The sequence below is a fragment of the Uloborus diversus genome, chromosome 7, assembly GCF_026930045.1.
Source record: "Uloborus diversus isolate 005 chromosome 7, Udiv.v.3.1, whole genome shotgun sequence".
NCBI classification, from domain to species: Eukaryota; Metazoa; Arthropoda; class Arachnida; order Araneae; family Uloboridae; genus Uloborus; species Uloborus diversus.
Genome location: NC_072737.1, coordinates 148,047,211 through 148,119,299, shown reverse-complemented (window position 1 = coordinate 148,119,299; position 72,089 = coordinate 148,047,211). Strand labels below are relative to the sequence as shown.

Sequence of the window (72,089 nt, the reverse complement as noted above, 5' to 3'; positions counted from 1 at the left end):
TGACCGCCCCCCTTTTGCCTGAACAAAACCACATCTGTATTCAAATTCCTTTCACACACGTTGATGCTTACACGTAGTCACAAAAACAATTGCTACATTGATCCAGGTTTTCAGTTCGTCATTAGCAGGTAGGACGGTATACACACGGTGTAGTTTATGTATCCCAGCAAGAAAAAATCACACAATGTTAAGTCTGGTGACAGGGGGGGGGGGAGGCTAAGCGCCATCAGCCACGGCCGGAATGGTTGCATGATCTTCCCGGTTTGGTTTGCCCTGAATAACGTACAATTAATTTGTCTACCGCTTTGGGCTTACCCCACGGGCAAAGCGGATTTTCGGAAGGGTTAAGTATTTTGATGATTTCTATATTAAAAACAAGTATTTGCGTGAATTTGTTCCTTTAAATATAAACAATGATAACTAATAATATAATATGCTTAATTAACTATAAATGCCAAGAAAGTGCCCATTGTAAACATTAAGCTTTTTTTTTTTCGTTTTTAGTATCAAAGTTAGAGTACATACCCGCTTTGGGCGTACTTCCCATACACGTTTACGTTCCTTGATAATTTAATTTTCAACGCTCTTTAACAGTTTTCTCAGTTTTATTTCGATTCATCTTTTTTTATTTAAAGTTCCCATCATTTACTTTGTGGCAGCAACACTCCCCTCACTCTCATTGAGTAATACTTGAACTTTTTATTTATTTTAAGACAAAGTTTCATTTACAATTCCCCCCCCCCTCCCCATCATTCATTTCCGGAAACATTATTTTTTTGTTATTAAATGACATAGGGGTAATTTTCCCTAAACATTGCAATTTGAACAGGGCATGGAATGGCGTTCACTGTGACAGGGGAATGACACTTAATGAAAATAATACATTTTACTGGCGGTATTATTATTTCTATGGGAAAAGAAACACTATGTTTATGAAAGTTTAAGAGATGCAACGTGGTGGTGTGCAAGAAGTAGATATTGTGGTCAATTGGTTCTCTTACATCTGACTGGTGAATGAAGACAGGGGAATGACAAAAACCTAAAGTTAACCTATATATTGTTCTATCTGCAAACAACAAAACTCAAGGTCACTTAAAATTAAGTGGGAAAATTATATACAAACAAGAGTCCATCACTCATTGAGAGATTATTACAAAATTAAATTAATTATGAGAGACAGGGTAATGACAGTCATTAAAAATACTTAACAAGATTTAACTTGAGGTAACCCAGTTATACTACCCCATGTATTTTAATAAAAAGAACCAATTAAGATTATTTCTAAAATTAGGGCCACAATTCAAAAACTAAATTATAGGTTAGTACAACTATTACCAGATATGAGAAACATTCGTTCTATTCTTCAACAGGGGAATGACAAAAAAATCAAAGAACATTTTTTGCTATTTTTTTCAAAATAGTTCTAACTTTGAAACGTCTTTATACTTCTATTTTACAACATTGCATAACAATTGTTAATAGGTTAAACAACATTTTTTTTCAAAAAGATGCACGTCTTCCTGAATCATTAGAGTTAATTTTGCTTTAAGCTGGAGGTTAGGGACACACAGGGAAATGACATTTATCATGTAGAAAAAATATTTAAATGTATATTAATAATAGAGAGTTTGTTTTTGCTTATTTTACAGACATAAAAACATGTTGGTGAAACATTCTTGCGTCAGTTTTATATCTATACAATTTTTATTTGTTATTTTTGGAGCAAGGACAAGAATTTAGCAGTTTAGAGAAAATGACTCATAGATGTCATAAAAAATCGAAAAAAATGTATTGCGAGCCGATATTATTTTTGTTAAAAAGATGCCTTACCGTAGCAAAGCATAGAATTTTTGTTCGTAAAGCATTTTCTCTTTTTCAGCAATTGACATACAAAATATTTCCTTGCAAAAGAATTGAAAAAAAAAAGAACAATACTGCATGTATTTTTCCTTTACAGTTTTTTAAAAAAAAATTAAAATATACCCCTGAGAAATTAATAACGAACGGAAAAAAATCGGTATTGAAGTAAGCAAAAATTACTGCTGATGAGCTAGAAGAGGATATTTCTAGAGGATGCGGACAAAATTGAGTGCACTTTTTTTTACCAAATAGTACTTGACATTTACAGTTTCCGACATAGAAATACAGTTCGTATGATCGTATGTCCACTGTCCAGATTTAAGGAGTTAACAGTTGAGGAGTTAACTTTCAAAACGGATTATATCCAGTTATATATATATATATATATATATATATATATATATATATATATATATATATATATATATATATATATATATATATATATATATATATATATATATTGTCAAAACGGAAAAAACGTTTTACGCACAAACACTGTTAGAATTTAGAATTTTTCACAATGTTTTGGTAGAATAACAAGTGACTATTGGCATAAGTCTAAGAATTTTTCCTCAATTTTATCAGACCTAAATTGTCAATTTTATTTTAGATATATTTCCCTTTTGGTGTAAAACAGTGGATATCATCCCTTTTGCAAAAAAAAAAAAAAAAAATCACACATTTTCTAGTTTACTTCCAAAACAGATTATATCCAATTTTATATTTTTTGGGCAAAACGAAAAAAAAAGTTTTACACACAAACACTAACTGTTAGAATTTCGAATTTTTTAATGTTTTGGTAGAATAACAAGTGAATATTGGCATAAGTCTAGGAATTTTTTCACAACTTAATCAGACCTAAATTGCCAATTTTATTTTAGATCTATTCCTTTTTTCAGAAAGAAAAAAAAAAAAAACGCGCATTTTCTTCAGAAGTAAACTTTAAATTTGAAACAAAATACATTCAACATTTTTTAATATAATTTTTTGTTACTCTTCTTTATTCCTTCCTACTTACTGTATTCTTTTCCTTGAACATTTCAAAAAAAAGGGGGGGGGGGACCTTCGATCCAAGTATGAACAATAAAACCACCCAAGTCGATTCAAATAACAACGTTGTAGGTATTAATAGATCACAATTAATCACAATTTTTCAATTAATCACAATTTAATCATTAATTAATCACAATTTAATAGTAATATCAGTTATTTAATATAAATTTATTAATCACAATTTGAAGTCGCACTTGCCTAACTGATTTGAACAAGGCGCAAGGTGCTGCGATTTTTTTTAGCCTGTGCCTCGCTCCGCTATTTTATTTGTGAACTACTTTTGAATTAGAAGGGGCAAATTCAAATTTGAATATGCGCCCTTTTGATATGAAAGTGAATGAGTGGATACCGATAAATAAGGACTAAGTTCCAATTCGCTGTAAAAGACCTGACGAGAAATAAGGAGATGGATATACACTGTTAAAACCAATGTTTATGCATTTTTTAACAGTAGATATAAAGTACTTCGAGAAGAAAGAAATTCATGGGTCTATAGGGCTTATATTAGACATTCTGAAAACGAAAAAAAAAAAAAAAAAAGAGTTTTTTTTTTTTTAAAGTGGATATAATCCGTTTTGAAAGTAAACTCTTCAGTTCATCCTTTCTCCCTTTAATCCGAATATGCTTTATGCTTTACTTTTGGTTCACTTTTTACCCACTAGATGACACTGCCAGCGATTCGCAATAACGAAACTGAAACCGTTCTATGAAAATAATTAAATTCAATTTAATAACGATATAAAATTTTGAAACTTCAGCTTGAGAATGACCATTCTTGAAAAAAATATTCATAGTCACATTTACAAATTATAGAGAAATGACAAAAGTGACGATTAATTTGAAGAAATATTTAATACTAATCCTGCTAAAAATACATTTCAAAAATATAATCATTAAAATAAAAATTATTTAATAAAAACATGAATTAGGAAAGTTTTAAAAAAAAATAGGACTGCTTTGAGGTTTTTAGAATCGAAAAATTCGATTTCAAAGTGAAAATCGATATCAGTCCTTCGAATACATTTTATTAAAAGTAAATTGAATTTAATCGCAAGGTGAACAAGTGGGGCCGTGGTAGCCCGATCGGTAGAGTGTCGGATTCGGGGCCGGAGGGTCCTGAGTTCGAACCTCGATGGTCGAAGACCCACCGTCGTCATTAAAGGGGACTGGGCGACGCTAAATATGCTCGCGGTCTCAATGTCCTCCAAGTGAAAAGATACCTCTGGGGGTGCTAGCACCAGGTAGCTATTAGCTCCTGGACTAGTTCTAAATTCTCATTAACTGTTCGATCCGGTGATGGTGCTGCCATCTATCGGTATATAAAATAATGGAGGCAAGGCACTTAGTATGCAGTCCTCGACATAAATACAGTTGTAGTCAGTTGTGACTCTGAATAGGAATAGGTGGACAAGTCATGGCAACGCCTCCTAAATACTAAATGCCTATCGCGTTCTCGCTTTTAACATAGAGCAGAATGGTCTTCTCTTTACTGCCATCTATATCGAAGGTCGAAAGCATTAGAAATTAAAAGCGGAGAACACAATTGGTTAATTTCAAAATTTAAATTTTAAAATTAACCATTTAATAATCTGATTTGAATTGTTCGAACCCATCGTCATAGCAACGCCATCCATGTATTACCGCCTTGTAACGTTGTTTTCGTATCGAAGGAGGATCACTTTTAAAGCAAATGTGATAGGCATTTAGTATTTAGGAGTCATTGGTCATGGACGCTGCTCATCTGGACGATTGCTTCGCACTAATTTTAATTGTGTTGTTGAGAAATATTGGACAGCCCGTGGTTTTATGACCTAATGGCCAATTGACCCCGCGCATTTGTAAAATAAACTAGTACTAATAAACTAATATGGTACTAGTAACTTCAATACAGCAAAAATATTTTTAAAAAAGTTTCACCAAATAAATAACTTAAGCTGCAAAAAAATCCATGAAAGTTCCATGAAAATTTAATAATCCGCCGAAAGGAATACAAAAAAAATTTGAATTTTTGACTTGTGATTGTGACTGCTATATTTCGAGAAGCAATGAACGGAATCAAACAAAAATTATCGACAAGTAGACCTTGGAGTAGGGGTCAACCAGAGGCCCATGGGCAACTAGTGGCTCACCGGAAATATTTTAGTGACCAGGAAAGCGTCTTTGATAAAATAAAAATCTAACGGTCAAAAAAAAAAAAAAAAAAGAGAGAGAGAGAGAGAGAGAGAAGAAAAAGGAAGGAAAAAATAAAAAAAACCCAAATTGGTCTCAAAATTCAGATGTGCCCACCTGGGGGGGGGGGGAGGAGGATCATGGCGCAGACTGCCATTGAAATTTTAGGAGGGGGTTGTTTTGAGGGGTAATTTTCACTTTTGGAGGGGAGACTCTTTCCGATATTTAGGGGGCTGTGCCCTTGCTCTTAGGCAGATGGGCACCCTGTCAAAATTCATTTTTAAAGATTTCTACGCTGTGAGAACGTTAACTAGCTTTAACAACGAGGAAAGAAAATTTTTAACATTTGCGGTGATGGAAAGCATTTTTTTACCATCTTCTTGTTTAACTTTTTCAAGAAAAGTGATCTTCTCTACATAGTATAAAATGAAGTCTCCAAAAAGCGTCTGTGTGTCTGAACTTGCAAAACTCGAGAACTACCCGGCCGATTTCGCTGAAATTTACAGTTAGTTCCTTTAAGCCCTGAAAAGGTTTACAGACCAGTTGGAAAAAAATTCCATTTATAGTTCTTTTTTTATTCCGATTTGGGCCCGATTTTCAATTAAATTCCTAAATATGAGGGTGAAAAATTACTTGCATATAGTAATATTATATATCGTTGGAAAGGGTAGAATTTTCCGCGTTCTACGCAATTTGTTTCAATGCTCTAACTTAATTACGGCAGGAGTTATTTGCGTTTTTAGCTCGATTTTTTTAAGGCTTAGTTGAAATTTAGGCACTACTTCCTTCATTAATTCCACCAATAAAAAGTGAAGGAATTGTCTCACAGTTTTCTTTTTGACACCATTGGAAAGAGCTGCTTTTTTACTCCAGATCTAACTCGACCTACGGTCGAAAGTTTAAACCTCTATCTCAATTAGAAAAAAGTTACAAGCGAATTAAATTAAGTTAAAAAATCTGTTCTCTATTCAAGTTTTTAACCACTTTATTTTGCGTTTACACGGCAACGCTTTTTGAATCCAGTGTTTCTTTCCATCTTTCTCATTTTAAAACTTATTTTATTTTGTGTTTCCATGATTACGCTTTTTAAATCCATTACTTTTTCGTTCAGTATAAGAGCATGGCAGTTTGCCTTACTTTCAACGAGAAGGAAATATTCAATGAAGGAATGCAGCAGTAAAGACAGTATGGTACTATAGGCGTGTGAAGAAGTATTCTGCATTGTAAGGACACTTCCGAGTGTCTTAAATCAGTGAAATAAAATCAAAGCTGAATTGTCAGCTGTCGTTTTTCAACAGAAAATATTGCTAAACGCAGAAAATGTTTAACTGAGTTGGCGGTGTATTTTGGGTATTTTTGCCTTAGCCCTGGCTTAGGGCGGTAAGTTACTGCATGGACAGATGTTGTTGTTGTTACTTATGCCACTCGGGAACTCGAGCCCGAGTAGCAATGCTACTCGATTTAAGGCACAGAGGAACGGCTTCCGTTTTAATCGAGAGCCTATTTCTAGGTGGAAGTCCGATTTGGCTCAGACAACACGATAGATGGCAGCACCATCTACGGACAGATCGATAACTTAGAACCAGGCCAGAAGCCGATTAATTTTCTGGTCTAGCACCAGACCAGAGGTATCGTTTCACTTGGAGGACATTGTGACCACAAGCATATTTATCGTCGCCCAGTCACCATTAATGACGACGGTGGATCTTCGACCAGCGAGGATCGAACCCGAGACCCTCCGGTCACAAGTCCGATGCCTTACCGATCAGGCCACCACGGCCCGCATGGACAGTTTGTTCAAGCAACTATTTCTTCTCCATGGCGTTGATATGAGCGACACTGTTCAAGGGCGTATCCAGCTCAAAATGGAAAATAGGGTAGGCCCGGGGAAGGGGGGGGGGATTTCCCCAGATTTTGGAAACACTGTCATTATGCATAAGTGAATGTATTTTGTTGTTCCTCTTGTTCAGAATCAAAAGTCGCAAAGTTTAGGAGTTATAAAGAGAAAACTAAAAAAACTTCGAATATTTCGTAGTTTTTTGTGAATTACACTGTTATAACCAGAGGTTCCAGACGAGTGAATATATTCCCCCTAAGGTGAAAGCATGGTGACCAAGGGTGCCATACTGGCCAGGAAGTAAAGCAGAGGTGCGAAAGTAGCAGACAGTCGTAGACAGGGGTGCCAAAACAGCAAGCAATCGCTAAATGACTTGCTGGCGCATGCGCTTCCGGCATACATTCACCATTCAACCACTTCAATATGGCGGACGAATGATAGGTTGCACTACGCGTGGCTTCTACGTCTTTCACATTGAATGAAGTACACTATTGGATTAAATCTCAACTTTTGTAGGATAATTCTTTAAAATAACAAGTAAGTACAGCTTTTGATCACTTTGTAGCTTTTAGGGCTTTCAAACATAGTTAAAAGTACGTTTAATGCTTTTCAGTTACCGTTAGTCCGTTACGATACCGTAGTACCGTTAGTTGTTTATTTTCAGGTTACCGTTACTGTCGTGAAAATTCCATCATTCAAAACGCTACTAAATGTATCTATCATTATTTTCTTGAGTACTCGATAAGCAACATTTAATCACCGAAATAGTAACCGCAATGATATTCTCAATAATCAACAAGTGAGAACCTAAATAAAAATGATTCTTGTGCTTTGTGTAGCGAGCGCAAAAAATAAAAAAGAAATCTCTCTCCGTCTATCTTTTTCTTTTGCTTTTTCGTTCAAGTAATCATTTCCTGTTAGCGGTTATTCGATAGTGTTAGGAATTTCTTTAAACTTTTAACTGTCGAAAAATTTTATGCGCATTTTATTTTATTGTTATTTTGATTGAAATTTTGAACGTTTGAGAAACGATTTTGTTTTTCCGTAACTTGAATATCCCAGAATATTTTTGGCTGTTCATGTAAATAATTCATAAGTACATCTACACTTTACCTTCGGTGCGGTTATTTCTCACAAATGATCATTAACTTAACTATGATTATTCAAATAATTACTCGTCTTTAACTTTAAATATATTTGTGATAACTCTTTGATACCAAATAAAGTCTGTAGATATTTATTGTTTTATTCAGTTTTAATATTACTTTGTAAAAAAAAAAAAAAAAAAAAACTCATCAGACGCAGAATTTTTTTCACAAGTTTTTTACCGCCCCGAGAGTTATTATAATTATTATTATTTATTTTATTTATTTTAAAGAAAAGGATAAAAATTTCACAGGTCCGCAATGTTTTTCATTTGTTTTTGCGGACCCGTGGGTCAAAAGAGGTTGAGAAACACTGATGTAGAGAACGATCAGATGAATTAAAGCAATGAGCACTTCTTAACTATGTTGAAAACTCTGAAATATGGTCAAATGCTGTAACTACAAGTTTTAATCATTTCCAGTACTGAATTCATGCAATGTGAAAAGTGTGCAAAACGTAGACTATCATGAATCAAAACAAAACTATTAAAAAAAGAAAAATACACAACTGTATTCAAAAACGCACACAATACGGGGGAGGGAGGGAGGATCTACAGTAAGGGTGCCATTTCTCTCTCCGAAGGTTCATTCTTTTCACCCCGGCTGCCTATTTTTTAAAAGGTGCCTGTTTTTCACCCTAGTTAGAGGTGCAATTTCGGCTCCGTATTAGGTGCCGCTGGTGAACAAGCGTTTCACCCCTGAAAGGTGCCGAATGCAACCTGTAGTTTTAACAGTGTACGCAGCGAGCACATATTTTTAAAACTTCAAACTTAGATATACACTATCCTAACTGTAAACCAAACAACATGTTAAAAAATCAGACCTACATCACGCTGTCGATTTTAAAGTCTAATATGGCTGGACTGCACTGACAGCTTAATTTCATTACAAATTTCTAAAAAATTCCCAAAAAGGTATTTTCTTTGGCTAAATAATTAAAATTATTATTAATACTAGAAAGTCGCCCGTCAAGTTATGACGGGTGAAAACTACTTCTACATTTAAACGAAATCATTGCCTGTTTGATGATAGTTTGATAGTTGAAATTGCAACCCTAACTCCAGTGGATTAACCCTCAAGTCCAGTAGGTAGTGTTCATAGTTAACCGCTTTTTCATTTAAAGCCTTTCCCTGCATGTTAAACATTACCAAAACACATTATCACATGAGGCAATGAGAAGCAAAGGGATGTAAGTGGACATTTTCAAGTTTTTTGTAAAACGCGTTTAAAGATAACTCCAGGGGCGGATCCAGAATTTTTTGAAAGGGGGTCAAGTTTTAGTGGTCAGTCTGTTATCCCGTTTAAAAAAATCAGTTAAAGGGGGTGATCATCCCCCCCAAGGGTGTGGGAATACCCCCTCATATGCTACGACAACCCACCCACCACCAAATGAGATCAAAACCCTTTCAAATCATCCTCTCCCAATAAATTTTTCACTGGTGTTACCTGTGCCATGGATCATATTGCCCCTCATTTTCATTAAAATCATATTTCACTGGGCAGGCAGGCTGGTCACGTTACTGTATAAAATAGTTGGATAGATTTACATAAACATTTTATAGAACACACAACGTGTGGTTTGAAATAGAATAGTGCTGAGGAAAAACATTAAGTGAATTTGAGGTTATTGTTCTTTTGAAAATGAACAAGAACCTTATAATAGCAGTAGCCCAGTAAACGAACTCAGTCATATCCTTTGGATTATGACGTACTGGGAAGAAAAACCGTACAGAATGAAGCAAAAAAAGGTTAACATTGATTCCATATAATTATGTATTAGTGTTTCATATCTAAAAATTTGAAGTTTGAATAATAATAATAATAGTAAAATTCTTGTCACTGGGGGGGGGGGGGGGCAGCTGACCCTTTGACCCTCCCCTGAATCCGCCCGTGGTAGGCTCTTATTGAATTTTTTTCTAAATCATGCTGTACAGCAGCAACTACCGGGGCTACTAGTACCATCTCTTGCCCCAAGACAGAGGATAGGTTCACCTACCAAATGTACTGGTTATCTCCAAATTTTTAATTTTGCCACTTACATCCCTTTGCTTCTCAGTGCATCATAATGATCATGGCGTGGCGGGAGTTTCATTGTTGAAACTCGCGGGTTACTCGATCATCGGCTATAATGTATATGAGGATTATTATTTTGTAGTTTAAAGAAAAAAATAATGCAATAGCTAATTTGGTTTTAGACTGAACTTTCTTTTTCTTGAGGGGGGGGGGAGGTAATTGCCAACATATTATCCACTTTTTGGGTCAAGGCCTTAAAAAGGTTGGGAACCGCTGCTCTAACCAGACCCGTCCTTTTAGGGATCAAGATATTTCGAACGGATATCCTAGGCTAACGGACGTGGTTGCATCCCAATTATGCATTGGAGTACTACGGACGGAATTCGATAATTCCACCTTCGCAGACGACGGCATTTCCGGCATCAGACGCAGATTCCTTAGCAGAATTCTTTCCCCGAAGCCCGACAACCAATTATTTCGTCCAGCCACTAAATCTAGGTCTAGGAGAGGACGAACATAGCTATCCAATGGGTGGTGCAATATGAAGTGAGAGAAACCTAATTCTGTTGGGATTCTCGAATGTTTTTGAAATGAAAAAAAAAATTTTGGAAAAAAATAGAACCGACTTCAAAATTGCTCTAAAAAGGGAAAAATAATTTTATTCTTTAAACACCATCGATAATACTTTTAAACATAATTTTTGAAGTTGGCGCAAAAACAAAAAGTAAAATCCAGTGTAACCAATTAACCATGCTTCGTTCATATTTTTTTCAGAAAATCATCCAAAGTTAGAAACGAAACATTTATATCGTTACTCAAAGATGCTGTTATCAATGCATAATGTATGTAAAGGAACTAGGCCTGGTAAAATTTATAGTTGTAGTTGAATTATGGCGGTGAATGATCTGTTCTATCGTTTTTGCGCCAACTTCAAAAATTATGTTTAAAAGTATTATCGATGGTGTTTAAAGAATAAAATTATTTTTCCCTTTTTAGAGCAATTTTGAAGTCGGTTCTATTTTTTTCCAAAATTTTTTTTTTCATCCTTTTTAGTGTAAATGTATATACAGTGAAATTCCGTTACAACGAATACCAATACAACGAAATTTCCGTTTCAACGAACTATATTTCCAGTCCCTATATAACTGCCATTACATTATTTGAATTCCATTACAACGAAATGCCCGTTACAACGAACAAAATTTGCGCTCCCTTGAAGTTCGTTGTAACGGGATTTCACTGTATTTCTGTAAAAGTAAGAAGTTACCATCATGAAACTTTACCCTTTTTTTTCCTAAAAATGCTACATACTAAAAAAAAAACTATAAGCACATCTTAAACTTTAAGCGATTGGCACTAAAAATGTATCTTTACCACTTGAGAAAATGCCGGAATTTTCCAGAATCGGAAAGATACAGAAATCAATAGAACATTCGAGAAAATACGAAAAACAGAAACGAAATCTAAGTAAGATTCACTTTGTCCTAGTCGGGATTTGAACCCGGGTTGCTCGCGTGGAAGGCGAGAATTCTACCAGTGAGCCACCGTCATTCACGGATTGTGAGCGAGAACTTTGTTACAAAATTTAATCATTTAATAGGGAAATTGCATGAAATTTATGGTTTTTTGCCCATAACTTTTTTTCTAAAGGACAAATATGGTCAAACAAAGTAATGGGACCTAAGTTGAGCCATCCCCTATCCATTAAAGAAAGAATCATCAAAATCGGTTCACTAGGTGAGACGCTGTGAGTGGACAAACAAAAAAAAAACATACATACGGTATGAACTGATAACCGCCTCCTTTTTGAAGTCGGTTAAAAAAAGTAATTGGACGATTATTTTTCAGAAAACAATGCCAGAAATAAAATATAAAGTCCAAACTGGGGAAATTCTTTACTCGCTAGTGGCCAGTAATAACAGATGCAACAGATGTTTTTTTTGTTATTATTCTTTATTTTTATTTATTTATTTTTACCTTTTTTTTTGAAATAGCGGTCTTTTTTTACTCAATTAGCCAAACCAGGGGTCCGGACACTTTTTTTCAATTTTTTCGAGGTTTATAAAAAACTCGTTATTTTACACTAACCATTAAAAATTTGAAATCAGTCTTACTACGAAAATAAGATATTTTATTACCTACATAAAATTATTTTAAATAATTTATTTGTGACCTTCAAAACATTTTTGGTGGTCCAGTTTTTGACCTTCTGAGCTAAACGATTTTTTTTAAGGAAATATTATTGAACATAATAATTGTAAATACAGTAATAATTGTTATAGATTTAAAAAAAAAAATAGTTCGAAGGTTGTGTCTCGATTTAGGTGAAAATTTTTGAAGTGACGAAGAGATGGCGACTGACAAATGACTTTTTATTCGCCTTTTTTTTTTTAATGTAGTCTCCCTACGATCGATGGTGACCGCTAATTATTTCCGTTAATCCAAAATTGATTAGCAAGTTCTGTTTTGCAACAGATAATGTTGTTATAAAAGAATGTATTTTCTACAACTGGTCTGTCTTGCAGACAATCCGAAAGCTCTCTAACTAGTAACTGCAAATGTTTAGTTAATGAAATAAACTTAAAAATTCTAATAGGAAATGAAATATATTTAGATTCTCCGCAGCAAAAGCCACTGAACTATGTTGTAGGTGGTTCTGCTTGAAATTTTGAACATTTGTCGCTATCGAAGACGCTTTCATTTTTTTTTTTTTCCATCTGCATTAACTTTAGTTTGAACAAAAATGTTTACCCGATTAACGGGGACGACAGTACTTGTAAAATATAACGTAAGAATGGGTTTGCTCCCCCCCCCCCCGCCAAAGTAAGTGTATGCAGAGATTTTTCCAACCCCCTTCCCCTCCGGGACCCTTACGTAATTAATGAATGATCCTTAATATCGTACGGCCGCAGTAGAAGTTCACCTCAAAATAAACAGTATTGAAAAAAGTCAAGGTCAAACAAAAACTTTTTTCAACTAATTTATTCTTAAATGTCAAAAAATAAACAAAAGATTTATTATGTTGTTTCCTGGTTGGCTATGTAGTCGAAATTAATATTGTGCAATTATGTTTGGAAAAATATTCTGACATGTGAAATTTTACCGATACGCCACATATGAAACATAGATTGTAAATGAATAATCATTATGGTTTCCCCTTTCTCTCATTTTTACGATATTCCACTACTGTTGTCGGAGAGCGATATGTTTTATAGCATAAGGGGGGCCGAAAAGTAATGTTTTGTTTTTCTCCAAACAAATACATTTTTTAAACGTTTTTATCCCACGATGTAATTACCTTCGTTATCACAGGGTGGCAACCGAAACTGAAAACATGTTCCCAGACTTTTCCCTGACTAAAATCACCAAATTTCTCTAATTTACGTTACCAATGAAAAGTTTCCTTGCTTTGCCCTACTTGAAAACCATTGCATATTAAATAAAATGCGTTGTTTAAAACGTTTTAAGCTGTTAATTAAAAATATATTTTGAAAAGATACTCCTCTTTTTAGTGAAAATAGTACATTAAATTATCTACAGCGAAATGTTATAGGAAACTTAAAAGAATTATACTTTACGTCCAGTAACCAGTTAACATAATAATTTTTAAAAAATTATTACAAACACTCTTAAAGAAATATCTAATCATGATAAAACTAAAAAGTTTATATAGAAATAATTTTGAACAAAATTCTCAAGCGGTATAATTAATGCTGCAAGAATAACAAAACAAAAAAAAAAGTACTTACACAAAGTAACTCGATTTCAAATAATTTTCTTATTTGTTGGGGGAAAAATTCTTAGATTACTTTTGTAACAAACAACATTGAAATGCAAAAAAAACAGTGAATTAATTTCAAAATATATTTATATGCATATATAACTTGGTTTTAAAATAAATTTTGTAATAATTTTTAAGCTTTTATCTGTATTAATTTAAAAAATAAAGATTTTTTTCTTGAAATCGTGATTACAGTACGATAATTACTTCAAGACAATCAGTAAAGGCAAGGAAGCTAAGGAATTAATGATATCTTCCTCTTTGCCTGTAGGGGAGTTTATGTTACGTAGCATGGAACTCGTGACAGGTTAAAAAAAATCGAGCTACGTAAAATAAACAACTCTACAGACACAGAAGCAATCATAGGAAGGTCATCCTATGTTTAATAAGTTAAGATTCAAAAGTGTTACGAAAGGAAGTAAATTATTTTCCAAAAGTGTTGGCAACCTTAATTTGCATTAGGTTTTTTCTCATTCGTTCATTCCTTCTTGCAACAAGATCGCGTCAGCAGAATATGCAAATTGCCGGTAGCATTTAAGAGCCATTATTTTGAAGTTCAGACAAGGTGTGGCAGTGACCATTTTTGATTTTTATAATATTTTTATATGTCAAAGTAGGTCATGAGAAGTGAACATTCTGAAATTTTTAGCCTTCCAAAAAATTTTTTTCGCTCGTTAAAAATTCCCAAAGTTTGACGTTTTGCAGCGCTTTTTAGAAAAATTCTTAAAGTCGCGTTTCAGTGCGCTTTAGCTCTTTACAGAAACACCACCCCACGGTTATGTTTATATTTATTGGTTGTACTGTATCTAGTAATGATGACTTCATAGTTATTTTGGTTGGGGGTTGTTGCTTTCTTCAGATAAGGGGTCGCAAAGTATGGATTTTATCCGTTTTCGCGCAAGTTGAACCTGCGTTATTTCCCCCAAAAAGCCACCCCCCGAAAAAAATGTAACATATACTGAAAGTTTATACTATGAAGAGAGTAAATCACACAAAATTTGTTTGAGGTTTAATTTTTTTTAGGAGAAAAATACCCTGATATTTTTCAAATTATCAAAAATTGTGCTTTTTTGATCGCAATTAACTCAAAACAGCATCACTGAGAAAAAAAACCTTTTATATATTATGGTACCTGGCTATGTGTAAAACATCATGAAAAAGATAGCAGCATGGGATCTCTTCTTGTTTTCAAGAAAATAATTTTTTTGGTAGCTCATTTTATGCGTTTTCTCGTACGTAAAACATGTGTCCAGTATGCAGATTAGGTCTTCTAAAACTTTAAGGATGTAGTAAGAATGTATATATGTGTGTATAGAGAAAGAAAAAGACTAGTAATACTTTATTTTTCTGATTTTTACAAATTGATGGTATTTTAATTGCAGGTAATTCAGAAAACGATAAATCCATATCATATATATATAATATATATATATATATATATATATATATATATATATATATATATATATATATATATATATATATATATATATATATATATATATATATATATATATATATATATATATATATATATATATATATCATGAACAATATCTGCTTCACTTTCCTCTAAATGTCTATTTTCTATGTCATCTTCAAATACCTCTAAAAGGCTATCAGTTCTTGATAAATCAGTATTATTCGCTTTTTCTTGCTTGGGATATCAGCTAAAAACAGTTTGAATTTGACTTTTTGTCAGATATTCGTTCGGTTGGAATATTTTTATGTCTTCAATCATCTCTGTTCTCATTGCATGTTTTACTTGGTAGGACGTCTGTTTTCTGCCGGTTTTTTACCATAAAGGAATTTTTCATAAAGAAATTTTATTTGTTTCAATGAAAATTGTGTTCTTTTACGAGTTGGGAGAGCCCACCCCTCACATGAGATTTCCAAAATGTTTTCTTCTTTGTTTTCTCTTTTGTTGCAGAACATGCAATGAGAATAGAGATGATTGAAGACATAAAAATATTCCAACCGAACGAATATCTGACAAAAAGTCAAATTGAAGCTGCTTTTAACCGATGTACAAAGGAAAAAAAAAAGCGGATAATACTGATTTATCAAGAACCAACAGCCTTTTAGAGGTATTTGAAGATGACATAGAAAAAAGGCATTTAGAGGAAAGTGAAACAGATATTGTTCATGATATTTCTTCCATTGCTACGGACATAAATAAGAAAGAATTATTTTGGGATTGATACGATAAATCTCTCTATATATATATGTATATATATATATATATATATATATATATATATATATATATATATATATTTAGTCTGTCCGTTTTTGCCGATAGTTTCGGCTTACTGCTCTTGATATGAATATCATAGCTCAGTATGTTTAACGTTTCATACTTTGACTTAGAATGTTAGATTCAGAAGTCATTTGAAGTATTATGAGCTACTTAATAATGTAAAGGGCGTATTTTCAATATTTCCTTTAACATGTCATTGTATATATCATAGCCATAATAAACAAGTTACTTTTTAAATTTGGCTCTTCATGATGTTGCACAAGATAAATATGTTTTTTCAAGGAGTATCATACGTCCTGGTTGAGCTTCCACTTAAAGTTAATAAGCTGAGCACTTTTAAAAGCTCACAGTTTAACAAATCGGTTATGGGCCGTTTGTCCAACCTGACGAGATGGTATTCGTAAATTCTTAAAAATTTTTTTCAACATCGAACGTGATACAGAAGTCTATCAGACGGCGGGCCAGATAATTTTTTTTCTCAACATGGAAATCTCGAAATTAAATAGGGAAAATTATTCCACATGGCTAAACGATATGAAAGCCTTGTTAATGAGCAAAAATTGCTGGAGATTAGTTACCGAAGTTGAAAAAGTGCCAGATTCACCGGAAACTTCAGACTTTTGTAAACGCAGAGACAAAGCATATAGTTTAATCTATTTGCACATATCTGATGAATACAAGAATTTGATAAATCAGATTGATGATCCTTCTCAAGCATGGAAGAAATTAGAACTGCATTTCCGACCAGACTCTCGTGCACGAATTATTGATTTGACAGACCAGTTTTTCAATTGTCACATTGAGTTAGGTGAAGAGGTTGATATCTATGCAAGTCGACTAAAAACTCTTATCAAACAATTAGAGGATTTGGGAAAACCTATCCCGTCATATTATCAGTCTTTCCAGTTGATTCGTTACTTGCCTGCTGAATTTGGACAGATTGTACAGTCAATTTATAGATGGAAAGAAGATGAATTTACGTTTGATAAAATTTTGACTGAATTACTTGCTGAAGAATCTCGTTTAAAATTAGTGCAAAAGGACTCTGAGTCATCGGCTATAGCTTTTCAAACTTCCATTAAAGCGGGACAGAAAAATAAAATAAAATGTAGTTTTTGCGGGAAATGCGGCCATACGAAAGCGAGATGCTTCAAAAGAAAGAAGCAAGAATCGAATTTTGTTTGCAGTGTCAACTCCACAGAAGAAGTATCCAATGACTGGTACGTGGACTGTGCGTCGACCCATCATTGTTGCAATGACCTAAAACTCTTTGTGCATTACATTCCAAATAATGCATCCAGCCTTACAACAGCAATTAAAGGGCCAAGCTGTCCGGTTGAAGGAACTGGTAGAATTGTGCTACTTTTGGACTCTAAAGGTAATAAAGACAAATTAGTTTTAAATAACGTTCTTTATTCTCCAAACTTACGGAGAAATCTTTTGTCTGGTTCACAATTAGATAAAAATGGTTATTCATGTAAAAATGGAGTTTTAAATGTAAAATCTAAAGATCAAAGTAGAATTATAATATCTGCAAAATGTAACGACGGGCTTTATTCTTTCTTGCCCAAATACCCTAGAAGCGTAAATGCAAAAACTAAAAATAATAAAATCTATAAATGAAAAAATGTAAAGGAACTTAACAGTTTTAAAGAACGCGAAACTGATGATTTATCGGCGAAGCCGAAAAATCAGATTCTTTTTTCTGAAAATGATGTAAAAGTAGAGTCTAAGTCCGGAAATTCTAATTCTAGTTAGAACTCCAACAACTCCGGCGATTTAAAATCTAAATCTAATAGTATTTTTTCGAGTAGAAAATTTGACAACAATTTAAATGTATGGCATAAACGTTTTTGTCACATTAATTTTAAATATATTAGTAATACTAGTAAAAATAATGCTGTAAATGGTTTAGGTGATTTTAAGAAAACTGAATTAAATTGTGAATCCTGTAAAATAGCTAAATCTAGACGTGTCTCTTTCAAGCCGTTGAATAAGATCAGATCAGAAAAACCCCTACAACTAGTACATATGGATCTTTGTGGAAAACTTCCACATGTCGCAATTGGGGGATTTAAATATTTTCTGTCTATAACTGATGATTATTCTCGTAAAGTCACAGTTTTTCCGCTAAAGGAAAAGAGTCAGGCACTAGAATGTTTTAAAAAGTATCAAAAAAGGGCTGAAAGGTTTTTGAATACGAAAATTGTAAATGTCCGAACTGATAATGGACTAGAATTCTGCAGTGCCGAATTTGAGACCTATTTAGATGAACAGGGTATAAGACCAAAACGTACAAATACGTATACTCCAATGCAAAACGGGGTAAGCGAGATTCAATTACACAGCTCTAGACGCTGTAAAGGCAATTTTACATTCCAGTAAATTAGGAAATCAGTTCTGGGCTGAGGCGTTACTATGTTTTACGTATGTGTGGAATCGTGTTTGCCATGAAGGTCAAACTTTAACACCTTTTGAATTTTATTCTGGGCGAAAACCTTCGGTCAGGCATTTGAAAATTTTCGGTAATCCTGTTTTTCTTGAAACCCCCAAAAATTTAAGAAGGAAACTAGATATGCGGGCCAAAAAGGGTATTTTCGTCGGGTATGCTTTAAAAACAAGGGGGTATAGAATTTGGCTTCCTACAGAATGGAAAATTGTGGAATCGATTGTTAGATTTGAAGCAGAATCTAAGTGCAGTGGAGCCTCACTGGACCCAACTAAGTTTCTGGATTCGTCAGATTCCGACAATGATTCTGATCGGGAAAGTTTAAGTGAGGGGGAAAATGATGTTGTACCAGTGTCCGTACTGGAACACGATGAACAAAGTACTAGTCAAACCCTAATGCCAGATAAAATTGTTTGGATTCGGAAAGTTGTACCCCGTCCTGACAAATCACGAACTGATATCTATTATTCAATTGAAGGTGCAAACGCAAGACTGCGGTCTTATAATGATGTTGAAGCGTTTTACAGATCTCACAAAATAGAACATTTAAAAGAAAATTTTGATTTCAGTGGAAAAAAATAAATTTTCAGGGAAAGTAAATTTTACAGACATGAGTAATTCAGAAACATGACTAGACGTTCGTATACCAAAATCTTTCAATGATGCTTTAAAAACACCCGAGGCAAACCAATGGTACAATTCAATGTCAGAAGAAATTCATACCACGCAAACCCGGAACGTTTGGAGTCTTGTGCCTAAACCGGCTGATTCCAAAGTAATTGGCAATCGTTGGGTTTTTACTGTGAAAAGAAACGATAAAAATGAAATTGTTCGTTTCAGAAGTCGCCTGGTAATTCAAGGTCATAGACAATTAAAAGGTATTCACTATGACCAGGTATTTAGTCCAGTCATTGAATTCTCATTGGTACGATTATTTTTTCTATTTTTGTGTGTAAACTGAATTAGATTCATCATCAATTTGATATAAATTGTGCTTATTTATGTGCTCCTCTAAAGGACATATACATGTCACAACCCCAGGGATTTCAAGATCCTGAGAAAATTGGTTATGTTTGTAAATTAAATCGTGCAAATTATGGACTTCATCAATCGGGTCGTGGAATGGTTTTTGGAAATACATAATGTTCTTATTAGTTTAAATTTTAAGAAATTGTCATGGGCAAATTGTGTTTATATTTTTGAATCAAGTGTAATTTTAATACTTTATGTTGATGATATAGTAGTATTTTGTAAAAATAACAAATGTCTGAATGATGTTATTATTAGTCTGAAATTTGATATCAAAGTACTCGGAAAAACGCAAAAACTTTTAGGCGTTGAATTTGAGGAAATAAACAATGCATTATTTATTCATCAACAAAGCTATATCAATAAAGTATGCAAAACATATCAAAATTACAATTTTCCAATTGTTTCTTTGCCGATTAGTGTAGGAACTGTACTTTCCAAAGATCAATGTCCGAATTCTAAAGAAGAAACTGAAATGATGTCTAAATTGCCTTACCGTAACATTTCAGGTTGCATTTCCTTCATTGCAAGTAGAACGCGACCAGATTTAAGTTACGCTGGGCCGTGGTAGCCTGATCGGTAGGGCATTGGACTCGGGGCCGGAGGGGCTCGGGTTCGATCCCCGCTGGTCGAAGACCCACCGTCGTCATTAAAGGGGACTGGGCGACGTTATATATGCTCGTGGTCTCAATGTCCTCCAAGTGAAACGATACCTAGTTCTAAATTCTCATTAACTGTTCGATCCGGTGATGGTGCTGCCATCTATCGGTATATAAAATAATGGAGGCAAGGCATTAGTATGCAGTCCTCGACATAAATGCAGTTGTAGTCAGTTGTGACTCTTAAATAGAAATAGAAAGTTACGCTGTAAACATATTATCTCAATTTCAATCTAACCCAGGTTTGAATCACTGGAATATTCTACTGAAACTTCTTGGCTATTTAAGTTACACAAAATCTCTGAAATTATGTTTGTCTAACGTTTCAAATTTAAAAGTCGAATGTTATAGTGATGCAAGTTTTGCAGCAAGTCGCGATGATAAGAATTTCGATTGGCGGAATTATTTTATTCATTGATCAATCTCCTATCATTTGGAAAACTTTTAAACAGAAATGTGTTAGCTTATCAACAATGGAATCAGAATATGTGTCACTAACTGAAGCTTCAAAGGAATTAGTTTGGATTGTTCGCATAATAAATGAACTTGTAAAGTTTGAATTTATTCACATCAAACCACAGTTTAACTTACTTTGCGACAATCAAGCAGCAATTAATTTTTCAAATTCGCCAATAGAAAACAGTAGAACAAAACATATAGACATCAGACTTCATTTTTTTTAAGAAATTTAATAGTAGAAAATTTGTTTGATTTAAATTATGTGAATACAAAACAAAATTTCGCGGATATTTTTACAAAACCTTTAAACAAAATTAAATTAAACTTTTTCATAAGAAATTTTTTAAAATCGGAAGAAAAAAAAAATCGAAGTCCAATTACATTTCTATGTGTACTTTGGCAATTTTTTTTTTGTAAAAATGTTCATATTATGTTATTGACTGTTGTCATTTGTTTTTATGTATCTGGAAATTCTGGAGCGTTTAAATGCAACAGCACGAGTAGGACTTTTGATGTTGTCATTCCCAATATAATATTGATGTCCTCTGGATCCTTCAAAGTTCGCTGGAGCCGATGCGGGTCAACAGCTCAACTCATCAACTTGTTTGATTTTTTGAAAGAAAAAAAAAAAAAAGTGCTGTTCTGTGGACTTTAATTTTTGCAGTGCCAGAATTTTAAGTCAAGATGCTGAAATGAAATATTTCAATTTAAATTGTTATTTTTATTATATAATGTTCTGATACGATCTTGATTGCAAGAGGCGGGCCATTGTTACGAAAGGAAGTAAATTATTTTCCGAAAGTGTTGGCAACCTTAATTTGCGTTAGGTTTTTTCTCATTCGTTCATTCCTTCTTGCAAGGCCGTGGTAGCCTGATCGGTAAGGCATTGGACTCGGAACCGAAGGGCCTCGGGTTCGATCCTCGCTAGTCGAAGACCCACCGTCGTCATTAATGGGGACTGGGCGACGTTAAATATGCTCGTGGTCTCAATGTCCTCCAAGTGAAACGATACCTCTGGGGGTGCTAGTACTAGGTAGCTATTAGCTCCTGGACTAGTTCAAAATTCTCACTAACTGTTCGATCCGGTGATGGTGCTGCCATCTATCGGTATATAAAATAATGGAGGCAAGGCACTTAGTATGCAGTCCTCGACATAAATACAGTTGAAGTCAGTTGTGACTCTGAATCGAATCGAATCGAATCCTTCTTGCAACAACACTGTTAAAAAAAACCTGAAAGTTCAGGTAGTTTTCTGACTGATTTTAACAGAATATTTCCGTAATGCTTCAAAACGTATTTTTTCCTTCCAAAAACAGAAATATCACGACAGGAAGTAACGAAAACAGAATTTTTCCATTTCTAGGGTTGCCGCTGTGCTGTACTTTGTTAGTATCCTGATTAGCCTTCAAGTTATGATAAACATCGCTTTTTGATAGTGCTTATTAAATCGCACTGTTACATTTTTTAATTAAAAGCTTATTTAGAATAACAACTCAGATGTCGAAGACAAAATAGATAGCTTGCTATTTCATGTCTGGAAAGTAATATACTCGTATTTCGAAATTGTTTTTACGCCTTTGGACTTTGTAAGTTTGGAAAAATGTTTGCGCCATTTTCAGACAGGCAGCTGTGTTTTGATCGCCCTGGTGATTTGATGTGAGTTTTACTGAGTCAGTATTAGAATATTATTGCGGTGTATTATTTTGCTCAATACTTCGAACAATTCTGTTCGTTAGTCATATTGTGTGTTCTAGCGGTGAGAATAGTTTTAGAATCTCGTGTTATCCATTTAAAATAAAGGCTATTGGATTACTTGTGTACAGACGCAATGGAGACACTTAAACTTAGCACCGCTGGTCACATGTAAGTATTGTAGAATATCTTTGTACATGTTAATATACAAATGTATTTTTCTTGTTAATATGCATTTGATAGAATTCCGATGGTAGCTGATTTAGAATTTATAGAACTATTATAAAGTTACTGTTTTTGCTCTAACGCGTTGTATTCTTGAAAGTCATTAAAACGTTAAATGCCAACATTTCGTATCAACCGGAGATTATCGTGGTGTGCGAGCAAGACAGAAAAAAGTCACTCAGTTTTTTTTTTTGACAGATTGAAAATAAACATTTTGAATCTCTAAATAAAAGTATGTCTTGCTGTTATATTTTTTTGCGAAAAGGCATAGCAGATTGTTAATCTTTGAAAATACAATTACAATTTTGACAAGAATAAGTTTTCTTGACTACTTGGAAATCTGGAAACATTCATTACTCCTTTCGGGATTTCATTTACAATAAAAAATATAAATTATTTAATTTATTTCCTTAGGATCTCATCCAACAACTTATTTGAGATTATTGCAGGTTTCTTGTTAAAACATTTCGGGTAAAACGAACTGATTGATATGTTTAGCCCAAGGATAATGCTTATGCACTAAAAATCTATGTTGCTATTCCAATGAGTGAAAAATGCGGAAATCACCGGGGGGGGGGGGGGTATACATCATCTGAGCAAAAAATTCTTCACGTGTATGTCAATGATTCTGTTTTTAAACACAGTAAATTGGTATGCGGTACCCTCCATCAGGTATATTATTCCAAGATAAAGTCAACCGGTTTTTAATGGTATTTTATTTGACTCATTCTGCAAAAAAAAAAAATATACAATTTTTCACGTATGCTTTTCCATGCCATGCCAGAATATGTACGAGGAGATGTGGAAGGAAATATCGAGCAGTATCAGCATCAAAAATTGGTGTTATATTCAAATCCACTAATTTCCTTGCTGGTACTTTTCGATTATTTTATTCATCTGAAGGTGCAAATTTCAAGATAGATGCTTGAAAGGTAAGTTATCAAGCAAAAATTTCACTTAAAATATATTTCAGTAATAAATACAAATTAAAAAAATAATAGTTTTTGAATGGTTAACTATTTTTATAATATATATTATTTTAAACATAGGATAGAAAAACGAGAATGAAATTTCAGTAAAAAATGTAAAAATAAGAAACGAAAAAATAGCGCAACGAAAAATCAAGAACCGAAAGTTCTGTAAAGATACAGAAAATTTAAAAACGGAAAAATAGATCAACGGAAAGAAGAGAAATGGAATTTTCGTTAAATCACGGAAAATTTATAAATGGAAGAACAGAACTAAACGGAGAAATGAGAAATGGAACTTCTGTTAAGTCACGGAAAATAATTTAACGGAAACGTAATATTTACGGCAACTTTGCTGCCGGTACTTTATCCGTTATTTTCAGAAAATTTTTTTAACAGTGAAGTCAGCAGAATATGCAAATTGCCGGTAGCATTTAGGTTCCCTGCACTTTGCTTCATTCTCTTCCCTTTCAATTTCAACCCAAGTCGGACTAGGTTGTTTCTTTCGGCAGCTCAGTTGAGTCTGTCCGTTTTTGCCGATAGTTTCGGCTTACTGCTCTTGATATGAATATCATAGCTCAGTATGTTTAACGTTTCATACTTTGACTTAGAATGTTAGATTCAGAAGTCATTTAAAGTATTATGAGCTACTTAATAATGTAAAGGGCGTATTCTCAATATTTCCTTTAACATGTCATTGTATATATCATAGCCATAATAAACAAGTTACTTTTTAAATTTGGCTCTTCATGATGTTGCACAAGATAAATATGTTTTTTCAAGAAGTATACGTCCTGGTTGAGCTTCCACTTAAAGTTAATAAGCTGAGCACTTTTAAAAGCTCACAGTTTAACAAAAAGATGCACAAATATGCGGCAGTGTATAATAGCACCAGTGGCGGATACAGCCGGCGGGCAACCGGGCATTTGCCCGGTGGGCCGATCATCTAACAGCAAAGTATTTCGGGCCTGTCTACTAACAGCAAAATGTAAATTTAACGCGTATGTGTTTAGAATAACGCCAATTCGCAAAACGCAGCCTCAGCTCCTCTTTATGCATGGGCTAAAGCTTGCGGGTGGAGGGAGACAGGGCCGTCACCAAGAGGAGGGGGAGGGGAAATTTCTGAAATGGGGCTGCCCAGGGCCTGATTACCACACAGGCTGACTAAGCCTAGGCCTGGGATCCCATGTTCCTAAGGGGTCCTAAATTTTTCAAAGAATTATGCGTAGCATTGCAACGATATAAGAAATACATATATTAAAAATATATATATATATAATTGTATAAATATATATACATAAAATATATATTATTAATTGGAAAAAGGACTCCTTTAAAGGGTAATTTTTAATCATTCTGCCAGTAACGAATTTCCTTGGTCACGATTATGAGGGGGCCCAAAGGGGATTCATACATAGTTGTGTGATTAGACAAAGAGACCTCCAAAAGTGCATTCGTGCTTTAGAAATGTAAATCAAACACTGCATAGTCTTTAGGGGGCCTCCAAATTAATGTGGGCCTAGAGCCTCACTTTCAGTTACCAGTCACTTTCAGTTCCTGGGGCTGCCAATATATTTTTAGTGGTGTAATAAAAAATAAATGAATAAAAAAAAAAAAAAACATGGAAACCTTAGCGGGGTAAAAAGTAAAAATACTTTTGGTCTCTTTGACGCTTTTATTTATAAATAACAATTATCAAATGCTATAAAATACAACTTACAACAAGGGCCGACGTGAGGTCATGTCAGCTTAGAATAGGGGCCCGGCTCGGAAATGAACTCGTGCAGAGGGTAAAATATCCTAACGGTGAAAGGTGTAGAAGGGGGCCTGTGAAAAAAATTGACCTATGACATTTTTCCCCCCTTTTGCTCTCGACGACCCTGTTTATAACAACTGGAATAAAAGAGACAAAATATTTTTTCCCGTAAAATTATTTAATTATTTTAAAAAAATGCAATCTTAAAATACCATTGAGGAGCATGAAAGACTCTACATTATTAAGATTATCAAATCAAAGGCCAAAGGCCGCCGAAATGTGACTTTCAAACATTTTTTGACGAAACATAAAGTATTCTGTACGCTATACAAACTTACGGTTTCGGGCCCCTCAGTTTAAAAAAAAAATAAGTTGATAAAAAACAATATCGAAAGAATTCTGTTGATCCCCAGAACCTCCCCTCTCCTTCCTAATATCATCAAAATCGTGTAAAATTTAAATTTTTGGGCTTCAATTTTGAATAACTTCATAAGAAAACAGCCGAAACCACTTCCGCCATAACATGGAATTCCAGTTTCGAAAATTTGCGGGAGGAAAGTACTTGAACCTCTCCCATTTTTTTAACATTCCCAAAGATGATCTAAAACTGTTTTTAAATTAACAGTATCAAAAATTTTCTAGGAAAGTGTCCCGTCTCCTCCTTTCTCTCGACATCATCAATGAAGAACGTTTTAAATCTCGTTTTTAGTGCTTCAATTTCGAAAATTTTCCGGGGCGAGCCTCCTGAAAACTCCTTTTCCTAATATCACTGAAGGTCAGCAAAAATTTCGTTTTCGGAACTTAACTTTCGAGTAACTGCCGGTGCCCTAGTCTTTACCAAAAAAGGCTTTTAAGATTTCAATTTGAAAATTTTCTGGTGGATGGCCTCGAAATCTATCTCGACTTAAAATCACCAAAGATCTTCTTAAATTTCGTTTTCAGAGCTAATATATCTTATTAAAAATTTCAGAGGAGAGCCCCCGGAACCGCTCTTTATAGCATATACTCGAAGATAATTTAAAATTCTGTTTTTGGATTTCCACTTCGGAAAAATTGCAAAAGGAGAAACCCTGAACCTACGCTCCCCTAACACCACCAAATATTGTCTAAAATTGAGTTTTTAAAATTACAATTTCGAAAATTTTCCGGGGAGAGGCCCCCCAGAGCTCCCTATTTCAGACTCAATGTTAATTTTTCTATTAAGTTTATATTGCTAATACTTTAATAACTCTCAGAAGCCAGAAAGCTAAGTCCAATCTCTCTCTCTCTCTCTTTGTATTGATACATGCGTTTCAAAAAAAAAAAAAAGGGGGGGCTGCCAAACTCGTACCTGACCCCTACCACCAGGTTTTTGCCCTCGTATCGAGTCTGGGGGTCGTCATGATATGGCAGTATAAAAAAGGGAATGTTTATAATAGGGCCCTGTAATGTATGTTTGTGTTGAGAGATCCATCACGTTCTAAGACGGCCCTAGTTTTTCACCTATGAACATCGATAGATCTGTTTCATAAAACAGGGCAATTAAGTTACTTGTTATGACTGCAGAAAAGGACATACTAGCCAAACAGTGTTATCATTACAGAAATTTGTTCACCATTAAAGCGCAAAAGTGTTCCTATCGGTTAAATTTCGTTTAAATAAAACATATTTACTTGTTAAGAATAATTTCCTCATATTTAAGTGATATCCCAATCGTTAAGTAAAATTTAATATCTAAAAGAGCTATGGGGCTGCTGTATCTCCTAATGCCAGGGCCGATTTTTTCAACCAATCCGCCACTGAATAGCACCCCATTAATTTTACTTTTTTCTTAACAGATAATTGGCAGAAGACTCTTAGGAAATTAAGGTGCTTTATTTTGCAAAGCAAAAAAAAAAAAAAAAAAAGTTTCTTCATTTAATAAATTCTCCCTGAATTTGTTATTTTTTCAAAATTCCCTAATTAATAAAGTTCCCTGATCTGTCGCCACCCTGTATCAACAACCTTTAGCCGTGTAGTGCACACATTTTCAATCCCGGATCGAGAGAAATTAAACGGTTTTTGAGCAAAATATCTGGAGATGGCATTTTGGTTATTGAACAAATTTTCAAGGTTCTTCCCCCCCCCCCCCCCCACATATAGATCGGAGTCAAGGAAAACCAGATGGTGGAATGTCTAACGAGTATGGTGGGTGAAGGAGCCCACCGCAGCTCATTAATTTTTTAAGGGTTCGCTTTGAGCAGTGTGGTCTTGCATCGACATGTTTCAGGAACACTCCTTTTCTGCTAATGGTAGAAACATTCTCGCCTCAAATGGCTTTGATTTCACTTTCCATGAGACAAAAAACTAGAACGTTTGGCTTGTATCAAAGATGCCATTTAAAGATATTTTGCTCTAAAAATCGATTTATTTGTATCTATCCGGGGTTGAAAATGTGTTTACTAGATGGCAAAAAGCTGTCGATAACGAGGATAATTACATTGTTGATTCAACATAAAAACTTGCTCTCCCTAGTTTGTAACGGTTTTGCATCTGTTTTTCAGTGAGTTTTACTACTGCTTAAAATGTTGTTGATTAGCTCTAAGCTATTGTTAAAGCATGGCCGCACTTAATTCTTATAGGCCGTACAATCACTGAAACTCATGGCAACAAAGAGGCAACCCCTGTTTTCCATTCTTACAATCAAAATATCCAATCCTTATCCAATCAAAAACAAACTTTGAAACGTTGCCATTGATTGATGGGATACACAGGATTAGAATCAGCGCCTCTTGTGGTCAAAATGTGCGACTTATGAAGTTTGTATTTTTCGAGAATTTCAAGAGCAGATCATCTTTAACTACTAGTTGCATCACTTTAACACAGAAAAGTAATAAAATATCTAGGCCCGTAAAGCGTAAGCGAATCAAGTGCGGCCTTGGTTACAGCTTCTAACATCCTTGAAACCTTAAAAATGGATCTTGCATGAGCAATAAAAACATTACAAAATGATAGGAAAAGAATAAAACACTTTAATGAGCGAAGACCTGTATGTACATATAAAACGCACAAAAAGTGCAAATATATATAATATAACGATAAAAATTATTTCTTTTGACTCTTCGCCATCTGGGAGGAATGGAAGACGAGGAGGGTGGACTGCCTCTTCCGAGACTAGCAGGACAGCGTTTCTTCCAGGCAGAATTTCACCTCGAATCCCTTAGAATTTCCGGATCATGTGGAATCTGTAACAGAAGTTAAAAAATAAATTACTTGATCCAGTGAATAACCATTTAAAACACACATTTATTATTTATCAATTGGCAATTCCAATGAACAATAGGAAGCACTGTAGATTGATTAATGGCGGCTAAAAGAGGTAAAAAAAAAAATAACGTAATTTTTAACTTGCTTTTAATTTCAACTCAGTGAATGACAGTAATTGTTCTTCGTGTTTACCGGTTTTCCTCATTTGTATTCGTTTGGAATCATATTAACATCACTAATTGTCTGGAGGAAAGTGGAGCGGAATGTTTTATCCTCTTTGGCAATTTTTTTTTATTTAATCACCCCAAGGTGGCGTACTATAGCTATAGAACTACGAAATTGCAGTTCTAGAGCTTGAATATGCCACCTTGCGGTGATTTAAGAAATTAGCCACAGAGGTAAGACATTTCAATTTTGCGAGGTCAAGGTTGATGTTTCATTTGAGAGATCATACCCTACGTACGTAGGTTGGTCTTGGTTTTAGACAATGCTTTATATTACTTTGCATTATTTAATTTAACTCTAAAACTACAAACCCAGTTTTTTACCTGTAAACTACAACTGGGTTATGTATTTACCCCATGTGATTTTTGCTCGTGAAATCGTTCTGAAAACTGCAATATGATCCACAAGTACATTAACACATAATGCACAGCAACAATGGAACAATGTTTGTTCCTGCCGAAGAGAGTGCTGGAGAGCAAATTGAATTTTATCAAGGTTTAGTTGGCGAGAATGCGATTTGAATAGCTATAAGTGTTGAAAACCTGGTCAAAAGTACTGAAACACAATTTTACCTGGGATGGATTTCTACCCAGGTTTGAAGTTCGAGGGTTATTATTGTTTGCGTTATTTGTTATTGTTTGTTTTTTTTTTTTTTTTCCTTTTGTAATCGCAACGATAAAATAAAAGGTTTTATATACTTAAAAGCAGAAAATCCTTCGTTTTAAAACTCCAAAGAGGTGGAACAGCAGAAACAAATGGCGTTTATTTTAAAACATGAAAATACGTGTGATCCCAGGGAAAAGAAGAAGAAAGTGCTCCCTCCTCCTCCCCCATACATACAAAATCTTAATCTGCCAGGTAATTTTTCAAACGGCCAAAGATTCGCTACGGCTGCTCTAAAGGAAGCCCTTGGGAAAAGTTTTCGAAAACTGCTTTTAAATGAGACGAACTTTCGTCTTAACGCAACCTAATTGCTAACCGTCCAGTTACTTTTACCATCTGCCATTAGGCTGAACGCAAATTTTCTCACATTTGAGAATCTTCCCACACCAAATGACGAAGCAAAACCACAGGAATAGGCAAAAAAAAAGATCAACCTTGGTGTTCAAAGCAGTGGAACACCTTAAAAGAACATTGCTTCGGCAGCAAAAACTTAAAAAGATTTTTTTTTTACACCTGAGTAAGAGGAGGTTTGCATGAAGTTACAATGTTTTTATGGAAAGTAATGGTGAAGTAGAATAAATCACAAATAAAATTTCCCGTGGTAAAAACTTCTCTTTTTCAAAGTTAGATGCGAAAGGATACTTTTTCCCACGAACGATTCTTATCAATTTTACTTTTTATAATTATTGTTTTAGCCAATGCAATCCAATCTGCGAACTAAATTAACCGTACATGAACTACGCCCATTCAATGAATATGTACAAAGTTTTAAGAAAGTAGTTCTTTTTTAGCTGTGAATCACTGATGAAAAATAGGGTGGTTTCCTTCAGACAAAAGTACTATTTTTATTCATTGAAATGGATAGAATGAGCAAAAAATTTACATGGACCCAGAAAATACTTACATTTTCCCAACAGTTTTTTTTAAATTAATTTTTTAAAATGTCCGATTTTTCAAACAAGGCGTGGTCTTGATGACGTCACAAATGATGCAATTTGACGCATCTTTCTACTACGTTTCCACGTTATGATAATCAAGCAGCGAATTAAAATTGCGCTCTACGCTTGCTATCAACCATATCGTTGCCAATACACGTGAGTGAAGATGCGAATTAAATATTTTGTTCTGTGAATGGGAACATTGAATAGCATTTCATCATTTGTGATGTCACACGACAGAAGTGTAAACAATGAAAGCGCACCGATTTAAGTATTTTTTTTTTAATATTAAACTTAAACAAATTATTTAATTAAACGGACCCTATGTTTATAAGTATGCTCTTTCAGAAAAAAATACTTTTAAAATTTTGGAAACGACCCTATTCAACTAACTAGATAGTGTGTCAAAGGCTTTGCAAGAAAATCCTCCGGGCCGATTTTATGTAAGAAAAATAATAGAAAAGCGCAATTAAATTAATTGAGGTGAAGTTTTATAAATAAATAAATATATATATATGTAGTCGCCTCAAAGCACTAGCAAGACATCGAAGCCTAAAAACGAGCTACTGTTGCTTTGAGGCGACGACATATCAATCTATTGAAGCTCTCTATTAAAAAGTCATAAATAGTAATTGGTAGTTCGAAATGAATTATGCCCCGCCTCCTCCCCAACGTATACAGTATGCAGCCATAAAAGGGTATGCTAGTAAGTCAAACCTAATTATCTTTGAAAATATCTATAAAGTTAATGGTACTAAGTAGAAACGGCAAATCAGGAGTGATTTATCAAAAAGTAATCTATCCACTTTTTAGAAAAACTCATTTTATGACATTTCCTAAATCTTTTAGATGACCTTAATCGAACCAGTTACTCTCAAATCAGTTACTTTCAGTCTCTTTCATCAGTTACTCAATTTAACCCAAACGGGTCAAATCCCAGTTTATTTAAGTGTTAAGTTTAACTTTTTGATTCACAAGGTAACAAATCCGTCCTCTACACTATTTGTTTTGAATGAAAGGGGACATATCCTGAATCTGTAGTAAGAAAAAATTTTAATTCAAAAATCTTCAAATTTTAATTCATTAGTTTTAGGTTCAAGTACTTTAATAAGCGAATATGAGAAGGTGAAATATTAGGGCTTAGGTGAAATTGGAATTCTTAACATTCAGGTGTTCGTTCAAAAGGACATGTATACAAAATTAAGATGCGATGTGTCCTTGTTTCATTTACACAAACATTTCTTACACTGGGACATAATTTGCTGTGGTTTTATGTTAACCTAAATTTTGCGACTTTCAAATGAACAAATCTTTATTGGTGAATATTTAATTTTTGACTACTTGGCATTGACAACGTGCAAGCGTGTGGGGGGGGGGGAATGTCACTAATGATGACGATATCGTTTTCACGCCACCACGAACCACTCATGTAAGCTAACTTTACGCGAGTTTTTCTATCAGAAAGACCAGTAAATTTAGATTTTAAATCAATAGTGTCACTTCCGTTGCCGAGGTGTGACATTACCTATACAATAACGCAACGTACGTGAACGGAGGCTGAGAGGGATAATTTGAGAGTTTTTCAACCATGGAAATGAAACCATCATACGAAAAAACGCGCAAGTTGAGACTCCGGCAGTTCATTGACATTGCTTATGCAAAGTGGCAGTGCCTTTCCACACTAATGAGCGACGATCATGGCAAACGAGGGAACAAGCTGCGGAAACGAAAACAAGTTAATTATCCCGAGCGTTGACATTTTCGCCACTGCCAACTTCACGTAGAAATTAACGCAGCTGAAGCCACTTAGGATTAGAAATTAAGAATTAAAAAAAGGCGTCAATGTCACCCGAGTTTTCCACCTTAGAGAAACTGAGCAACGAATGGTCGAAAAGAATGGGGAGGGGGGGCAACGCATGCATAGCAAAATGCAATACAGTGAAACCTGTGTAAGTTGACCACTTGCGGTGCACTACTTTAGTGGTCAACTTACAAAGGTTGATTTATATGATAAGGGCTGATTCCGTGCCTGAAAAAGTGGTCAACTTAGACAGGTGGTCAACTTACAAGGGTGGTCAACTTCACAGGTTTTACTGTAATTGGGGGAAAAAAAATGTGTGTGCACTTTCCGATCAAAGTTTTGTGAACTGGCTCATGGAGATTTTCGGCAAGATGATCCCCATCCAAATTTATACGGTTTGATATTCTTCGTAAAATGGATGGTACATGAGAGTTCGGACGATATGTCTGAAAGGATGCAAAATTTCGAACTGACTGAATCACGTTTTTAAACGAAAAACTTGCATTTGCACGGACTTTCAATAACACGTAATTATTGATGATATATTTACAAATGTTCCAATCAGTAAAAAATCACGGTTCTATAATGCCTTTAGTTTAGTAATGTCACTGATAAACTACTAACTTAGTGTAATTAATAACTCATTTCGCCGATATAGTTGAGGTTTAATTATTTTCAACATTTTACTCTTTTTCGGATGCCCAGTAATTATTTTTTTTCGTCAGATGCCAAGTTCGTAACATCGTAACAAAACTTAATATTTACATTTAAAAAAAAAAAAATTCTTGTCCGTAAAACAGACTACACTTTTAGCAGAACTTCCAACCAGTATATTCAAGAAAGAGAGATGTGCTTTAAATTTTATAGCCTTTTTTTTTGTAGCAAATTTCTTTCAGTTTTCTTCATAATATGTTGCTAAAAGTCCGACTCTTGTCAACCAACCAATCAAACTTCTCCAGATCCAGATGTTTTGCTCATACAATAACAAACATGGTATGCTCTCAACAACCGACTGTGGGCTTAAAAAAAAAAATGTCGCTCAACTTTGCAGTCTAAAAAACATATGGCAACGGAAGAGAAAATTCTATATCAGCTGATGATAGTAGTGGGACGATCAAGATAGAATAAATTCAACATCGTTTCCTGTTCGTGCATCGAGGAAATGCGGGTACCGGTATTAAAATGAGGGAGCGTTTATCAAATGGCAACCGTCGATGATGATATTTTATTTGTCACTTAAAAAAACTTAAATTCGTTTCTGACAAATTTAAGTTTTCACAATCTAGAATTGCACCCAGGTGTGTGTGTTCACGCTATGTTTCTAAAAGTTGTACAAATTTTAGATTGCTTTTTCATACTTTTTATTAGTTTTAAATAACCAATCAACATTTTCTACTTAAAAGACTTCGTAGGAATCTACTAATATAAACATTTGCAGTGATTGTTTAAAATTACTTAATATTTTTTTTTTCAGCGGCAATTTCTTTCGTTCTAATCCTTGGTTTTGTTTATTATCGTTTGCTGTTAAAATTAATTTAGTTTACTCTATTCTATAAGGAAGATTAACCCACGCAAAAAAGATTGATAGCAAATATCCTCAATACAATTGAATAAAATGGATTTCTTCTTGAATTACAAGCATTGACTAATCTTTCCAACAGGATTTCGCACATCTTCATAAAATTTACTGCCGATATCCTTATCTTATTGTCATATTGAAACAACACTAAAAGCTTATTTAGCAAGAAATATCAAATTTCACCTTCTGTTTTACAGCAGAGCTTAATGAACATGGGAGCTCACAGGAGCTCAGATACTGCACTTATTTATTTACAACTTTATATATTACTAGTGGTACCCGCACGGCTTTGCTCGTAATAGAAAAATTAAAAGGTATTTTGGTTCGCCTGTACATTTACAAATAATATATGGTGAATTTTCTCGCCAATTGACCCATGTTACAGTTCCACGTTATGATAATTTCGTATCACGCCAATTGGCTTGTGCCCATGTTACGATTCCACGTTATGATAATTTCGAAATTTACTCGTCCCTCTTATGATAATTTTGTTCTTAAAATTTGAATAGAAAAAGAACCACATCGAATTTTCGAAAAATCGCTTCGAGGTGCACACCCCCATGCTACAAACTAACTTTGCACCAAATTTCATGAAAATCGGCCGAACGGTCTAAGCACTATGCGCGTCACAGAGATCCTGACAGACAGAGATCCGGACAGAGGACATTCAGCTTTATTATTAGTATAAAAAAATAAAAAGATGAAGATAAAGATAAAGATTCTTGCATATTAAGAGAGAAATCGGGCTATTTATGCTTGAAAATAAGTTCCAAACACAATAGAGCAACACTTTTTTTTTTTTTTTTGAAAGTTGAGCAAAGGTAAAGAAACAATGTTCTAAATTATTCCCACACCTGCGTCAACTTTCGATTCTTAACTACCACTCGCACCTGACTATTTGACAAATGTGTGACTAAAAATTCTTAGGTCTTGCCCCCCCCCCCCCCCACGTACACTTACACACATCCAACATCATTAGCTGCATTTTTTTGTCAGTGCAAGAAAATTAGCACATTTTTGTATAGTGAAAACCATCAATGCTGATACTTAAAAAGTGTGTGTGTGTGTTTGTGTGTGTGTTGTAGGGGGGGGGGGGGAGAGGGGCGAGTATCATTGCCTAATGAAGCCTGCCCAACCACTAGATAGGTCTCTTACACCTAGTCCATTGGCATCAGGTAGATCGTTTCGCCTACTTTATGGAGTAACATGCACCACAAGCAATGATACTGGCAGGGCGAGGGGTTCTATATTGGGGGATATCTATCTCGTCTGCCTGGGTGGTCTTTTCAGGGCGCGTGCGCGGAGCCGAAAGACATGACTCGAAAAGCCCTTTGACCTCCCATCCACCTCCATCTTCAGTTTGTCCTGCTCTCAGCTGAACTCGGAGTCTACTTTGTCTCTAAAGAACAAGGCCAATTTTTCAGGGGGGGGGGGGGCTGAAATACGCGTTTTCAATCGAACAAAGAGCTCAACTGCAGGTAGACCTGTTTTAACTTTGCTGTTAATAGAGATTGTATTTTGTACTGAGATTTTTTTTTTTTTTTTTTTTTTGCAGATTTTTATGGAGGCGAAAAGAGTTTTCAAAGTTAACTTTTTTGTTTTCATGCTGCTATGAAATTATAATCTAGCATGGATTTTGTTGGCAGAGCGGACGGTTTCGAAAATATTGTAACGGATCTGGTGCGACTTCCAACTTTCTTGAAAGGACGACGCAGTTCTTGATTAAGAATACAGGAAATTCATTTACACTATGTACAGGGAAGATCGTCAACAATTGCTAAATTAATCATCAGCAATTAAGCAAATATTACACAACACCGTAAACTCAACGGTTACACGCGTATTTACTTCCAAATACGAAAAACAAAACAGCGAAATGCCTCGCAATACACAGAGCTAATACACTCTCAGTACAAATTCTCAATCGAAACTCACTTTTTATCACGCGGGACACTTTTATACACACCGAAAGAGATCTCTCAACTATTCCACAAGATTCCAAATGCTTCTCGAAAATCGTACACCGTTATCTTATTTCATTCACAAATTTTATCAATGAAAAAAAGAAATAGGGGGATCGTATACTGCAGCCGAATGTATAGGAGTTTTATCTTCATTACGGGAACTATTTACAGGTTACGTTACTACAATAATAACTATTTACAGAATTTGTAATAATATTATGAGGAGTACTTCTATATGAAAACCATAACATTAATAACGAATAATTACCATATAAACATCGAATGGCTCGACCTTTTCATTCACTGATTTGATCTCTTTGGAGTTGGGAAGGTTCTTAAAAATAAATTAAATAATTGTTCAGTGTGTGTGTGTTTTTTTAATATGTTACTCAGTAGCTACATTGCTAGACTAATCATAGAATTGTGGAAAGCTACGCAGGCAGATCCTAATCGCAGCATTAAAAAGCTGCCAGATTAGGTTTGCCCCCAGGGGCTGACTGGCTCCCGCAAGCGGGGGCCAACCTTGATTCTTAAAGGGCAAAGGGGGGGGGGCGAAGGCGCAAAAAAATAAATAAATAAATAAAATAATAATAATAACATAAAAATAAAATAATATAAACGAAGTTGCACAGGTTTGTGGGAGCAAAAAAAACAAAAGCTCACAGGTTTGAGCGAGCAAAAAAGAAAAAGGAAAAAAAAAAGGCGCAAGGGGTGCACTGGCAGTAGAGCGAGCCTATGGGTCAGTCCGCCCCCGTTTGCCTCAACTATAAATTGTAACATTCTCAACATATAAAGATGATCTTAACAATGATAGACAAGCTGGTCATGGACAGTGGACACCCCTCTTATAGTAGGTACTGAAATCAAGTAGGAATGTAAATACACTATTTCAGTTCATACCTATCGCCGTGAGCTAACTTACAGTTGCAGCAAAGCTAAACTGGCAGCGTTGGGAAGCTACCAACAGCCTGACCACATCATTCTACGCTGCCAAGTTAGGTTTGCCCCAACAAGAGTTAAAAATTACTTCTTAACAGCCTTTGACTTCAATTTACATTTAAAATTAGAAGCAATTTCAACAGATTTTTTCTGACAAGGGGATAAAATACAAAACTTACTTCTGCGCAGCATTACATTGGGTCTGAGCAAGAACTTTCTGTTCAGTTGCTTCAAGCGGAGCCGCTTGGAGGACCGTCGTTTCTGAACTCTGGTGAAATCTGCAAACACAAAATAGAAAGAGGGTCAAATATAAGAATTACTGCCACCTCTCAACACAATAAATATGAATAAGTGCAGATATTTTTAACGCCAACACAATCGTATTTCACGCATTGAAAATCGGAAATACATCTTAAAAATTTTATCAACCGCATTTTCCCACTTTGTATTTTATATAAAAAAAAGTTTTTTAAATGTGGAAGAAAAAAGTTTAAAAAAAATATTACATTTGAATTTTTTTTTTTTTTTTTTGATACAAAATTTCAAAAGTCAAAATAGTACATCGCTTCATTCTCCGACAAATATGTCAAGAACATTTTTCCAGGCCTTGGAGGGGGGGGGGGGATAAGAATGCATGTTTTATACACAGTTGAAGCTCCATAAATAGATTACAAGCGTTCGATACACAAAACCAGGAATTAATAACGGCTTTTTTTTTTTTTTGAACTAACAAGCCTACATTAAACTACAACATAAACAAGTAATAAGAGCAAAAAAACCGAAAAGATTGACAACAAATAATTAATACGTTTGCAATAAATTCAAATAAATTGTATATTGTTTGAAAAATCTAACGAATTTTTATCATTTCCACACGACTTAAAAACCGCCACACAGAGGGAAGACAAATTTCTATCATTGCCGTGCAACACTTTGTCAATTCCCGAAAAATGTGACCCCCCCCCCCCCCCACCTCTCCTCTTCCACACGCACAGAACCCAAGGCTGAATGGCACAAAAATCTTATGAGGATTGCTATCACGAAGTCGTTATCTTCCATTTCATTAAATGGAACTCAAACAGAAAGGTTGGAGATATTTCTCTTCAACTAATGAATGCCTTGGACACTGCTGACTCATAATTATTTCGTGCTCCTTTAATGAATGAAAAATATAAGGTTTGTTTGAGATTTAGTGGAAAACCTGATCGTTTGGATTATACTTCTTATCTTAGTATTTTGGAATTAAAAAAAAAAAAGCAAGGGTCTGGCCAGAGGAAATGTATGTCCTTTAAAAGACTCTTCACAAAAATCTAAGTAGTTAAAAGGGACCCTTCACAAAATTTCGATTGACCAAATCGGACCTTTCATGGGACTCATTTTTTAATAAAAGAGTAGCCAACCAGAAATCTAATCTATGTTGATGGATAAATTTTGGTTTGCATTTTGAAATTCCACAAAAATATTTGATTTTTCATTTTTTTTTTTAATTCACAAAAATAGGACCCTGTGAAAAATTCTGGACAGACCCCTGAAAAATCAAGTTTGAATCGGATTTACTTAAATATTAAATAGTGAACCTACGAAATTTAGAGACATGAAAACATTTTCGTGCTTTCAACCAATCTTATGTAAGAACATTTTTTTTAAAAAATCCAAATATATAGAGATAGAGATTGGATGTACACACGCTGATTATTGGGGGTGGAGGAATATGACCTTACTAACAAACTATACTTTAAAAAAAAACTCCTCAGTTTTGAGTTAAATTTGCAAAGACTGAACTATGACAAGCATTTTAATTTATTTTTATGCTTTATTTTACTGCAGTATTTTACTATGACATTTTCTGAGTTCTTTCCACTATGATATTATGTTAACTTTACCTTACTACATGAGGGTAAAAATGGCCCTGAACTCATTCGACTAAATCAAATTAATTAAAGTTCAAGAGCTTCGAAGTTTATAAGTTAGAAACTAAGTCAAGCAATTTCATTTATTTGCTTCAGTTTTTCTTGAGATTACACAAACCAAGATTGAAAAAAATCAATACCAATTACTCAAAGTTAAATATTTGTTTTCACAGCCCTCCTGTAACACATGAAGATGAATTAGTCTACAACCTATTATGCAAAACTTCAAATTCCAAGCGTCTAAGACATCGACGTTGATAAATCAAAAACTGCTATACGAATTGCTCATCTATTGGCTTCCACAATTAATTGCACCTACCTACGAAATCGAATTCATCAAGCGCCCAAAAAATGCAATTGGTTTTTGGAGCCCCCTAGCACCGCTTCGCATTTTTCATAAAAAACAGCAAAGAAGGCGTGTCCCAACAGGAGCCAACGGAAGATATAACCTCAGCAAATAGTGATGCACGAGATGTCAAAGCGAGCGGAATTTGATGAATAGCATGAGGTTTTCCGAGCAAGATGGGGAGAAGAGATAATTGCCGCGGCCAGAATACAATTATCATCACAACGAAGGAAGGTTGGAATCGATTTGCTAATTTATTTAGAACACCGAACAGTCGAAAAAATTATCCATTATTTTTGTAACTTTTCCGCGAGATGACGCTTCAATATTAGTGTCCCAAAAAAAAATCGAGGTTTCAAATCGAACACTCTTATATTTTTCATTTTTTAAGTCAGAACATTTTTTTTAAAAATATCATATAATTTGGAACAACCGCAAAACGTGCCGATTTGCTTCTGAAAGTGTAACCAACATTGCGTAATAGATCGAATCGAAAAAAACTTTTTCTTAATGTTTGAAATTTTATTTGGGAAAAAAGTTGACTTGAGAGCTCGAATACGCTACCTTGCAGTGATTAACAATAGTACTAAAGAAAAAGGTAAAATATTCCATTCCACGTATTTTCTTTGGCGTAAATTACAGGCTTCAGACAGTTTGTGATGAAATGTAATTTCAGAAGAGTAGAAAATAAAGTTTCCCACAAACACGATGAAAAATTACCGCAATTCACTAAGCGTCAAAGCAAGTTATAAGTTACGGCATTTGTTTGTTTTACCTTTTTCATCCGCCATTAGACAGTGGCTGCAGCGCCCCCTATAGTTTATTGGAGTTACGAAAAACCCCAGCCCCACATGTACCACAAAAATATTTATCCAAATCAAAGACTATTTAGGCGACCAGCAGGAGGCCTAAAATTTATAATTTTCTTCTTATTGATTTTTTCTATTCATTTTTCAAAAAATTACACATTTGAATAAGTTCAAAAAATATTAGCGAACACATTTTCAAATCAACATTTGCAAATGAATAATACAAAAATAATGAAAAATTTAACAAAACTTTAAAAAAATCCCAATTTTTTTCACTATGTGGGAAACTCAAATATCGCAGTCCATTTAACCCTACTACCTACTTTATGGTTTATATTTTTCAGCTTGATAATTTGTTAAAATTTATCTTACATTTTTTAAATAAACATATACATAAATCAATTTTTTGAAAAAAAAATATAATTTTCAGGCTTCCCGCTGGACACCTAAATATTTTTTTAAATTTAGATAAATATTGTTGTGGTTCATTTGGGGCTATAGGGGCAAAGTTTAATCAACATGAAACATCAAACTACCAAGAAAAGTTTTTTTTTTTTTTTGTTTTTTCGATTCGGCCTAGTAACAGTGCTGGTTCCCACTTTCAGACACAAGTCGGAACGGGTTGCCATTGTTCAAATCATACAAAACATTTTTGCAATTGTTTTGACGTAAAAAGAAAAATATAAGAGGTTGTGCGACTTGATACATCTACTTTAATTTGAGGGGGGGGGGGGTATCCTAATGTGCATGGCAGACGGACAAAAACCATGACATTTGTGACATCATTTCTTAAGTTCCACTGCCCGCATGAAGTTATTACTTTTCATATTAATTGGACTAAATTTACGTTTAGCAAAAGCTATAATTTACCAAATCCTTAATAAGAATAAATAAACATAGCATTTCAAAGTTTCAGTGCATGTTGCGGAATGAAAAGAGAAATGTGTATGAAACGATAAATAAATTACCTCGCACCGAATTCAAGCAAAAAAAATTAAACTAAAAACCAGTGATGTTCCTACCGATTTTTCTGAGGGTATACTCCCAGTAATACACTATGCACAATGTGTATGCGATCATATACATATGTCTAAAAAATGTTTGAGACTTTGAGAGTATGCGGCGTATATGGAGAACGGCGCCCTACACCCCAAACATCATGAAAACTCGAAAAAATAGCAATAATCACCCCAGTAAAAGTAAACAAAAACTAAAAGGTATGAAAACTATCGACAAGTCAAGCAAATGTCAGTTTTAAGATTTAATTTCAAAAATAGGGGTTCAAGATACAAAAGGGTATAAGGAAAGGTTGAGGAAAAAAATTAATGGTTGTGAGTATAATTATTCTTTTTTGGGTAATACAGCACAAACAAATTTTTAAACCCATTATTTGATTGTTAGCACAAACAAAAAAGGCGGGTCGTCTTTTCATGAAGAGTCTGTTCCTGTCACAGTTGTTACCCCCCGAATTAGAATAAATATTCTATTTCTGGAAGTAAATCGGCTCTGCTGTTAAAAGGGCATTAAAAGACAGAGCATTCGTCTTTATAGCGAGTGTAACAACTGCACAAATTCAAATTAAATATGGGGGAGCTGAACTCCTGATATGATGAAAATGCGTAACCTCGACAAGGTCGCGCGCGCCAAGAACATGTTCGTTCTTGTTTGCGATTGCACGAAGAAACAGGATTTCCCAGGTACATGTTTGCGCAGCGGCATTCTTTGTGAAAATTTCGCGGCTAAGATAACTCCGGCTCGTGGCATATGGTTTCAGAAATGTCGGAATTGCAGAGAGAAAGCGATAAAAAGGACAAGGTTGATTGCGTCAGAAATATGAATGTGATACCATTTTTCAACTTGCAATTTATGCCAGTTGTCGCTAGAAGCAAAGCCAGAATTTACCTGAGGGGGGAGCGAAACCGTCCGTATATCGGGCGCGGATCTAGAGTGGGTCATGATACCTCCACTAGTGACCAAGCAGAGTCTACAGCCCAGGGTTGGCCGGATTGGACCCAATTGGGTTGGACCCAATGGGTTAAAAAAAAAAAAAACATTTAAAAAAAACCCCATTATTTAGTCCACTTTTGGGGTTTTTTTTTAAATTTGAGAAGTGTTTAAAAAATTAATTAATTTAAATACTTTCACAATTTAAACTTCTATTTATTTGTTCTTCACCACAGACAATGGACATAAAAATTGAATTTTGAACTTTAATAGTATTTCTTAACGCTTAATGGCATTAAAAAAATACTTCAAAGATTTTAAATAAAGATATTTAACTTATTTCTTTAACTGGTCAATAAATAACTCAAATTATCTTGACTAAGTCTTATCACATCGATTTTCTCAATATTTGTAGCTTGTGCAGAGGATTACTCTAGCTAAAAGGCTTTCATTTTAATTATTTTCTGCAAACCAACACGTCACAAATCTCAAATAAACACAAGGTAACACAACATAAAATTCAAAGAAATGTCTTGATTAAGATGGAATTCAGTAAAAAGGGATTTAAACTACTTGAGGTTCTACAGTAGTTTTGCATAACAAAATGAAATACAATCAAGTAAAATTCAAAAAAAAAAAAAATCTAGTTATTAAAAACGAACAATAGATTTTATCACTCAAGAAGTAACTTTGCCTTAATTGTTGGTAATCGTGGAAACTAAAAAATCTGAAACTTTACCATTCTTGGGTTTTGTCGTCTTTTATACTTTTCTTCAGAAAACGCTGAATTTTCCAGCTTTTTTTACCCCAAGACAATTTGTGTGCTTTGTCCATATACTTACGCTACAATATGCTACAAGTACCCACATTTTCCCTAAAAAAACACCCCCCCCCCCAAAAAAAAACACATTTCTTTTAAAAAACCCAGCTTTGGTTGGGTTTTTTTTGGGTTTTATTTAAAGAAACCTAAAAAACCCTGGGTCCATGGGCTTTTTTTTAAAAAAACCAGGGTTTTAGCCAACCCTGCTACAGCCGCGATTTGGGAACTTTTTTTTTTGGAAACATTCGCCCCACTTTGCCCCCAAAACAGGCTTCGGAAATGACGCCCCCTAAACCAAAAGCTGGATGTACATAAACTAAGGTTCGGCATTATTCTTCTTGTCGTGTGCCAGCTAGGCTGGCAATTTGGGGTGCGCTGCTTCACTTTTCCAACTGTACCGTAATTTGGTGTGAAGTCCGACTTCATGACATAAGGACCCGTTTATAGGGCATGCAACCATTCACAGCATAACAACACATTCACACAAAGAAAGGACAAGGACAGGAGAGAGGAAGTACGTCCATGCCCGCGCCGGGATTCGAACCCGGACCTTCCTGTCGCCGTCAGATTTCACTGACCACTAGACAAGGCAGGCGGCTTCGGCACTATTGTTCAAATAAAATAAGGTTCTGTGGGCGTTGGCCCCACACCATACCCCCTCCTCCTCAAAAAAAAAAAAAAAAAATTACTTTTTGGACCTCAGAAAAAAAACTGAACAGAACCTTATCCTCACATGTGCACAAACTAAATTTTTTGTAAAGTTCGAAATAACAACGTCAAAAAGCACAAATTGCAGATTATTGACAACACGTGTTTCGGCGTTACACGGCCTTTTTCAATGCAAAAGAAATGAGCTTATAGATGAATAGACATCCGACAAAAGACTTTTCATCCATAAGCTCATTACTTTTCCATTGAAAAAAGCGTTCCTTACACCGCCGAAACACGTGTCTGCAGTTAATCTGCAATTTGTGCTTTATGACGTTGTTATTTAATACTTTACTTTTCAGCACAAAGGTATTTATTTGTCATACCTCTTTTGGTTTGGCATTATAAAACAAAATAAGACTCTGTGGTCGTTGATCCCCACACATACCCCCACCCCCTTCCCCCTCATTATTTTTGGACCACAGCAAAAAAACTAAAAAAAAAAAAAAAACATGCCCTCCCCTGAAATTATTTTTTTGCTCAAGTGATGCTGTTCTTGTTCCCCTGCACTTACCGTCGTCATGTAGTTCCTTGGATATTTTTACTTTTATTTATTTACTAGCCGCCTGCGGCGACCAGCTGGTCCGCCTTTTTACGCCATTCACCTTTTTGCGCCAGAGTTGCCGCCTTCGGCGGCTGCTCAGACAATTTAGCGACGGTATTAATCAATGTTTTTCTCTTTTTTCTCAATATTATCATTCGCCTTTTCAGACAGATGTTGCCGCCTTCGGCGGCTGCTTAAACAAATTTCGTGGCGGTATCAATCAATCTATATCTATGTATATCATTAGTAGTTTGAATAAAATATTTTCTAGATCTATCTCCAGTTCCGTCGTTTGGAATATTTTTAAAGGAGGGGGAGACACAAACATTTTTAAAGGAGGGGGAGACACAAACGACGTACTCTTCATGCAAATTTTGTCGAAAAATAACAAAAAGCACTTCCACTTTTATGTGAAAGCATTGTTTTTTCAAAGTCATGGCCCGTTGAAATTCCTTAAATGACGGGCATGCCTCTTTCTTGCTGTCCATCTGCTATATCGAACTCTATATTTGTCTATCTGTCAATCTATACGATCTGCGCATATCTACCTCCTGACAGTACAATGTTTTTTTATTTATATAAGTATTAATTCGAAAACAAAAACATTTTTTGTCCACTCAACCTCTATCTATCTCTGTATCTACCTAACCTAACCGCCAATTCGTAACTGAAACGAAGATCATGCAAAAAATCGCGGGCTTTATTTATTTAATCAAAATAGACCTCAAAAATAAAGGCTCTATGTTCCCCGTAGTGTTCAAAAAGTAGGGCTTGCAAAAAAAAAAAAAAAAAAAGTGAAGAGAAGGCAAACGATTTCAGTTGGATCACGTGATGAGGTAAGCTCGGAACTCAGCCGGCAAGCGAACAGCTCGCGTTGTGTTCTGCCATTAAAAAAATTATAAAAAAAAACTATTGCGTATTTTTCAAAACTTTTTTCTTCTGAAGGGGGCGAAATGTTTTTACTATTAATAACTTAAATTTTAGAAATGAGGCTTTGGGGTCAATCCATTTGAAATCACCCAAAAAGAGTAAAATTTGTTGCTCAACATTTTTGATTTTCCTGATTCTTTTATCATGGATTACCTATAGGTAGACATTAACAAAACTGCAATTGAAAAAAATTTACTAGCTATATTTTTTATTTGGCAGCCATTTTTAAAATGGCAATTTGGCAAATTTGACAAAAAACAGAGTTTGCGGAAAATTGTATTGCCAATTCATTTTTAAAGATATCAAAATAATTTAAAAACCAGTGTGTTAAGCATAAAATGTCCTTTAAATAGACCATATTTTTATTTTCCTATCATGCAGGAAAGTCAGTTAAACTCTTTCTCTAAAAATTCGAAAAAAAGTTAACAATCACTAATTTTTGAGAGCGTAAATTTTTAGGAAGGAAAAGAGACTCAGCAATATTATTTTATTTCTGTGTTTGAGTACTCATAGTACTACCAACAGCATAAAGTTTAGTCTTTAGAATGAACTAGTTTTTTTTCTACGGCTTTTCAAAAATGTCCAAAAACACGTTAATGCCAATTTTCGTAGGTCAATATCTGAAAAGGGACTGAATGAAAAAAAGTGAAAATTTTATAAAATGTTCTTAATACTAATAAGAATATCTCACAAAAAAATTATGACTGATATTCAACTACGTTTTGAGTTATAGAGTTGTGAATTTCAATAAAAACGCTACCTTTTTAAATACACTCGTGCAATGCTAAAGTAACAACTATAGGCTTAAAATTATTTAAACTGGCATTTCTTCTTTTTTAAAAATTCAGGACTGTAGTAGTAGTACTACCGGTAAAATGCTTGAACTTGCTCATATGTTTTATATACTACACTGTCACAAACTATAACACACACTAATGTTTTTCTATATATCTTTATGTAAAACTTGTAACTACTTGGCAGCTGTAATTTTGATTAAAGAGTTAAACAAATATGATATCTCATTGCACAGTTTATCAGTTATGTTGTGTGTTCTTCCAGACATTGTTGTGAGCTCCAATGAAGTAACTTTACGTACTATTTTTTTTGCGGGTACCCAAGCAGTATCATTTTTTGACAGTTGAAAGGCAGTTTTTGGTCCAGAAGGATGAAAGAAATGCACCAAAATATCATTGTTACCTTCACTTTTGTCTTCAACTTTTCCAAGCCACCACTTCTCATCGTATATACAGGCAACAAAGTCATTATTTGTGAAAGACGACACATTTGTAAATAATATTGAAGTCTGATGATCATCAAATCTCGAGCCTGTGGAAGTAACAAAGCACCTTATTTCATTGTTACTTAAGGGAACATATCTGTGATAGCCTCTTGTACCTTTCACTGTTAAACAACATTCAAATCTCTCGGTCAGTGTTGTTTCCATTCGCTCAATTTCAGCTGAAGAAACATATACATATTTGATTCCAGTAATGTTGTTCCGACAGTATTTAAACATGTCTTGTGGAGTCAGGATTTGATCTGTATAAGGTCTTTGGAGGGATGCTCGTGTTACTTCTCGCTTTGTTGTTCCGCCAATCCCATCACAAGAGTTCTTCCCATGTGATGAGGCAAAGAAATTCCACTCGGCTTGCACACCATAATCGTTTTTGTGTTGGCAGACATTCAAAGTTTTCTTATTTTTGTATTGGCTGCTTGCGCCATCGCTGAAGTACACAACCATTTCAATATTTGGTATAATTTTCTTGATTTCCCTGATGAGGTGCTGTTGAAATGTGTACACAGCAGTTGTATTATGATCGAGGTGGTCGCTAATAACACAAATAGATTTGCAACTCACCGTTCCTTCCTTTTTGTAGTATATTACAAACGGATGAAGACTTGCTTGTGTATTAGTCCAATGAAAACTTTGTATTTCGTCCTGCACTGTGAATGTGAAGTTTTCTGCAAAATCACCAATCACTAAACAGTGGTTATCTTCCAAGTTTTCTTTAGTTTCCCTGAAATGTTTAGCTTGAACTTTTGATATAAAATGATGGGATTTTAAAAGAGTAAGCTTATCAATAAGAGAATGCAGAAACTCTTCACTGGACATTACTTGTGTTATGAGCTCAGCTCTATCGGTTTGCACCCATTGTTTGAAAGCAACTTCATCAGGCAGATTGTCAATTTGATTTTGTAAGAGATCAAGCAGGGTATCTGGTCCAGGACATTTTGAACAGGTGTCAAGCATACATTTTTCATTTTCAATATCACATACCATGAAAGCTATGAGGTCTTTATAATTTAAATTAAGCTTTGCTCCTTCTATCATAAGCTTTTGTTTTGGTGATGTTTGCAAACACATACACTATGAGTTCCTGATGAACCCGGAAGAACGCACCACTTTGGTCGGAAAGCGCAAAACATAGAGCGACCAATTTTGTGATTTGGATATTTCTGTTTATATATGCTGTAGAGTTCGTTGAGTGAGAGAAGAATTAACCTTTTCTGTTTTTGCACCTTGACATTGTCAATCATAGTTGAAACATATTCCTTTTTACCAGGCATAAGCGACTATTTTCGTCATCTTCGTAAAACTCTTTAACACAGTTAATAATAGCTTCACTTATTCGGTTGCCCTGTCTTTTTGAAAGATGTGGCAAAATACCTTGTTCCTTTACTAGCTGCCTAGTTAACTTTACCATGTATTCAGATGCACCAAAGTCCTCAACTATTTTTTTCTTTGACCATGAGCTTGGCAGTAGACTAATTATCTTAATTTTATCATCTTTACTAGACACTTTGAATTTTTCTTTTAGTTTAGTAATGAGTGCGTAGTACTCACTAATTGAAGTATCTGTTTCATTTAAACTCTGTGTTTCTAAGTCATTATGGAAAGATTCATCCAATTTTCGCTTGACTGTGCTTGTAATTTTATCAGTTTTTCTTTGCAAAGCTGACAGTCGTTGTTCTGTGTTAAGCTTTGTTATTTTACATAAAGGAGACAATTCCAAAGTTTCACAAATGGATTCCAATTGATACAACGAATTCTCCTCTACTAATTCAAAAGGGTCAGGAAGAAATTCAGGATCATCCTCAGCATTATTTTTTTCATCTTCGGGCAGTTTTTCTACAAAAATTTTTTGTTGCGCAATTTGAACATAGAGCTTGTCCAGGAATTAGTTCAATGTTCATGTTTTTACTTTTGGAAAGGTGTTCAATTAGTATTTTACGCAAACCGTTTTTGATTGGCCTTTTGTGGCTACCAAATGGGTCACAGCATTTTTTCCCAAAAATGTGGTTGTACTTGTGTAAATATTTATCTCTGTGGTAATGACAAATATTAGTAATTTCATTTGAAATTCTTAATTTTAGCAAACATTGTTCTTCAGATGGCAAGTCACATACCTTGATCAACTCTTTAGGTACTTCTTTGTTGTAGTGTTGTTTATGACACTGTTCACTTATTAGTTCACCCACAAAACAACTCATACCGAATACTTAAACAATCAATTAAATTCTTGAAAGCTAATATTAGGGGGATTTAAAAAAGCACAATAATGCAAACAGAAAAATACAATTCCAAAACTACACTCTAAAGCAGGACATGTTCACTAGTCAAATAACTATCACCAACTGAACCTCATCCATACCAAAGCATGTCACCTTGGAGTCTAGACTTGAGAGCACCAGAAAAGATCTTGACTGTACAAGCAGTTGCAGACTACTTTTTTTTTTTTTGCCTCTCTTACACCAATAGATTTAAACCCCAAAACCCATAAAAAATAAACAAGAAAAACAAAGATGGGCAACTGAATGCTTGAGTCAGATTTACTGAACAAGTAAATAACCAAAAAAGAGAGAAGAATGTGAAAAATCCATGCTTTTGACAACAGTATCTTTCGAATTCTTCCATGGCAAAAATAGCCATTATTTCTTTCTTTTGTTTTTCATCTGTTCTTTGATATACCAGTAAAAGCAAGAAAATTTAATTTAAACTAGAGTATATAAATAATTTTATCCCATGTCATTATTATGTTTTCATGATAGAACGATTTTTATTAAAAGAAATATAAACTTTTTAAAATGCTAGAATTGCTCAAGAATATTTAATTGGATACGTTAGATAATATGAAAGAAATCAGTGTTGATGGTGGATTCTACTAAAATCAGATCATCTATTACAAGGCTCTTGTTTAGATCATTACCTGCATTTAAAGATAGATTTAAAAAATAAATAAATAAATAAAGAGAAGAAAACCACACAACACTTCACAGAATTAAAATTTTTCTTCCCAGCTGCTGTGGTGAATATTAGCTTAAGATGCTTTATGGGCGAGTTGTTGTTGTTTATATTTTAACAAGTGTTTTTGGCAGTATTATATATTATAACTTGAGCTGCATTTAAATATAAACTAAGTAAATTATTTTTAAAACTCTAAATAATAATTTATTGACTTAAGCATCAACTAACTTTGCCAGTTTAAATAATTTTAAGCCTATAGTTGTTACTTTAGCACTGCACGAGTGTATTTAAAACGGTAGCGTTTTTATTGAAATTCACAGCTCTATAACTCAAAACGTAGTTGAATATCAGTCATAATTTTTTTGTGAGACATTCTTATTAGTATTAAGAACATTTTATAAAATTTTCACTTTTTTTTCATTCAGTCCCTTTTCAGATATTGACCTACGAAAATTGGCATTAACGTGTTTTTGGCCATTTTTGAAAAGCCGTAGAAAAACACTAGTTCATTCTAAAGACTAAAACTTATGCTGTTGGTAGTACTATGAGTACTCAAACACAGAAATAAAATAATATTGCTGAGTCTATTTTCCTTCCTAAAAATTTACGGTCTCAAAAATTAGTGATTGTTAACTTTTTTCCGATTTTTTAGAGAAAGAGTTTAACTGACTTTCCTGCATGATAGGAAAATAAAAATATGGTCTATTTAAAGGTCATTTTATGCTTAACACACTGGCTTTTAAATTATTTTGATATCTTTAAAAATGAATTGGCAATACAATTTTCCGCAAACTCTGTTTTTTGTCAAATTTGCCAAATTGCCATTTTAAAAATGGCTGCCAAATAAAAAATATGGCTAGTAAATTTTTTTCAATTGCAGTTTTGTTAATGTCTACCCATAGGTAATCCATGATAAAAGAATCGGGAAAATTAAAAATGTTGAGCAACACTGACTGGGTGATTTGAAATGGATTGACCCTTTGATACTTCTCGCAGGGATGATATTAGAAATAAATAAAACCCAGAAAAACATGCAAATTAAAGGTTTTTCAAAAATTCATAAAAAATACAAAAATTGCTCTATCTTAAAAAATTTTTCATTCATCATATTTAAACTTAAATTTCCTACTCAATAGTACAAAAAATATCCGTCTGGCGCGATTGGTTCGGGATCTGTGAGGTCAAGAGTACTAAAAAGTGCTAAAAATAGCATAAAACATTAAATAACTTTTTTTCTAATTAAAATATCAAAAATCGAAGCCCGAGGTGCACATTTTCAGTAAAAACTGCACCTGTGTACCAAATTTCATCTTTCTAGGCCTTACCGTTTTCCCAGGATGCGCGCCACAAACACACACACACACACACACAAACATCTTGTTCTATGTATAGATATTTGTCATGATTGAAATCTCGCGAAATTATGCAGTACCTAATTTTAAACACTGTATTTAAACAAATGAATTCCCATTTTTGTAAGGAAATTCACAACTGTTAGTAAAAAAAAAGGCGTCAAATTTCTTTTCCTCCTCTCGTAAGCCTGTCAATGAGGCAAAGAAGAGAGATTCGAAAGAGGGTGCGATGAGGAACGTAAGAGAGCGATACGGTTGATTGGCTCTAACAAGTCAGAGGTCTTCAAAGCGGATCAAGTTCACGATTTGATGTAAGATTTTTGAGACTTTTTTAACTATGCCATGAGCGATGACGTCACGTTGGACAATGAGTGTCAACCAAGTTGAGAAGTCTTTTCACTAAAGTTGGGAGGAAATACCCTCCCCTCTGGTGATACTGACAGTAACTTGTTGAAGAGAATAAAAAGCGGAAAAATTCGGATTTCTTATAAGGGTCTGAATCCTGAACTGTCAACTGCGGGATGTATAACAAGTGTTCCGACCCGGCAGAATGTCCTAAGCATTTCAACATTTATACACGGAGGTGGGAGTCAATTTTTTTTTCACAAGCACCTCTGCTATGAAATTTCTCAATGATTTAGCACATGTGCAGCTTTTCAATGAGATCAGGATAAAGCTTTCGATTTTATTTGTATTTAAAAAATATGGATACATTTAAATTTAAGTATGCTCTTTAATAAAATAGAAGTGTTGCTCAAAATGCCAGTTTTTGAAAACAAATATTTCATGACAAATTGACGTGATATTTATTTTCAAAAACTGAACTTAGTGCATAGTTTCAGTTTAATTTAAGTACTTTCATGAAAGAATAAGTTAATAATACTCGGTTAATAACAACACGGTTTGTGCAAAATCCAATTCAAATTGCAAATATCTCATTTTCGAATTTTCTGTTTACCTTGCAAGTTCAGGAAATACCAATTTGAAATTCCCTCAACATAGTAAAAATATTTTCGAGAACGGAATTTGGTGGGGTTTTTTTTTTTTTTTTTTTTAAGAACAATTTCGCTAATTTTCTGACGTCACATCAATTTTACTTTTTTGTGAAATAAAATTTAGCAATTTAAATTTCATTTTTTAAATTGCTGGTATCAAATTGTTATTTTTGGAATAGAATTTTTTTTATATCCGTTTAGTAAAAAAAAAACTTTTTTCATGGAGAAAAAAAATCATAAAATCGGTAAAAATGCAGTTTTTCGCCACGAAAATAAATTTTTTTTCTTTATCAAAAAACCTAACTAAATTTTCAAAAACGATGTCTAAAGGATATATGGACCCTTATTTATTTTTAGAAAAAAGAATTATTCAAATAGGTTAAATACTTTTGAAATTGTGTCCATTTCAAATGGACACAATTTCAAAAGTATTCTACAATTAGCACAATTTCAAAAAGTCTTACTCCATTTAAAATTGTGTCCATTTCAAATGGAGAGAAATCAGCCGCAACTGTTTAAAATGAACGAATTCAACATACGGGTAAAAAAATGAACGATGCTCTAATGAAAGTTTCATTAAAAAGAACGACATTGCCTATTTCTAATTCATCTTCGAATAATATGACCCCAACCCAAACTTCCCGTCCCCACACACCTGTTAAAATTGAACGACTTGGATGATTATATTATAAAAGCAAAAAGCTGAACCCACCCATACACGCGTCACCTATCAAGCGAACAAACACACGAAACCGCGTCATAAAAATAGGCAACCATGCGGGCAAAGTCTAATTAAAATCAACGACACCTAAAATAATAATAATAAAAAAAAACTGTACAGAATGTTGTCATGCACTCAAGTTAATTAAATCTTGACGGATGAGTCAGAGAGGACAGGGTTTGATAACACACCAGCCAGCCATCTGCAAAAACGAGTATATATTCGAAATGAACACAAAACCAGGTGGATGTAATGATAGCAAATTGGCATAAGTTTCGGCAGAAAAGAATCAGCGCTAAGTGTTTTTTTTAATGCTTAAAAACAGATTTACTTACAGCGGTTCCCAACCCGTGGGCCGCGAACAGCGAGCTAATGGGCCGTGGACACTGGTCGATAATCTGAACCAAAATAAATCTTGGGGCCCTAATTCCTTTTTTTTGTGTGTGTGTGTGTGTGTGTGAAAATTCTCTTGTTAAATGTATCGTCTCTTAAAAGCTCTCGCTGGCTCAGAATAACCAATAAGGAACTTTAAGATTCAGATTTTTCATATTTCTTAAGGACTTTCCCCCACAATTGAAGATGAAATCTAATGAATCAGAAACTCCTTTAAAGGAAATTGCCAAGGAAACTAGTATTAGCTTCAAACTTCAAGTAAAAAGTGATCCTTCTTTGTTAATATGCATGGAATATGACGAGTTATTTGAGGCTAAAACTATCCAGCTTCAATTATAGTATACAATATTGTTGAGGGAGTTGTTTTGGGTTTTGTTACAACTATGTCAGTCAGCTATCAACAGCTAAGTGAATGCAATAGTTTATTTTCTTTTATAAAAATTATTTTCAAAATTGTTCTAGTTCTTATACAGTACATCTGTATCAGTGGCGCAGCATGAAAGGAGAAGGGTATTAACATCTCCAGAACTCTGGTTTTTAACATGCTTGCAATCCTAATACGGTGTGTTATTTGCACTTAAGAACAGTTATGAGCAGGTGTCTACCCCCCCCCCCTCCAGAAAGTAAATTTTGTGCGAGTACTATATAGAAGTTAGAGGGCCTCAATGTTGTTTTCTACAAAATTGGTGGGCCGCACAACTAAAAAAGTTGGGAACTGCTGAAATAACAGTGTAACTTAGACCGATGCGCTAAAGTACATCATTTAATTATTTGTGACGACATAAAGACACCGCCTTATTTTTAAAATCGGACATTTAAAAAAATTAACTAAAAATTAAGAGTTAGGAAGATGAAAGTTTTTTCTCACTTCGTTCTTGTTTTTTTTTTTTTTGCTTATACTATTAATTTCACTGACTTAAACAGGGTGGCGACAGGAACTGTAAAAAAAAGGTCCCTGACTTTTCCCTGATTTACGTTACCAATGATAATGGTTTTCTTTCTTTGCTCTACTTGAAATCCATTGTATGTTTGTATAAAATGCAGTATTTTAAAAGTTTTAAGTTGTGTAAAGTTGTTGAACTAAAGATATATTTTTAAAAAATGTTACATTTTTTAAAAAATGGTTAAAAGAAAGCATATAAAGTTAATTTTTGGGGGACCCCCCCCCCCTGCAAAACAATATATTAAATTTTTCTACATGGAAAGATTATAGAAAATTAAAAAAAAAAAAAAAACTTCCAGAAACCACTTGGCATAAGAATTTTAAGAAACTATTAAAATCACTCTTAAAAACATATGTGTATTTATGAAAGAACTAAAAAGTAATTGAAATTATTTTGAACTAAATTTTCAAACAGTATAATAATTGTTGCAAAAATACAAGTAATAGTGAAAGAATAGAAGTAATGTAGTTGTTTTTATATAACTAATTGACATATTTATGCAAAACAGATGAAACCATTTGACATACATTCATAGGGAGCTTTTCTCTAATCAAGAACATAGGTTTTAATGAATGAATACAGCATTTTAACAATAAAAAAAATAAAGATATTTACTTAAGTGAACAAGTTAACTCTATTTCAAATTATTTCAGTATGTAACAAAAGAGAATCTTAGATTGCTTTTATAACAAACTTTGAAATGCAAGAAAAAAAGAAGCAATTAGTTCATTTCAAAATATTTAAAAGAATACAACTTGGTTATAAAATAAAAGAATCACTTAAATCTGAAGAAAAGAAAACCTTTATAATTTGAGGTAACAACAAAAAGTATAATGGCAAAAAACAAACAGGAAATTCAAAATATTGAAAGTTTAATTTTAGCAATATTAAAAACGCGAAGAAATAATAATTTTTAAGCTTTTATAGTATTAATTCAAAAACCAAAGATTTCTTCGTGAAATCGTGATTACAGTATGCTAATTACTTCGAGACAATGGAAGTAAAGGCAAAGGAGCTAAGGCATTAATGAAGGTTTCCTCTTTGCCTGTTTGGTTGTTTATTTTACGTAGCATTGAAAGCGTAAAAGGAAATTCCAAACTAGGTAAACTAAACAACCTAACAGACACCGAAGCAATCTTAGGAATTTCATCCTGTGGCTAGTAAGATTCAATACTTTGACGTTGAGGAAAAAAGATTCACAAATATGCGGCAGTGTATAATCGCACCTCATTAATTTTATTTATTTATTTATTTATTTATTTTGAACAGATAATTTTTGGAAATTTCGTAGGGTACTTAATTCTGTAATGCAAAAAAAAAAAAAAAAATTTCTTCATAAAATCAATTTTCCCTGATATTTCCCTGATTAATAAAGTTCCCTGACTTTTCCCTGATCTGTCGCCACCCTGTTAAAGTAGTAAAGGAGTCCCTCGTATAAAACGGTACATAGTGTGTTCACATGTGCCCCATATAACAACTTAAACCTAATCTGATAAAAAACAATATTTCTTTCAAATTTTTTTTAAAAAATAGAGTACAAAAACTTATTTTATAAATCCTACTTCAAAATGAATCAAGTTCAAATCACAATCAAGATAGTGTTGAATGTGTTTTTACTCTGAGAACTGGAACATGAAAGTTTACTGGCACCTTCCAAAACAGAAGTTATTATGATAACTAAAAAACAAAATGGTTGAGATCTTTGAAATTTCAGGCAGCTTACAGTACTACTGCTGTCATCTACATGAATTTTTTTCAGATTTTTTTCCTCATGTTATCTGGGTAAAATATGGTCTGTTCACATGTGCCCCCCTCTCCCCTACTTACAAATATTGTCGCTTTCAAAGTACTAATTTCAATTTTAAAGAAAACACTCGAACAATAAAACATCAGTTTATATTATCAACTGTTCATTTACAAAGGGGACTAAAATAGCAGAAAATCAGTGTTCATAAATACAAGATTATTTATTTATAACCAACATGTTTATCATGATTATCATCAGTTATCAAATCATAGGTCAAGAAAGAAACAAATTAAAGTTGTGTAGTATTGCTATAAACACAAACCAAATTAGCTACTTATTATGTTAAGTTGCTTTTGCCTTAGAAATGATTTATACCATTTATTTATTTTAGATTAATAATTATACTTGATGTGGTTAAATGGTTGTATATTTACATTTCACAAAAGACGCAAAGTTGATGAACATTTCCTATTTTATGTTGGCATAAAAGAAAAATACAAACATTAAAGTTCAAAATATTTAACCGAATATTCAGTTTTCATTATTCGGCAAAATATTGTATTTGGTGCATCTCTAACATGATACTACCTGTAAATTATATCCAGGAAATACAGTACAAATCATACGCTGAAATGTAAGATTTTTTTTCTTAAAAAAATTTAGGTAACCTCCCCCTCCCACCCACCAGAACTAAAACATAGTCTGCAACCTTCCTCAAGGATCTGCGACATACGTAACACTACGTTTCTGCTATCGGGAATCAGTAAAAGTAAAATGCACGAAAAATATAAATAATTATTAATTTCAACTCCAACTTAGTATCTCCGTCAATAAAGTTCATTTAGTGATTAGTAGATTCACAAAATTGATATTTCAGTGGATTTAATTTTGAATAATGCAGAATAATAGAGCTTCTATACTTAATTTCCAAATTCAAAATGAAGCAATATTTGAATAGCGAGAAATTTACTTCTAGGTGGGTTAAGGAAATTGTATTTGAGTTATGGCTGTGTATGATTTTATCTATCGTTTTTGCGCCAACTTCAAAAATTATGTTTAAAAGCATTATCAATGGTGTTTAAAGAATAAAATTATTTTTCACTTTTTAGAGCAATTTTGAAGTCAGTTCTATTTTTTTTCAAAATTTTTTTATTTCATTCTTTTTAGTGTAAATGTAGGTATTTCAGAAATAGTAAGAAGTTACCATCACGAAACTTCACATTTTTTTCTTAAAAATTCTTCATACTAAAAAAAAACTATTGACAAGCGTTAAACTTTAAGCAATTGGCACTAAAAACTTATCTTTGTTCCTCTCTGGAAATCATCCATAGTTAATTTAATTATAACCATTTAAGTATTGTGTTTTTCCTAACAAATTTACATTCCACAGCATCTAAGTTGCTCATGATGCAATCCTGCATTTTCTTACTTAGCTCCGATCATCTGTTATCGGCATAGATGATAACGATAAAAATACTACAGAGTAGTTGAGTCAAGCCTAATGGTAGCATTGTGAAGGCTAAGCAGATCCTAATCACTGCATCACCTCGCTTCCAGGTTAGGTTTACACCTACTATGGAACAATAGCACTGAAAAAAGGAAGATTTTGATAATTCACATAGGGTTACTATAAATCAGCAGGGTTACTAAAATAAAATTATTTACGCCAAAAATGAGACGACAGCGCCAGATTCCCCATTATCAAAATATCCCTTGAAGAAATTTGATGCTTGCTTCAGAGAAGCCTTCATTCAAAATTATCATTACAATTACTATTAATGTTACTGTTATATGGCACCATACTTTTATAACAATGAGTTTCATATTGTCGCGTAGATTAAGATAGCGAAGACAATGTGAAAGCCAAATGAAGCGAATACTCGTTAGTCTCAACTCGAGATCTTTATTCAGAACCACGAATGAATGTTACATCTCCTTATATACAACTTGAGAAAGTGCTGGAACTTTCCAGACTTGGAGAGATACAGAAATTCATAGAACATTCGAGAAAATATGGGAAACAGTAGAAACGAAATTTTAGTAAAATTCACTTTGTCCAAGTCGGGATTTGAACCCGGGTTGCTCGTGTGGGAGGCGAGAATTCTACCACTGAGCCACCGTTATCCACGGATGAGAAGTGCGAACTTCGCTACAATATCATTTTAATCATTTAATAGGGACATTGAAGAAAATTTACTGTTTTTTGCCCATAACTTTTTTTCTAAAGAACAAATATGGTCAAACAAAGTAATGGGACCTAAGTTGAGCCATCCCCTATCCATTAAAAAAAGAATCATCAAAATCGGTTCACTAGGTGAGACCCTATGAGTGGACAAACAAAAAAAAACAACATACATACGGTTATGAACTGATAACCGCCTCCTTTTTGAAGTCGGTTAAAAAATTTTATCATTTAACGTCTTAATCCAGTGATAAACGAATGTGAGTGATGATTCTAGATGAGAGAATTGTTATACTTTCCATATTCATTTCTCTGACACCTGGTGGATGAGAACTGAAGACTAAATTTGAAACATTTTTTAAAAATTTTATGAATGCTGTAAAACTTAATTAAAAATGTACTTTTTGCACGCTTCCATTAGTTCTGATACAAATATATGCCCAGGATTCTACATTACTAGAGACGTACCGAGTAGCACTTTGGCCGAGTAGCCGAGTACCGAGTACTCGGCCTTTCACTACTCGGCCGAGTACCGAGTTACCGAGTACTCGGCATTTCACTACTCGGCCGAGTTAACAAGTACCAATTATGTTTTAAGAAGAACCACTGACACACACGTGATCAATTTTGAACTTATTGGAATAGTAGTATAGACCTCTTTGTCCATATAAAAGTTTTTAAAACTAAATTCCTGCCGAAATTTAATTTCGCATTATTTAAAAAATTTTGTTTACGTCAAAAATTTTACAAAAAAAAATATTTTTTAAATTAAAAATAAATAAATCAAAGGTATGATTGATCAAGTTGGAATTAAGACAAACTATACCAATCTATTTTAGTTCTAGTCCGCCAAACATAAATAATTTTTAAAAGCAAATGTGCAGGAACACTGCACACATGTGTTTCTGCGTTAGAAGGAACGTCTTTATCGGTGCATAAAATGTGAGCTAACAAATGTTAAGACATTCGACAAAAAAATCCAACTTTTGTCGGATGCCTTTAAATCTACAAGCTCACATTTTGTGCATTGAAAAAGGAATTTCCTGTAACGCCAAAACACGTGTCTGCAATGTTCCTGCACTATGCTTTTAATGTTGTTTTATTTCCCTTTTTTTTAAGCAAAGGAATTTTTATATTTCTTATAACTAATTTTTGTTTGTAGCAAAAGTCTATTTTTTATGTAAAAATTTCCTATTTTCTATACTTACCTTTTTTGCACAATTTTTAATAAATAAGTTTTATTAACTTTGGGGACATTAAAATAAAGATTTATTTCATTAAAGCATTAAAAACTTCATTATTCTCAAAATTTAAAATTGACTTGTGAAATGATTGCAGAATATTTAATATGCTTGCGCTTTTTTATAAATTTTAATATCTGTCTTGGACAATATTCAATTTTTTGCAACTACTCGGTATTGGCCGAGTATCTGATCAAAATTTGGCCGAGTACCGAGTACTCGGCAAATTGGCCGAGTATGCCGAGTACCGAGTAGTTACCGAGTACTCGGTACGTCTCTATACATTACAATTTGTATGATAAGCTACCTCTATTGAGGAAAAGTAAGGGTAGTCTGCAGGTTTCGAAAAAAATTTAAATATGGCCCTCCGGCCAAAAAGTTTGGAAACCCCTGGGGTAAAGGGATTTTAAAGTAGATTTGTGACAGCGAAACAGATAACATTTTTCAACCCTAATAGAGCAGCAGACCAGTAAAAACATGCAAACATTTTTTGCAGACTGAAGGTTTTAAAATCTAGTTATGGGGCATTCCACGGTATTTTTGACATTTATGTAGAGTCCGTAACGTGACCTTTTTTGCCATAACTTTTTAATTTACTGTTTGATTAGCATATTATTTTATTTTGATCTTTTCCTGCCAACACACCAGCTCAAATTAAAATAATTCGCAAATCAAAGGGTAAGTTAAAAAGTTATGGCAAAAAAAGGTCACGTTACGGACTCGACATAATGTCAAAAATACCGTGGAATGCCCCTTATACATATTAATTGTAATTTTTTTTTATTGTGATTGACTTCAAAAAAAATGAATGTTAAGATAAATAAATTACTTATTACATTATTTTATTTATTTATTCTTTTGATGACTAAGAATTTTTTTTAAATGCAGACAGAGACAGGTAGGAATTTTTGAGGAAGGTTCACATTAGCTGCATTTGCATGGACCCTTTCGACCCCAGAAATAATCTACCTTTAACCGCACTCTGGTTATGTCCCAGGTAAATGTGGATTATTCTTCCGCCTGGAATAAATGTGGAGTATTTTTCCAGAATGCATTATGCAAAACAGGTTTGTCTAAGGGTTGGCAAGGTTTTGGACACTGGTAAAAACCCTGGTCTTTACCGTCCTGTCCAAAACCCTTGTGTCCAAAATTATATTTTTAGAAAAACTGAATTCTGTGATAAAACATAAAAAAACAGAATAAATTGTATCAAAGTAATGTTTTATATTGAACATTTATTCGATGAGAACATTCAACTTATTCATGCAGCTGATTTTAATCTAGCTACATACAAGTTGAATTCTTGATTAAAATTTCAATTGGTATGCATGAGTTAATTTAGGTTGTTTTTTTTTTCAACATTAGTAACCAAATTTCTTTGTGTTTATGCATGTGTGCAAATGAAAGCAGGGTAAACAAGTTCTCTTCAAAACCCTTGTGTTCAATAGTACTTTTTGAGAAACTATATTCTGTAAGAAAATATCAGAAACAGAACAAAATGTGTCAAAATTATTAGTTTTTTTTTTACTATTTAATATATTTATTCAATGTGAACGTTCAAGTATAAATATATATGTAACTTATTTATGCAGCTGATTTTAATTTATTTACGTAGAAATTAAATTCTTCCTTAAAAATTTCAATTTGTATGCAGGACTTATTTTTTATCTTTAAACCAAATTTTTTGACATTTATGCATGTGTGCAAACAAAGGGTTCAAAGTATAGTGCAGTAATTGACTTAAATGCAATAAATTACAATTTTTTATAGTTACAGAATGTATTATATTACAAATATGAATTTAAAAAAGAATAGCACAAGTTCTATAACAGAAGAGTTTAATCATCAATTTCTTGTTCTTTAATCTATGATTTAAAAAAAAAGGCATCATGTTAAACTTATTTGCAAATTCCATTTAAAAAAAATAAGTTTTTTTTTTTTTTTTTTTTTTTTTTTTTTTTTGCACCTAAATATTGCACATTTAATAACATTCCTTTGAGTTATAAATGGAACTGTAATTAATTGTCTTGGTAGTGTTGTGAATTTCCTTTTATAACTCTACTAACTTACATAAGGAAGTTTTTATGTAATAGTTACTTGCAATTTTTTTAAGTAAAATATTTTGTCAATTAACATTTTGGGGAAAAATATTATCAAATACTCATTCATTAAACCTCATTAATAACTACATTTATGCATTACGAATAGTGCAGTAAATAATGATTGATTAGATTACACTGCTTTAGCTTAGTTTTGGACAGTTATGGACGGTAAAAACCACCTGTCCTGTCCTAAACCAGTTTTGGACAGTCCAAAACCCAACCCTGGTTTTGTCTACTTGCTGGGTAAAGCCTCCAAGGATGCTGGGTAAAAACCGATTTTGCGGGTACAATGTTCAACCGTTTTACATGTGAACAGTGAATTTTCCAACCAGATTTTTTTGAAGCTAGAGCGGAAATTTTACGAGGTACACAACTCTTGTGAATGTGGCTTCTAGACGTGGCAATTTTTTTAGACTCTAGTGGTTGAGAATCACTGCTCTAGATACAGTTAATTTGACTTTTTTTTCTCCGAAAAATTTCCTGAAATGGGATATATCCCCCCCCCCCCTCTGAAATGGGGACATGAGAGTAAAAACCTGGATTAACCTGTTAGTTTTCTGCCTATCAATGTTATTAAGCATGTTAAGAGTTGTTCAGCTTAAAATGCTTCACCTTTAGAGATGCACCGAATACCATATTTTGCTGATACTAAATATTTGGTAAAAGTTTGAACCGAATATTCGGCTGAATGCTGAATATTTGTTAAAATTTTTTTACCTGTGTGTAACTTGAATTTAACACCCAATCCAAAAAAAAAAAAACACATTGCCAAATATTTTATTTTTTTCTCTTTAATTGCAAATAATTATTTAACTTTGATTTAATGTTTAATTTTAATTCGAGTTTTCTTAAACAATAATACTTCATGTGGTGTAGCACTTTAGAAATTAGAGTAGACTGCAAAACTTAACATCCAACTGGGTTTTTTTAGTGGCATATTTTATATAAAAAAATTAGCAGTTAAAAGTTTAAAGAAGGAAAAAATTGACTTGAAATACTTATTGCTATTTAACATGAAATATTTATTGCTACTTAAGATACCCCCCCCCCCCAGGTGAATTACCAACAAATATTTAATTTTCAAAAGCATTGCTACTAAATTTAAAAAAATAAAAAATCATTACACATTCTCATACTTCCTTCCTAACTTATGGTTGACTTCGGGATGTTAAAAGGAAAATTTTCAAGAAAGGATAAGTTGAGCTAGAAGTCAATAGAAATTTTATTAGTCACAAAAATATTACTTGCTTTATGCGGGGTTTCCTCATTGAATACGAGTTATGCTCCCACAGATTCAACATTGTACCTCTAACAAATCTGTCTGATTTCCCATTTCCAACATCAACCTTGTTCTCTAGGTACGAGAGTTTGATTCATTTTTTTGTCAAATTTGCTTTTTTGTTTGCATTAGCAAATTAAAACAGATCTAGAGTACTTTCATGCTTATAAAATGAAGAGAGTGAAATGGAACAGAGAAAATCCAAACAACGTCAAACTGCTAAGAGACAAATTTTTCTCGAATAAAGCCAGAGAAAAAGTTTCCATGAATCATGTAGAAGAAATATATGATTTTGATCTGTTTAAAAAAAATGTATTAAGCGGGTTTTCTAAAAAAGGGGAACGTAAAATGCGGAATACTTCAACATATTGGAATAGCAATTTTTACGGACCAGCAGAAAATGACATAAAAGTAACAAATTCTTTAAATATCTTCAATAACAACACGTGATGACTGGTAATTAGATATACCTACTAGTTTTTAAGAAAAATGGAAATCTTACCATATGAATTACATAGTCCTATAAAAAGTGGATGAGCCCTAAATTTAAATAAAAAGATTGAATATGGAACATTTTGCTTATAAAAATACAACTTTATTTTCTATCAAAAGTTTGAAAATGTATTAACACTTTTTCATCATTAGTTTCTCATAGCTTTTTCTTTAATGGGGTCATGTAATAAAATTGAATAAAAAAAGGCTGCTTTATTTGAAAAATTCACTCATTCACCAATTATTTATTATTTTTTAACTTGGAGCTTGTTCAGTCTCACTTAGTGACAATTTTTTAAAAAACGACTGAAACTGACACACATCAAAAGGAAAACGTTCACTCCTGATATTTGTACAAAGTACAACATACATGTGACTAATGTAAATACATGCCAGTCATTTAAAAATTTCAAGTAGGGATTAAAGGGTAGGGATTGTTATATCGAAAAACAACAAACCACGCCCCCATATGGTAAATTCAATTGATTTCTCAAAACCAGGGGGCAGACACCTGTCACCCCCCTCCCCATGAAGGGCCTGGGGCAATTCCAATTACCTAGATATCAAGGAAAAATATACACATAACATGAGAAAAATTAAGTAATTTAATTCTTACCTCTCATTGTCGTTTGAACAAATCGACGTTTCCCTTTCATACTTTTTCCTGCGTCAATTTGGTTGAAATCGCTTGTGCTATTCTCCTTTTCTCCATTAGACGAATGATCGCTCTCCTCGACCATATCCTCAAAGTCCACTTGGATATGTTTATTCAATTGCCTCTCGCTAGCAGAATACCATGAAGGCAAATCACAACTTCTCACTAATTCCCAGACGTACCTGCCCGCAGGTTTAGGCTTCTCAGTGACGAAATCAAAGTTCCACTCGTGCTTGGCCTGTTCTGCTTTTGCAGACAACACTCTGTTTAAGTTTTCAGAGTTAACAGGAGTTTCAGATTCCGATCGCCCGAACAAATTCCGGCGCACGTTGAATGTCGGATATTCTGGAATGTGAGGATACACTTGGCGAAGCAAATTGGCAGTTCTTGCGATGCAGTAAGCCTCATTTAGGTCATTAACATTGGTAGGCATGGCTGTAGTTTGATAGAAGAGTTTGTAAACTTCAGAAAATCAACAGTGTCTATAAACAATCGAAGTTGAAGTACATTAACTCATGCCTCCACTACCGAATGAATATCGATGTCCGAGTTGAATTATTTCACGAAAAGGCACGTCTAATCCAACATACACATGGCGATCACTCGTGTTGGGATTTGCACGCGATATCAGTTTGCCCTTCGATCTGGAATATCCAAACAGTTTTTGGTCGCAAGAAGTCAGCAGCGTAATCAATAGACATAAAAAGTTTCAAAAGCCACTAATCGAAAACGATATTAGGCAATTGAGTTTGCGGTTTCTAAATTCTTGTTACCGGCATGCACTCCAGCTTACGCAAAAGCAATGATGACGAGACATGTGACGCAATGGCTTCCCCAGTAGTAAAAAGATTTACTTTAGCTATCAGTGAAGCGCGCCATCCGTTTCAGCCAATCGGAAGGCAGGAATCTCTATCAACAATCAGAATGATTGGCTGAAAAGTTTTGGCGGTAAAATGCGTCTACGCTTACAGTGCACGTGGATTTTCGCGGGCTCTGATCTTCAAGGTCGAAAGAAGGGAGAGATGAAAAACAACATGGCTCCACTTCCTAGTATGTGTGCCATATTTGGCGCATACTCATTCGAAATTGTAGAAAGGTTTTTTTTTTTCGTAGAAAAAGCAAGTGGTTATTAGTTTTCAAACCAGGGCGCTACAACTTAGGGGGCGGAGATTTTCGGAAGGTGGTCACATTTTCGGGCAACACAGTTAAGAAATTTCTGGATGAAACACATCTGATTTTTTTTTTTTAAAGACTTCGTCTTTTGAACTATGAAAGAGTTTTTCAAGTGCAAGTTACAAAAACGAAGGAAGGACGCTCTAAATTTTAGCAATCAAAAATAATTTCACTAGCAGTGGTGCACAAGAAAGATCTGACCGGTACTCAGAGATTTGTAATGAGGTCCTATCCAAAATTTTAAAAGTATTTTGTTCTGAAAGAGCATGCTTAAAAACATAGGATCTGACCATTTTTTAAATAATTTGTTTAATATTTTTAAAAAATTATTTAAATTGGTGCGCTTTTATTGTTTACAATTCTGTCGTGTGATGTCACAAATGATGAAATGCCATTCAGTGTTGCCGTTCACAGAACAAAATATTTAATTTGCATCTTGACTCACATGTATTGGCAACGATGGAGTTGATAGCAAGCGAAGAGCGCAATATTTAATTCGCATTTTTTGTGTTTTGTTTCAAAGCCTTTTCGTTTTAAAGTTTATTTCAGGTGAAACTTCTTGAAATTTAAAATATATTTACCTGTTACTTATTCTGATTTAAAAAAAATAAATAAATAAAATAAATTAACGGTATTGACTTTCGTTTTAATATAAATGTATTGGGTATGAAGAGAGAAAACTTCCATTTTCCATTAACCTGCTCTAAATATTGCGTTTATTGCTTGAAGTTAAAAGGAATTTTGAACGAGTATACTACTGGAAAAAAAAAAAGGTCTTTTAAAAACGCTTTTAAACTGATGACTTTGATGATGTCAAAGAAATCTTCGATAGCCTTTTATTATGTTGAAAGTACGAGCCGTCTGTAAATATCAGCTTATTTTTTTACGCAAAAAGAAATGGGGCGGGGCTAATACACAACTAATTTTTTTACAAATTTTACTGGTCCGTGCCGAAAATGTTGCGAAACTCAGGGTTGCTGAGTCGAAAGGAAATGACCTCTTCTTGATTTCAAGAATTTTAGAGCCTTCGACTCCGACTCTTTATTCCCAAAACCACAAGCTCCGATTATGCAGACCTGTGGCAAACAATGCTTTGATCCAATCAAATGGGCGTGACTCCAACAGATTAAATTGGTGACCTTTTAGGTATAAATTTTTTTGTGAAACTACCAACAAATTACAAAAAGTATTTGAATGCGTACCAACTTTGAAGAAAACGCTTTATTTACGGATTTCCACCAAAGGAGCGGGGTCACCCAGAGAAATGGGACTTCGGGGACACACCTGCATTATTGTAGTAGTTGACAGTTTTAAGAAAAAATAAAATAGCAAGATAAATTTTAAAATTGTTCAAAAATTGGAAAATGGGTGTCTGAATTTACAATGCTACCTTTCAGCTATTTCTTACCGGATGTTTTGATATCTCTTTATTTATTTTTTTTTTTATAAGTGTCAACTTTTTACGCGGGTGATAACTACTGATGGTTTTATATGAATGGGGTCGTTTCCGAAATTTTAAAAGTATTTTTTTCTGAAAGAGCACGCTTAAAAACATAGGATCTGACCATTTTTTAAATAATTTGACAAGGTTTAATATTTTTAAAAAAATATTTTAATCGGTGCGCTTTTATTTTTTACGCTTCTGCCGATGACATCACAAATGATGAACTGCCATTCACTGATGCCATTCACAGAGTACAATATTTAATTCGTTTCTTTACTCACATGTACTGGCGACGATATGGTTGATAGCAAGCGTAGAGCGCAATATTTAATTTGCTCTTGATTATCATAACGTGGAAACACAGTAGACTGATGCGCCAAAGTACATCATTTGTGACATCATAAACACCACGCCTTATTTTCAAGATTGGACATTTTAAAAAAGGAATTAAAAATTAAGCGTTGGGAAAGTGAAAGTTTTTTCTTGCTCCATGTTATGTACTTATTTTATTTTATTTTATTTTATTTATTTATTTATTTATTTATTTTTTGCTTATTCTATCAATTTCAGTGACTAAAAGTAGTACTTTTGAGTGAAGGAAACAATCTCATTAATAATTTTGATCCTTAAAATCTCCCCCCCCCCCATTATAAAATTCCTGTTTTCTTAACGCTGATAGGGGGAAAAAACCTATCTTAATGTTTTCATAAACAACTAAATCCCTTCACACTGACATTTTACGTGTGTAGAGTCCTGGAATAGTGTTATTCTTTAACATCTGCAATGATTATGTCTTCTAGGTATGCCTCGCTGGTCTTTCATCAATTCACTGTTGTCAACAAACCCACCCGTAGCTTCGACACAAGTCAGAAATCTAAAAATGTCTTTTTTTCTTTTTTTTTTATTGAATGTCGTCTGGTCTTCCATTCTTTCTAGCGGGGTTGTGCCTTTTAAAAAGCCTTTAAAGCAAGGAGGAAAGAGAACGTGGGGTGACATTGTGTATTTTCTTATCCGACGTGCTGACATCCTTACGTCCTGCCGTACCCTCTGACGTTTTAGAAAACGATAAGATGTAAGAATTCGCTACGGGGGTCTCGTTGCTGTGTTGCGAACACTAAACAGAAATCAGATGTTAGAAAACTAGCCACACGTGAACAAGAAATGGCACAACTTCCCTTTTTTGTATGAAATATATGCTTATTAAAACTCAGGGCTGTGGAGTCGGAGTCGGAGTCGAAGAGTCGGAGTCGGACTGATTTTGGGGTAAAGGAGTCGGAGTCGGAGTTGTTAGAAAACTTGCCGACTCCGACTCCGACTCCGGGTTTCTTTTTTTCTTTCCTTTTCACTGACTCTCCTTGCATTTTTTAAAAACTGACTACCAATTGGTTCAATTACATGCATAAAAAGATACTAATGATAAAATAACTGCCATTATGGCAATCAGCTAGCCTGAATGCTTACCGAACTTACTGTAGCCGTCCTCTAGTTTGCTTGCTTTTTAACTTAACTAATAGCGACTGTCAGCAAACGGTTTTGTTGCCTAACATTTTCAAGTAATCACTTTCAAATAAAAATAGAAATATAGTGTTTTGTTCGATCTCAGTTATAAAATAGCGAAAGAAACGTAACAAATTAATAAGTCGAGGCCCGTAGCTAAGGTTGAAACGTTTAAGGGTGATCGACAAATTCAAAAACGTTCTGGCGCGAAAGCACGAACCCAAAAGATCCGATGAAAAATAATCTAATGTTTTTTTTCTTTATTAAGACTATTTCTATAAGCTTGGTTCTCACTAAAACGTATGGAACAAAATAAGTGTAAATGATTTCTTGATTGCAACACTCAATAATTGCAGCTAATCTTAAAATCTTAATATTAATGTTAATTCTAAAGCAGACAATAAAATTTAAATTAAAAATTTAGCGAAGAAGAAATATAGGTATAGTAAAAGCTATTCGTACAAATTTGTATACCGGCCGCATTTTGTGTAAAATTAGCTCCTGATGTATATGTGCCCTATTTTCGTTGAAATTTGATTGATGAAATATAATTTAAAATATATTCGCGAAAATTTTCAGAATTAGAGTATTTATAAACTCTGAAATTAACTTTGGGTGTCATCTACCTGATGGGTGTCACCCAGGGAAAACCATCCCCTCTCAAGAACTTGGATTTAGAAAAAAAAAAAAAAAAGCTTTTTTTCTCTCAAGTTACAGCTTTCAAAAATTGAAAGCACACGATTTGATCAATATCTATTTGTTAAACATTCAAGGGGGGCAAATTGCAGTTAATCCTTTTCAAATTTGTTAAAAGGGATTTTTAAGTCATCTCACTTCTTAACTCGTAACTGTTGGAAAATTTGATTTTTAAATTGAATTTCTAACGTTGTATGCGTCTTGGGTTTACAATAAAAAACAAAATGCGAAATTTTCATGAAAAGGAATCAATATTTCAATCTCTGTTTAGAGGTTTTCCCCCTTCCCCTGAAGGGAGAAAGGGAGTTGAAAAAATACAATTAAAAAAATCAAAAACATCCGGAGTCGGAGTCGGAGTTGGAGTCGGAGTCGGGCGTTTCAAAATCCAGGAGTCGGAGTCGGGGTCGGAGTCGGCCATTTTCCTTCCGACTCCGCAGCCCTGATTAAAACTGTACCTTGTAGCAGGAATAAACAATGAGAGTTCAGATTTTGTCCAAGGGGCAGTCCATAAACGATGTCACTTTTTTTTTTCAATAAATAAATAAATAATAATAATGTTCTCCCCATGTGTCACAAAGTGTCACATTTTGCTATACCACCTCTCCCCTTTGGGACTATCCATTAATGATGTCACACTTTTTTTCAATATTTTGACTATCCTCCTCCCTCTTTTGTCACTCTTTACCTTACCCCCTCCCTCTTTGTCACATGTCACGTTAATTTTCACTATCATATTCTGCGTGATGTCACTTTTTGTTAACCCCTTCCTCCCCCTTGTCACAAACTCACAATTCCACGACCCCTCCCCCCTTCTCAAAAAGTGGCATAATTTGTGGACCGCCCTTTTGTAACATGCCTCGCTGCTTCTCAAAAGAATTTTGTTACAAATGCGTGATGTCACACTTCTTGTTATCCCCTCCATCCCCCCTCTTGTCCAACTGTTACAATTTCACAAACCTCCCCCACCCCTCAAAACGCGACATAATTTTTCGACAGTCCTCAAATTTAATTTACGATAGAAATTTAATCTATAATCGAAAGTGGTAAACTTTCCGGGACATCAACAATGAAATGTGATGCAGAACCTTAGTACTGAGTTAGAGTAATTACATTTGTTTAAATCCTGTTATTTTTGTTTTTTCAACATTCCGTATTTTTTTTTTTTTTTTCTTTTTTGAGCAATCACGATTGCTTATTGCTTTTATTTGGCTGTTTTTGGCGTTCCTTTGATTTTTCCCACCGCCACCCTCCGCACCGTCACCGTCGACGGGCTTCTCACGATGCTGCTCTGTCGTAAATCCGAACACATACACACACATACATACACACATACAAACACATACACACACGCATACATACAGACTCCCACACACACAAAAACATACACACACACATATACGCAACTACCCACACATTCATGCCAGCACACAGACAAAAACACATATGCCTACACACATACACATAACCCCCACACACAAACACACACGCCTACATACACACACTCGTGATTGCGAAAAACATAATTTGAATTCAAGATGTCAAAATTCAAATTAATTTTTTTTTTTTTTTTTAGAGCTGAAACAAGCATCGTTACTTGTAAATCAAGTACAACTATAGTTAGGGCAAACCTAACCTGGCTACGCAGATTATACTCGGAGTATTACGAAGCTGCCAGGTTAGGTTTACCCCAACTATAGTTGTATTTGATAATTTAAATCATTTAAAAATACGCAGGCCTGCAATCAAACAAGTGATTACAAATTAAAAACTAATTCTGAAATTCTGATAGACTTTTGAACATTGATTTCAGGGAAAAATAATTAAAAAAAATCCAACTTTTCAGAAATTGAAAATTTTCGTAGCCCCAAGAACTACTTAAGGAGAAGTTATACTCAATTATAAAACAATCAAAGGAATTATAAAAGGTGATTCTTGTAACAATTATTTCGGATTTTAAAAAATGCATAAGTTAAAGTGTTTTAATTTGATTCTACCTGAGATAAATTTAAACTGCAATTTTGAAGACATGTAGCTCAGAGAAACTTCTTGTCTAACCTCGCCAACAACTTTTCGACGCCTTTAATTGGCGAGAAAAGTTGTTTTCTTCCTACTCACACATGGTAACCCGAAGCGCCCGTTGGCCACAAGGACAAAAATGCTCATCGCTATGGCCTCAATAACTCTGGTTTGTGACACACTGTCACGTTTAGAAAAAGCATTTTTCTTACGTTTTCCCGCCATTTCTACTTTTCTTGTCTTTCCTCGTTCGAACATGATTTTACTGCACCGTTCAGAAAAGCGACTGATAAAAGTTGCAATGATAGTCTGAAATAGGGTTTTGAACCGAAAGGAAAAGGATAAAAATGTTTTATCTTTTGAAACGAAATGAAGATATTAAGAAATAACTGATAAGAGAAGTTAGTTCCATTTAAAAGCGGAAAAAATGAAACTATTTGGGATGTGAGCGTTCCAGTTTTCTAGTCCTTTAATATTATTATTTTTTTATCTTTCGTACTAATTCAAACAGCAAATTTACCTTTTGCAGGGGCGTGGGTTCGTGCCGTCTTGCAAGATCGAGGTCGTCCGGCACGGAATAAAAAAGGCGCCAGACTCTTTATTTAAAAAAAAAAAAAAATGAACTTTGAAAAACAAAAAAATGTTTGAATTTTGAGATCTTGAATTCTAATTATGTTTTTCACGATCATAACTGAACCCCCTCGTTGGGTTTCTTGTTTCTACTAATGGCTTTTATCGCTAACATTAATTTGAATTTAAAACGTCAAAATTCAAATGAATGCCACGGGCTGGATGTTTGCGCTGTATGCCGTTTTCGCGTAAAAAGGATTGTGTAAAGTCGAGAAGGTCGATTATAAACAACTGGATTCCGAGGCAAATGAACGCCTGCATAAAAGCATAGGAAAAAATTATATACAAATGACAAGGGCGTCTTTCAACGGTCAAGTGAAAACGATAGGCAATTCATGATTACTCAAAAAAAAAAAAAAAAAAAAAAAAAAAATTGAATTTTGACATCTTGAATTCAAATTATGTTTTTCGCAATCACGTGTGCGTGTGTATGTAGCCGAGTGTGTTTGTGTCTGTGTGCAGGCATGAGTGTGTGGGTAGGTGTGCAAGGTGTGTGTGTGTAAGATATGGACGCTTTCGCTAGAGGAGCAGCATCGTGAGGCGGGTCGACGGTGGTGCTACAGAGGGAGGCGGGGAGAAAAAAAAAATCAAAGGACGCCAAAACAGTCAAATGAGAACAATAAGCAATATGATTGCTGAAAAAAAAAGAAAAAGAAGCACCGGCTTAATTTTTAACAAAAGAAGTGCAGAAGCGCTATTGTAGGGGAGACCGAGATTAGTTGTTACATTTTTTTTTTCAATATTTTTTTCACGCTAAACTATTTCAAGTATTTACACGTGTGAAACTGTAAAATGTTTCTAGATTGTTTGACATTCATAAAATATTTTTTTAAAAATGATTAGAAGCCACTACTCCAAAATATTTCAAATTTTTTGAATAGATGTAGATTGTAACAACTTACCCCACCACGGGGCATGTTGTTACACTATATGGGGTTAGTTGTTACATGAGATATATTTTAGTAATGAAATAAATTTTACACATTTTGAGGTTTATTTTGTAATAGTTTTAAAAATTCTTAACCACGTTAAAAATCAAAAACTTTTTGGCTTTACAGATTTACTTCATTAATGACTTATTCTAATAAACTATCATCATCATAATCATTCTCCGCGCGCGGGAGCGAATTACAATTTTTACAAGTATATAATTTATCAAACTTAGCACATCGGTTATGTGCCCATTTGTCACAATTACGACATTGAAGCCATTTAGTTGGTTTTTTTGGATTCTGAGTATGGTTTAGTGCACTCTATGAAGAACTAATCTTCATCATCTTCATCCGAAAGACGCACTGTTTGGACGCACCTTTTTGCACTTTTTTTTTGTCTTTGTGTCTGTTGATTTCTTCTCTGTTAGAGACAATTTCCGTTTCATAGGTTTTTGTTTCCCAGCTTCGGCTTGCAAAACATTTTTTACTGGTGTATCCAGGGGCGGATGGGGCAGGCGGGCAGCCGGACAAATAACCGGTGGGCCGCCTCTGTTTGGGCCGCATTGAATCTTTCCATTGAATAGTAGAAAAGAAAAAAATGATTTTTCTTTTCCTCCTTTCAAAAAAAAAAAAAAAAAAAACTATTTAA

General features: G+C 34.0%; 1 protein-coding gene across 1 annotated transcript; it reads right to left on the bottom strand.

Annotated features, from left to right (window-relative positions):
* Window positions 1-28,328: 28,328 nt before the first annotated feature.
* Window positions 28,329-63,874, bottom strand: LOC129225896 (uncharacterized). The gene is made up of 3 exons (XM_054860427.1): window positions 63,014-63,874; window positions 36,872-36,970; window positions 28,329-28,561 (listed from the first exon to the last, which is right to left on the bottom strand). Exons 1-3 carry the CDS (start codon window positions 63,483-63,485, stop codon window positions 28,551-28,553), a joined length of 582 nt encoding a protein of 193 aa, XP_054716402.1. The 5' UTR covers window positions 63,486-63,874; the 3' UTR covers window positions 28,329-28,550.
* Window positions 63,875-72,089: the final 8,215 nt, after the last annotated feature.

What these genes read in the sequence shown, in the direction of transcription:
- LOC129225896 (XM_054860427.1), bottom strand. Translation starts at nt 63,485, where the DNA reads ATGCCTACCAATGTTAATGACCTAAATGAGGCTTACTGCATCGCAAGA. An exon ending in TGTTCAAACGACAATGAGAG is followed by an intron (nt 36,971 to 63,013) that starts GTAAGAATTAAA and finishes TTGTGTTTGCAG; the next exon opens with ATTTCACCAGAGTTCAGAAA.